The sequence below is a fragment of the Lactuca serriola genome, chromosome 2, assembly GCF_051521515.1.
Source record: "Lactuca serriola cultivar US96UC23 chromosome 2, Lser_US96UC23_V15, whole genome shotgun sequence".
Taxonomy (NCBI): domain Eukaryota; kingdom Viridiplantae; phylum Streptophyta; class Magnoliopsida; order Asterales; family Asteraceae; genus Lactuca; species Lactuca serriola.
The window spans coordinates 184,983,540-185,055,628 of NC_136409.1; the positions used below are offsets into that span (position 1 = coordinate 184,983,540).

Sequence of the window (72,089 nt, forward strand, 5' to 3'; positions counted from 1 at the left end):
TCCCCGCAACTGTTGGATCTTCCAGATCATCGTCGGCTGTTGGATTTACCTTCGGGTTGTATTAGTTTTAGTTGTAATATAATATGTACGGCATGATTGTGTTAGAATCTAGGATGTTAGGGGCCCAGGTTGACGGATGTGATGAGAGATTCCTTGTGTCACACCCCGAAAATCGAAGGCGGAAACATTTCCGGGGTTGACTCCACGTTGAGTATCAAATCCAATGTACATAGTAAGTAAAGTAAATCAACCATTACATTACATATTTGAAAGTTTTACATTTGTTTCAAAAGCATAAGTTATACAAGTGATACATAGTATATATGAATAACACGAAACGAGTCTTCTACGCACTTCTTCTTCACCAAAAGAGATCGTCGGGTACCTGTCTAATGTGAACCTGAGAATACAAGCGGTTTGAAAATCAGCATAAAGCTGGTGAGTTCATAAGCGGTTTTGTTTTCTGAAAATGTATGAGTTCTCTTAGTTTTCTGAAAACGTGCTTATCCAAGAAAATCCCATATTTTCTTATGTAAAGTTAGTTTCCAAATCTGAAAGTAAAGTAACAATGTACAATGAAAACATGATTGTTCTTGTGAATTGTAGTTCAGTTATTTAACTTATTACACTTTTCTGATTACATACTACTGTTACTCAGGAAAATCCTGTATTTTCCTATATGTGTGTGTGTGAGCTGTTACTGACTCTGTTTATACAAATTGTTACCGATTCCGATTATGTTCAATGTTGTCCCCAGGAAAACCCCATGTTCTCCTGACTGTGTGTGTGTGAACTATTACCAATTCTGATTATGTTCGATGTTCTTCCCAGGAAAACCCCATGTTTCCCTGACTGTGTGTGTATCTTTACCGGTTCTGGTTATATTCAACGTTCTTCTCAGGAAAACCCCATATTTTCCTAAATGTGTGTATACTGTTACCAATCTTGTGTATGCTAACTGTTACCGATTCCGAATATGTTCAAAGTTATCCCCAAGAAAACCCCATGTTCTCCTGACTGTGTGTATGTGTGTATGCCTGTCATCCTTGAACGTACATTAGTTTTATTACGTACATAAAACTAATAAATACTCGTAAAGTGTTAATAATTCTGATTGCGAGTCCTTAACCATACTCAGACTAGATATGACTCGGACCAGGGTCAATATCCTTTTTATGACTTTCGTCACCCTTGAACCTTTCGGTTCGGCTGTAGCTAGCAGCCAGGTGTGGGATTGTCAGTCCCGTATAGATCTATACACTCAAGCCACGCTCTCCTACGTTCGGAGATTCTGGTTACAGGGTTAGTCCTCCACTATCTCGTGTCATGGAAGTGTTACGAGGACGTGTCTCCAATCTTTAAGATTCCTCTTTACTTTTCGACTAGGAAAGTAATATTTACGACTAGCTATATTCTACGTACCTATCCTTTACACTCGAGTCCAGGTGTTTTATTAAGGACATTACACTTGAGCCTAGGTGTTATCTAATGATGACTGTCCTTTACACTCGATCCTAGGTGTATTATTAAGGACGTTACAAATGATATATGTGTTATCTTATGGTGATTGTCCTTTACACTCGATCCTAGGTGTATTATTACGGACGTTACAAATAATATATGTGTTATCTTATGGTGATTGTCCTTTACACTCGATCCTAGGTGTATTATTAAGGACGATACAATTGATTTGCGTATTATGATTATATTTATCTATCACACTCGAGCCTAGGTGTATTGTTAAAGACATACAGATGTTTTATGTTTTCTGATGGTGTCTGTCTTTTACACTCGAACCTTAGTGTTTTATTGCAGACATTACAATGGTTTAGGTGTTCTATCAGTTTAAGTGTGAACAATCAAATGTGAAGTATATATTATAACAGTGTATAATAAGAATTGAAAATCGGGTTAAAACCAACAACTCTGCAAGTTAAAAATAGTTTGTTAAAAGGTTTTCAATTCTTAAAAATATACAAATATGAAACCATTTAACTGAAATCGTAAGTTTAAGTACAAGATATTCTTGTACTTTTTCTTGTATTCCCCCCCTGAAAACATTGAAAAACCATTGAAAAAGGGTAGGGGTATGAACTCACCGGATGCGGAAGTGTGTCGATTTCGGGTGCTAAACGTTGAATCGAGGCCTGATAACACGCGAGGTTCCTATGTAATATGAAATGGCATACAAATATATCTAATTAGATTCATAAACTCTAATTAGATATGAAGTCACACTCCAACGAACGAAAACACCTCAAAACGGGTGTTTGGAGTGACCCGGGTGACATCTACGAATGGGAATTGAAGCGAGGGACTTGGGATTTGAGTTTACTCCCCAAGAGTAAACTTCCTAATGAGGTTTACGACCTATACACCACTCACACATGAGTTCACGGCCGTGAACTCATGTTGGTAAGATTTATGGTGCTTAATGGGTCACAAATGGCTATTAACACTTGGAAATGCTTGGAATAATTTTACCTAAGGCTTGGAATTAATTTAAGACATCAAATATCACACTTAAGGGACTTTACGGCCTTGGCATGGAGCCTATGGCCGTAAACTCTCATATTCACTTGAATAATTGTTTTTTAAGGTCCCAAAGTTAATCACATGTGATTCTAAAAATTCCTACAAGCCTTAAAATGATTTTTGGACACAAGTTGACATGCTTTTAGGAGTTTACGGCCATGGAGCACCTTCTATGGCCGTAAACTCTCAAATGAAGAGTTTTGATGTGTTTAAGGCCCTTAAACTATTTTTGGTTGGTTCTATGATTTATTCCAAGGCTTTTGGTGGTGTTGGATGGCTTTCTAACACCTTAGAAGTGAGTTTACACCCATGTTTGAGGAGTTTACGGCCCACGAACATGCCTTGGCCGTAAACTCATACAAACCCCTCAAAATTCATGTTTAAGGTGTTCTAGGTCCATAACCAATATTCTAAAAGTCATATCTAAGTCTTGTTTGAGCCATGGAAGGGTTTAAGGGCTTAAAAACCCCTTAAATATGATTTTACGGCCTAAGCACCATCCTGGGCCGTAAACTCATATATCAGGCTCTAAATCATGGTTTGAGGCATTCTAATTCCATTTCATAAAGTCATCTAGCCATATTCAAGGTCTAATTGTGGTTTGGAAGGGTTTTGTTGCTCCAAAAACCCCATTTATATGAGTTTACGGCCTAGGACTGTTCTAGGGCCGTAAAATCATGGTAATGGTCCTAATCCATGGTTTAAACTCGAATTTGAAGGCTCAATATGATGCAAAATGAGTATAGGAAGGTACCTTGAAGATTTGAGACCTTAAACTTGAGATTTGGACCTTAAATTCTAGTTTGAGGAGAGAGGTTGGTGTGAAAGTTGTAGAATGGAGATAAAGCTTCAAAATGAAGACTTGGATCACTTTAAATAGTGTCCATGTTCGGGACACGGTAGAATTCTACCCGATACCGGCATTAGACGGGGCTTTTGGTCGTACCCGGCCAATTTGCCGTAACCCGATATGGTTGATTCTAGAAATGTTCCGATCATTAATATGAGACGTTAGAATGAGTTCTAAGGGTATTAAGACACTTATTAAGTCATAAAATAAAATATACATTAATGACTTAATAAAATGCCGGAATCGGAAACGAAATCGGAAACGGTGATTGGATGATCGGAACGAGTCGCGAGAAGGGTTACATTTAGGGATATGAATTTCGGGTTGTTACACCTTGTCTGTTCTAGTTTGATTGGGGCTTGAAGGTTTGAGTCACGGCCCGAAGACCTGGTAGGATCAGTTAAGTCTTGTTGGGCCTGAGTGTTGTTGTTGATTAGTGGATCGGGGGTAGACCCGAGTGCTGTTGTTGGTTAGCAGATTAGGAGTGAGCATGGGAGTTGTCAGCAGATAACAAAGCAGGGTTGTTGGAGCCGTGTGGGAGTGTGGTTTAGTTCAGTATATGACCAGTTAATTTTCATTGCGGTGGTGCACATTTTAGCTGGATTAGCATGACGACGTTAGCCGAGAAGCTCTTGGACCGATTAAATCTATGGATTTTTGGATATCTCATTTGCTTGGGGGTGTTCATGATTTTTAGATCTATAGGTCATGGGTTAGGGAGGGAATTTCATTTGTGGAATGGTTTTCTGTCAGGTCGTTTGTTTCTCGTTAGATCTGCAGAGGTGTCAGAAGATCAAGGAATGTCGTGGGAGTTGTGATTTAGACCGTTAGGGTCTCTGATCGAATCGACCCATTATCCTAGGCATGGAACCTGGCTTGTCGATGTTTGCAGTTACTAGTATGCGAATGATATCAGCTCGTGGCAAGGGAGTTGGGTTTGAAGAACCCACAAGGGGTTTAGAAGGTGTTTGAGAGAAGACTCCAAGAACTGACTTCGAGGACACAATCTAATTTAAGTGGGGAAGAATTGTAACATCCCATTTTCTAAAGAAAGTGGGCCAAGAATTAAGGAATCAAATAAGGATTTTTGGAGCAGACCCTCGGCCACAATGTGGGGCTTGGATGTCCACGATGTGGCATGATACTCATCGAACGCATGTTTTCAAGAGCCACCATAGTGTGGCAATGGATAGCCACGACGTGGCGCTTGCTCAGGCCCAAACCCACATATTTTTAGGGTTTCATCCATATTTAAGCATCTTAACCCCCATTTTGGTACTTAGTATGTTTCCATGTTGTAGTGATCAGATAGATCTATATCTTGGTATATAGAATATTGCTATGTTGTAGTGATCTGTTAGATCTGTATGTCTGCTTGTACTTGTTGGTTATCATGTAGTGGGGTACCATAGGAACTATAAGTAGTCATGTATAATACCTTGAGAACTCTTGATCTAGGCTTTCTTTCTTGTTCCTTGTTTGGTTATGGCTCTAGAGTAGGATCATCTGTTCGGGTGGCTATCTCACCTCTGGTTATGCATTTAATGGAGGTTAGTTGGTAGCAGGACAGTATACGGTGTGAGGAATAGTATGTGGTAGTGATTTGTATGATTGTTGATTGCATGTATTATGTGCCTACATGATCCTGATTATTTATATGTTGACATATGGTAGTGGTTGGGTTAAGGCGGTCTTGCTTTGTGATGTAGGCAAATATACCCGTTGTGGGCCGGCTATAAGCCGTAGGCACGGAGGCTCGGGAAGAGCGGTTAGATTGAGGTGGTAGGCCAACAGACCCTGGGTATTCCAGTCTGATGGTTGATTGGACCTGTTACATGTTGGCATTCCAGTCTAAGGACTGATTGGGCCTAGGCATTCCAACCAGGTGGTTGTGGGTTGTTATGCATGCTTGTATGTTTATCATATCGGGTATTTTGGGAGAAACTCACTAAGCTTTATGCTTACCCAGTTGTTTATTGTTTTAGGTATCATCGGTCGCTATGAGAAGGCGAAGGCGGGACTGTACACACTTATCAGCATCATTCAGGATTTCGTGTTCATTATAATACTCAAAATTTCAATAATTGTAATTAGGAATAGATGGTTTTCTTAAAATGGTTTTTATAATTGGGATGTTTTACTTTAAATAAAATGAAAATTTTTGGTCGTGAAAATGTGACGTTACAATAGAGTTGCTCGAGTTAGGCCTAGTAGACCCTCTACTATTTGAGGCTTATCACGTTTTTGGAGGGACCCTGAATATAAGAGAGATGTGGGTAAATTTTCCCAATGATCCACATATATTAAGAGGATGGATCGAGATGACTGCTACACATTTAGGAGTTTTAAAGGATGGAAATATTGTCCATTAGGTTTACATATTTGTGTTGTTTAGGTTTTAATTGCATGTGTTGGAACTACATGGTTATGTTTTTTGGTGTTGTAATTTGGTTATTTGGCACTTGAATGTTATTTATGGTATTTGGTACTTGAATTTTATGTTATTTGGTACTTGAATTTTAAGCTATGTTATTTGGTACTTGAATTTTATGTTATGTTATTTGGTACTTGAATTTTATGCTATGTTATTTGGTACACGAATTTTATGTTATGTTATTTGGTACTTGAATGTACTTGTGTTGATTAATAGGTTCCTAATGCATCACGACAAAAAGATACTTCTCATAATTCTAATGTACATGTACGTCTGCTACTTTTGGAAGAGGTGTAACGACCGAAAAATACAACCAATTTTAAATTTTTCAAAAACAACTCGATTCCATTAAATCTTTACAAAAAGGTTTTCAATACAAAACATTTAACGTATTCCCAGAATCACATTACTACAAAATCATGAGGAGCGGTACGATCACGCCTACGCCTTGCCACGGTCTCCTGAAGAACCTGAAAAACATAAAACCACAATTGTAAGCCCGAAAGCTTAGTGAGATATCCCTAAAATACCAACCACATATACCATACACGCATAACATGCCACAACATATTTGATCACAGAACAGCCATGCACTTCGGGTCTACTGTGTGACTGGTTCGCCGCACCAGCCTACAGTCCACCTGGTCCACCCTCTGAGTCTAGCCATAAACCTCGAGTCTATAGTATGATTGGTCCGCCCGCACCGGGCCTTCAATCCACCTGGTCCACTCTCCGAATCTAAACACATACATCGAGTCTGCAGTGTGATTGGTCCGCCCGCACCGGGCCTTCAATCCACATGGTCCACTCTCTGAGTCTACAGTATGATTGGTCCGCCCGCACCGGGCCTTCAGTCGGCCTGGTCCACTCTCCGATCCTCGGCACGTCTGGTCCGCCCTCTTGGGGCCTACAGCCTATCCGGACCGCTCGCTGGGCCTTCGGAACAACCGGTCCGCCCTGGGTATCTTGGCCTACAGCACAAAGCAGGACCCGCCTCAACCCAACAACAGTCCAAACAACCATGTGCACATATACATACAATCATATAGCAATTCACAGTCAACAAGCAGATCAACAGATCACATAACATATCATCATCCTAACCAGGATACCGACCTAACAGGTCACTAGCATAGCATCTCCCTATCTCTCAAGATACTGATCTCAATCAGGTCTCTAACATATACCATCCTAGCTCTCAGGATGCAAACATATCAAAGCAGTAACATAACAACAACTACCCGGATCTCAATCCGATAAGGGCCGGCCTTGGTGCCTTAGACCCTATTGATATAGTGAGGATAACTCACCTCGAAACTGCCGGCTGAAAGGATAAGATCCCGCTGCTCCAAACTCCGACACGAACTCCTCCACTGAACACCAAAACACTCAACTCAATAAATACCCTTAATTACCAAAATGCCCCCGGAAGACAATTGGTCAACCCTTGGACAAGGTCAAAGTCAACCCCTGACTGACTCTACTCGCCGAGTCAACCCGATGACTCGCCGAGTCCCCAAGCTCAGGACTTCCCTCAATCCGCGACCTAACTCGCCGAGTCACCTCGAGACTCGCCGAGTCCAACAACTCTGGGTCCACTCGCACACAACTCACCGAGTCATCCCTTGACTCGCCGATTCTCGACTCAGCCAGAAAATATTAGGACTCTTCGACAAGACTCGCCGAGTCCAAGAACAGACTCGTCGAGTCTAAGGTTATGTTCAACCTACTCGCCGAGTTGTTCATACAACTCGTCGAGTTCCAGGCCATCTTCATCCAACTCGCCGAGTTGTTCTTCCAACTCGTCGAGTTCCAGCTCATCTTCAAACAACTCGTCGAGTCCACCCATGTGACTCGCCGAGTACCACCGGTCTGAATCCATACAGAAGCACTCCAGGCCATGCAATTGATCCAAAACATAGATCTAGCCTCCTACAACCCATCCATCACGTAAAGTGTCAAACTTTACGTGAATCCAAAGAGATCTATGCATTTTGCACATTAGGGCTAGGGTTTGGGACATGATAGCTTCACCCAACACTCAACACAGGGACTTAATGCACATTTGGACCATCACCACTCCAGATCTGAGGTAGCAACCTCAGATCTAACTTCCAAACTCCAAAACATACCAAGATAAGCTCCCCACAAACCCCAAAATGATGAATCCATAAGAGTAACTGCCCAAGGACGAGATATTACCTCAAAAGAACGCCCCAACTGCAATGGAACTCGAATCCAAGGAAAGCCCCTTGCTCCAAGCCTCCTACCCTTCAAGATTTCCTCAACAATTGCTTCTCCAAGCACCCAAATGCAACTTGATCCACTCACATACGAAGTTTAGGGTTTCTGGACTTGAGGATGAGTAAAGAGGCTGGGGGAATGGATGTTATGTTCTTTATATAGGGCTCAACCCCGAGAATTAGGGTTTTCCCCACTCAGCGCCTACTCGCCGAGTCCATCTTACTGACTCGCCGAGTCGGCTACTTAACACGCGACCAAGTCGCGACTCTACTTGCCGAGTCCACCCATGGACTCGCCGAGTCGCTCTTTCCCAATTTACTCTTTTAGCCCTTCAACTCTACTCTTGGTATTTCGGGATGTTACAATTCTCCCCCACTTACATTAGACTTCGTCCTCGAAGCCTGCGGCAACTAAATTTCAGAAATACCCCCGCCACGCACCACCTGGCATTACCCGACCAGGTTCCTCAAAACACAACCATCGAAACTCGAACTCATTTCCTCTTTCCTTGCGGTGTCTTAACCACCGTCTCAAACCGGGCACCGGCTGTACCCTCTGATAATCACACTCAACAATCGAGAATCACCCAAGATGCATCACTACACCAAATCACAACCATCACTCGACCCATATGAGTTAGAAGATAACCATGCACCACCGGATTCCCGATCCGAGTCCAACTCTAATCATTCTGCTGACAGAAAGACACATTCTTCAGAGCAACTCCCATGAGTTCTCCTCTTGCAATCACATACACATGCTGAACTAGCTCTAGCACCCTCAGGTTGGGAAAACCCGATACACTGATGATATCTCCAAACATCCCCCAGGATGAACCACTAATACATACCCAATTCCCTGATCAAAATCACACTGAGAGCCCAAGACTCTCTCCCTGCATCCCTTCCGAGCCTCTTGGCTCTACACCTGCGGAATTCCCTCCGCGACCTCAGCAGACATCCCAAACCAGATGTGCTTCTATTCCACTGCCGCAAACACGCTGCTCAATAACCATACTCGAATTACTCTAATCATAACTCTGCTCTGCCGCTTCCACTTCCGTGAACTTGCACTCCCTCTCGGAGTTACACACCACTCTCTTTTCCATTACCAAGGAATCCACTTGGCCACACTGCCACTCCGACAAGTGCCACGGTGCTTGCCCAACACTACACCACCCTTTTATAGCGTATCCGCTATCCATCCAACACACATACTGTGACTCCAATCGCAGGGACTCTCAAGCCCGTGCACTATCTCAACTAATCAAGATCACTACCCGGGGCCAGACCTTCTAACGCAATCACACTGCATCATACACAATCCATATCCTCGAACCGATCCAACAATACCTACAGAGTCTTCAGCATGACTGGACCGACTCACCAGGCCTTCAGCCAATCTGGACCACTCTCAGAACCTTCAGCCAATCTGGACCGCTCTCAGTGCCTTCAGTTTGGCTGGACCGTTCTCCGAGCCTTTGGCCTGACTGGTACGCCTACCGGCCTTCATTCTATCTGGACCGCTCAACTAGCATTCATCATTCCGAGCTATCTCTCCCGGAAATCCTCCCATGCATACTATTCTAGCCCTTTAAGGGTTCCGAACTCTGTCTCAATCGCACATGCTCGATCCCGGCCTACTCCCAGGCCCTCCACAATCGAATGCCCTAGGTCTGTATCCCGCCCCGCATGCCCGACACTTGCTCCTATCAGCCTATACTCTGGACTGACGGAACACTGCTGAATCCCGACCGTTAAGCACCCTCAAATACTCATCGATCTCCTGGAGAATTTTTCCAATTCTCCCCCACTTGTAGCACTGATTAACAACCACCGGTCGCCAACACCGACCACCCATAACAACTCTGCACAAAACCAACACTTACACGCGGACTGATTCCCACAAGCATAAACAACCTTAACAAGATCCCACATCAACACTGATAACCCGCTCGAAAGAAACTCAACCTGCATCTAACCACTCCTCAAAAAGCAGATGCTACCCGACCTTCAACCCAATGCCAGGTTTCCACTAATAACCCTCATGGATGATAACCAACGAAATTCCCAAAACAACAATCCCATAACCAACCTAAAACTCTCAAAACGAAGAATACCGCATTGCAAACCACACAAAGATACCAGCACATAAACAAAACACCACAATAATCACAGGATAACAATATATCAAGAAAGAAACATACCCGCAGCTGCATCCGGCACTGCTCTGACCTCCTCTGCCGCAAGCTGATAAGCACGACCTTGAGCCCTTGGGGGCTCCGCTCCAACCTGACCTCCACCCGTGATCCTCAATGTGGCCGGTGCTGGAGCCTGCACCGGTCCCACAGCAAGCTGTGGACAGTTGACCCTCAAATGTCCAACCTGATGACAATGATAACAAATCCTCAAATCCCGAACCGATGCTGACTGCCGACAATCCCTCGCATAGTGCCCCTCCTTTCCGCACTTGCGGCATGCACCACTGGACCTACAAACTCCGGTGTGACCCCTCCCACACTTCCCACAAGTGTGGCTGCTCAGATCCCCCACTCTAACATCAACGGTCTTGGACCGTTTCGGCGCCGGCTGCGACTGCACCGGAGCCTGCCTCAGCTCACGCAACTGCAACTCAATCTCTAACTCACGCCGCCTAGCGGCCTCCTACAACTCCAACAAGGTCTCGCACCTCTGCGCAGACACAAACTGTCTGATGTCCCTCTTGAGCATGCTCAGATATCGAGACATCTGAGCCTGCTCCGAAGCGAACTCTAGGCAAAACATCGTCCTCTCAGTGAACATCCTGGTGATCTCAGTCACCGACTCCGAACCCTGCTTCAGCTCAAGGAACTCCTGAGCCAATCTCTCCCTCTCAACTTGCGGAACATAACGAGTGCTGAACATTTCTCTGAACTGATCCCATGAAACCGCAGCCCTCTGCGCATCCAAATATGACCCCGTGGTCAATCTCCACCAATCCTTCGCCCCGAGCCTCAACAGGTTCAGAGCACACCTCACCCTCTGATCAGCAGGGCATGAACACGTGAAGAAACACCCCTCCACGTCTGATAACCATCTCATAGCGACGATCGGGTCCTGAACTCCATCGAAGGTGGGAGGCTTCATATTGTCGAAGTCCCGATACTGAAAGCCCCGACCAGCTCCTCCCCCTGCCGCCACTACAGCCGATGTAGCCGCCGCGGCAGCCGTCTCTGTGAGAGCCGCATAGCGCTCATCAAAATACTCAACCATGGCGGTCTTGATCGACCCAAACAGCTCCGGCAACTCAGCCCGGAACAACTCAGCAATCTCATCACGCATGATCTCACGAATCCTCTCATCCAACTCACACGTGCTCATCTGACCGATAACCTCGGGCGGTACTGACCCGCCCGGAACTCCCTCTCCTACTCCCGATCCTGATCCGGATCCACTCTCATCATGCCTCGGAATCTCCATACTGAAAAACACCACACAAAATCTCAGACTCTTCCCATTATCCTGGGATCCAACTCTCTCAACCCAACCCTAGAGGTCATGGTTTCCCTAATACGCGTATAGGTCCTGTGCTTTCAGTAGTACGGGCCCATACTACCTTCCACACCTACCCATATTTGTATGAAGTACTACCACAACACCCTAGTGAAAACATGCATAATAACTCTCAACCCTCACCACTAGATGAACTCTGAAAATCTCCCACAAGGAAACCCTAGGCTACAGGCATCACAAATCAGGCAACATTATCATGAAATCCTGAAGATCCCTAGCCTAACACTAGCATGCTGTTCTATCAAAGCTCAAAAACAAATAACATGCATGGTATTTTGGGGTTGCTTACTAGCTCCGGCAGATCGTACCTCCGCGTCCTCCTTTACTCATTTTGAAAACCATTTTAAACTCTCTTTTGAAAACTCTCCTTGATTTGAGACTGGAGTCACACGAGTGTTTCTCCAATTCACTCAAACCAAGGCTCTGATACCAACTTGTAATGACCGAAAAATACAACCAATTTTAAATTTTTCAAAAACAACTCGATTCCATTAAATCTTTACAAAAAGGTTTTCAATACAAAACATTTAACGTATTCCCAGAATCACATTACTACAAAATCATGAGGAGCGGTACGATCACGCCTTCGCCTTGCCACGGTCTCCTGAAGAACCTAAAAAACATAAAACCACAACTGTAAGCCCGAAAGCTTAGTGAGATATCCCTAAAATACCAACCACATATACCATACACGCATAACATGCCACAACATATTTGATCACAGAACAGCCATGCACTTCGGGTCTACTGTGTGACTGGTTCGCCGCACCGGCCTACAGTCCACCTGGTCCACCCTCTGAGTCTAGCCATAAACCTCGAGTCTATAGTATGATTGGTCCGCCCGCACCGGGCCTTCAATCCACCTGGTCCACTCTCCGAATCTAAACACATACATCGAGTCTGCAGTGTGATTGGTCCGCCCGCACCGGGCCTTCAATCCACATGGTCCACTCTCTGAGTCTACAGTATGATTGGTCCGCCCGCACCGGGCCTTCAGTCGGCCTGGTCCACTCTCCGATCCTCGGCACGTCTGGTCCGCCCTCTTGGGGCCTACAGCCTATCCGGACCGCTCGCTGGGCCTTCGGAACAACCGGTCCGCCCTGGGTATCTTGGCCTACAGCACAAAGCAGGACCCGCCTCAACCCAACAACAGTCCAAACAACCATGTGCACATATACATACAATCATATAGCAATTCACAGTCAACAAGCAGATCAACAGATCACATAACATATCATCATCCTAACCAGGATACCGACCTAACAGGTCACTAGCATAGCATCTCCCTATCTCTCAAGATACTGATCTCAATCAGGTCTCTAACATATACCATCCTAGCTCTCAGGATGCAAACATATCAAAGCAGTAACATAACAACAACTACCCGGATCTCAATCCGATAAGGGCCGGCCTTGGTGCCTTAGACCCTGTTGATATAGTGAGGATAACTCACCTCGAAACTGCCGGCTGAAAGGATAAGATCCCGCTGCTCCAAACTCCGACACGAACTCCTCCACTGAACACCAAAACACTCAACTCAATAAATGCCCTTAATTACCAAAATGCCCCCGGAAGACAATTGGTCAACCCTTGGACAAGGTCAAAGTCAACCCCTGACTGACTCTACTCGCCGAGTCAACACGATGACTCGCCGAGTCCCCAAGCTCAGGACTTCCCTCAATCCGCGACCTAACTCGTCGAGTCACCCCGAGACTCGCCGAGTCCAACAACTCTGGGTCCACTCGCACACAACTCACCAAGTCATCCCTTGACTCGCCGATTCTCGACTCAGCCAGAAAATATTGGGACTCTTCGACAAGACTCGCCGAGTCCAAGAACAGACTCGTCGAGTCTAAGGCTATGTTCAACCTACTCGCCGAGTTGTTCATACAACTCGTCGAGTTCCAGGCCATCTTCATCCAACTCGCCGAGTTGTTCTTCCAACTCGTCGAGTTCCAGCTCATCTTCAAGCAACTCGTCGAGTCCACCCATGTGACTCGCCGAGTACCACTGGTCTGAATCCATACAGAAGCACTCCAGGCCATGCAATTGATCCAAAACATAGATCTAGCCTCCTACAACCCATCCATCACGTAAAGTGTCAAACTTTACGTGAATCCAAAGAGATCTATGCATTTTGCACATTAGGGCTAGGGTTTGGGACATGATAGCTTCACCCAACACTCAACACAGGGACTTAATGCACATTTGGACCATCACCACTCCAGATCTGAGGTAGCAACCTCAGATCTAACTTCCAAACTCCAAAACATACCAAGATAAGCTCCCCACAAACCCCAAAATGATGAATCCATAAGAGTAACTGCCCAAGGACGAGATATTACCTCAAAAGAACGCCCCAACTGCAATGGAACTCGAATCCAAGGAAAGCCCCTTGCTCCAAGCCTCCTACCCTTCAAGATTTCCTCAACAATTGCTTCTCCAAGCACCCAAATGCAACTTGATCCACTCACATACGAAGTTTAGGGTTTCTGGACTTGAGGATGAGTAAAGAGGCTGGGGGAATGGATGTTATGTTCTTTATATAGGGCTCAACCCCGAGAATTAGGGTTTTCCTCACTCAACGCCTACTCGCCGAGTCCATCTTACTGACTCGCCGAGTCGCCTACTTAACACGCGACCAAGTCGCGACTCTACTTGCCGAGTCCACCCATGGACTCGCCGAGTCGCTCTTTCATAATTTACTCTTTTAGCCCTTCAACTCTACTCTTGGTATTTCGGGATGTTACAAGAGGGGTATGAAACGAGTGCAAGACAACGATTCGGAAATGATGGGGCATGAATTCATGTTAGATTTACTTCACCATAACCCTCTACAATGTGTTGAAGTACTACGCATGTCCTGTGAATCATTTGTTCGACTATGCGCTCATTTTAGAGTAAATTATGTGTTAAAGGATCGCAAACATGTATCAGTTGAGGAAAAGATGACTATGTTTTTTATGATGGTCGGTCATAACCAACATTACATGATTATCAAACGAAGATTTCAACACTTAAAACAAACAATTCATAATTTTTTTTCATGAAGTGTTGGACAAAATGTTGCTTTTCGCACATGACATTATAGTTATATAGTACCAATTTCTTTTAATCCGAATCCAAACATTATGGGATATAATATGAGGCTATGATAGGTTTTCAAAGGAGCACTTGGTGCACCTGATGACACTTTGATACATGTTGTTGTCCCTGCAAACATACAAGATTTATATAGAAGTAGGGGAAAAAGCGATTATTGGCAATTTTTGACTTCAACATGATGTTTACGTTTGTTGTGGCCGGTTGGGAATAGATAACACATGATTCTAGAATATTATCAGAAACATTACCATATCCACATGCTTAATTCCCGTTTCCACCATCAGGTAAGTTTATGGTTATTTAAATAGCTTTATCTTAGTTTAAAAATTGAATGAACTTTTTTTTGAATTTTTATAAATAAATATAATCTTTGTGATTCCGCCTATACAAACATTCGAGGTTTTATGGTACCGTATCGTAATGTGAGGTATTGACTTGGAGCTTTCCGTCAAAGACGTGTATTAACCAATAAAGAAAAAAAATTAACTATATACATGCAAAACTTTAGAACGTCATTAAACATGCTTTTGGTGTCTTGAAAGCACGATTCCCTATATTGAAGAGGATGACACCATTCTTGTTGGTTAGACAATGAAACATTACCCTTTCATGTTTCACACTTCATAATTTTATAAGAAGAAAGGGACTACATGATGAGTATTTTGCACGATATGATGAACCAAATGTCTTGGTTCGGAATAACAATATGGTCGTTGATGATGATGACGATGAGATTTCAACACATGGTACTGCAGCAGACCGTGAATATATGACCTAGTTACAAGATGAAATTGTCGAGCAGTTGATGCAAAATATGGAATGTAAATTATTAAACTTTGGTTGTATAGATTTTATTTCAAATTGTTATTGTAAGACTAATTTGGTTGTATAGATTTATTTCAATGTTTTAAAACTAGAATTATTAGGTTTTCGGTATTGAAAAACTATTTTTGGTTTATAAAATCAGACTATTTTAATTTTTTAATGTCTGCAGGAATCTACAAATGTTAAAAAACAAACACACTTTTTATTACAGTCTGTAGCCGTTTGGTCCACGTCTTCTGCTGCAAAAAGTTACAGAGGTTATCTGCAGACTTAATAAATTTTTTACTTCAAAAAACAAACAACACCTTAGTCTTTTACATAGATGATCTCTTTAAATGTTATTTAAAAACATGAAAGGGGTAAAAGTTGGCATACTTAAAAATCAGAGGGTGCACTTAAACTAATGAAAAATTCTAGCGGGTCAAAACCAAACAACCACCGCAATTAGAGAGAACGGCGCCGCTCCGTAGAAACCGTGAGATGATGCACATGGATGCGTCGTCACTGACTACTGCTTCCATACCTTACATCACAATCAACTTACACAACTCGCCGTCGACGAGTCACCGGAAAAAACTACACCACCGTTCAGTATTCGTCGTAATCTCCAGTTCCTCAACCAAAGATATATGGCGGAAGCCCTCAAAGTCCACAACTCTAAAACCGTCATCTTTTCTCCAACCTTATCGTCGAAGACCAGAAACGGGTCACTTAGATCACAGCGTAGACATGGACGAACTCGTATCATCTATCAATCAAACATCAAACGAGCACGAACTGTTCGCTTTATTGTCTCCTTATAAAACCCGACAACTTTCAATACGGTTCATGGTGACCCTCCTTTCCCGTGAAACCGATTGGCAACGATCATTAGCACTGCTTGACTGGATAAACGAACAAGCTTTATACACCCCTTCAGTCTACGCGTATAACGTGGTCTTACGTAATGTGCTTCGAGCAAAGCAGTGGCAGATTGCCTACGGACTGTTCGATGAAATGCGTCAAAGAGCACTTTCGCCTGATAGGTATACTTACTCCACTTTGATCACGCATTTCGGGAAAGAAGGTAAGTTCGACGACGCGTTATCTTGGCTACAGAAGATGGAACATGATCATGTATCTGGCGATCTTGTACTATACAGCAACCTGATTGAGTTGTCTCGTAAACTATGTGATTATTCTAAAGCCATATCAATCTTCTCTAGATTAAAACAATCAGGTATCTCCCCTGACCTCGTAGCTTACAATTCCATGATCAACGTATTTGGAAAAGCAAAACTATTTCGTGAAGCTCGATTGCTACTTCAAGAAATGAGATCAGTTGGAGTTACACCTGATACTGTAAGCTACTCTACACTCTTAAGCATATACACCGAGAATCAAAAATACCTAGAAGCTTTATCAATATTCTCAGAAATGAAAGAAATGAACTGTTTCCCTGACCTTACAACCTGCAACATCATGATAGATGTATATGGTCAACTTGATATGGCTAAAGAAGCAGATAGATTATTTTGGGGCATGAGAAAGATGGGAATCGAACCAAATGTGGTAAGTTACAACACCCTTTTAAGAGTTTATGGTGAAGCCGAACTTTTTGGGGAAGCCATACATTTATTCAGATTAATGCAGAGAAAAGATATCAGCCAAAACGTTGTTACTTACAACACTATGATCAAGATTTATGGAAAAACACTCGAACATGAGAAAGCTAATAATCTTATTCTAGAAATGCAAAGTAAAGGGATAGAACCAAATGCCATAACATATTCAACCATCATTTCTATATGGGATAAATCAGGGAAGTTGGATAAAGCTGCAATTTTGTTCCAGAAATTAAGATGCTCTGGTGTTGAAATTGATCAAGTTCTTTATCAAACCATGATTGTGGCTTATGAAAGAGCTGGTTTAATTGGGCATGCAAAAAGATTGCTTCATGAACTTAAACACCCGGATAATATTCCTCGAGCTACAGCCATTACAATTCTTGCTGGAGCGGGTCGGGTCGAAGAGGCTACATGGGTTTTTCGCCAGGCGTATAATTTTGGAGAGATTAAGGATATATCGGTGTATGCGTGTATGATTGATTTATTTTCAAGAAACCGTAAGTATTCTAGTGTGATTGAGGTGTTTGATAAGATGAGAAAAGCGGGATTTTTTCCTGATGGGAATGTGATTGGGCTTGTGTTAAATGCGTATGGGAAGTTGAGGGAGTTTGAGAAAGCGAATGTTGTGTATGTTGAGATGCAGGATGAAGGGTGTGTTTTTCAAGATGAAGTGCATTTTCAGATGTTGAGTCTTTATGGTGCGAAAAGGGATTTTGAGAAGGTGGAGTTGTTGTTTGAGAGATTGGAATGTGATTCCAATGTTAATAAGAAGGAATTGTATCTTGTTGTTGCTAGTGTTTATGAAAGGGCGAATAGGTTAAATGATGCTTCAAGAATTGTCAATAGAATGAAGGACATGGGACTTTTGAGATCATAGATAAACTGTGTTTGCTCAACATACTTGGAAGGATGATAGTAGATGAAAGGTACCAAACACAAAGGAAATTGCATCTTCCTGTTTGAAGATTCAAAATTTTCTTAATCGGACATGTATTTTTCAAAAAGTTTATGTTGATCAATGTACAAATGATGTTAGCATGCTTTAAGAAGTTTGGTTAATCATGTAATTTCATATGGTAAATTATTTTGACTTCCCACAGACTTACACATTGTTATAATTAAAACAAAAAGTATGTTGCGTATATTGGCAGTGAAAGTAAAGTATGTTGCTATTTCTTGAATTAGTCCATAAGATTACTAGCTAATTAATGGTTAGCGGATTTTAATTTGAAAGATAGTGAATTAAAATAATCATAGACTTGAAATTTTTAGTATTTTAGTTTAAGTTTGAAAACTTCAAATTAGTGATATAACAATGGTTATTGTCGTTGTTGCCCAATAACTATCACTTTTCGCTTAATCTGGTCACTAAAGTTTATTCTTGTATTATGGATCCCCAAACTCTTAATCTACCTATGCATTTGTATTTGGTTTCATCGGTTTTAGGGGGAAGAAAATGTCCTTTTCGCTTAATCTGGTCACTAAAGTTTATTCTTGTATTATGGATCCCCAAACTCTTAATCTACCTATGCATTTGTATTTGGTTTCATCGGTTTTAGGGGGAAGAAAATGTCCACGGGGCACCATATTGACCACATTATTTCCAATGTGGTACTTAATTTTTAACTTAATTAATAGGCTTCCCCCCATCTCAAGATCAGACAAAACGTTCAAAACCCCTAAATCGGACCTCCATCAATGGCGTCTTCTTCGAGCACCAACTACAAGATAATGAGCATCAACAACTCCGATACAGATGAAAGACCACTGTGTGACTTCCTGTTACCTTCGATGGAACGTAAGTCATGGTTCATCGAGAATCCAGCCAAGGTTGTTAATAGCGATCGCTACACTCGCTATAGCGAATAGCGTTATAGCGTAGCGTAGCTGTGATAGGTCGCTACGATGCCTGTAGCGAGGCAATAGCGTGTGTAGCGATGTCCGACATTTTTTTTGGTTTAAATCAGTAAGAAACGTAGCAATTAGGCTCGGAATAGGTTTAGGCAGGCAATTGTACAATCAATTTCATGTCTTCCCCTCTAATCGACTAAGATTGTACGAACGACGCCAAAATCATCAAAATCGATTTTTGGTGGGTTATTTCTCACTTCTACGACAGTAGCGACAATAGCACACCTCCCCAAAATCGATTTGTGGTATTGAAACATAGTTTTAGACTTTAGAGTCTAAAAATAATCATTCATTTGTGGTATTAGAACTTAATTTTAGACTTTAGAGTCTAAAACTAACCAATCTTTTGTGGTAAACATCTTTTGGAACTTAATGTTAGCTTAATAGAATTGGTACTTGTTAGTTCTATGTTAGTTTTGATTGCTGCATAGGTGCAAGTAAATATAGTGTTTAATTTTATAAGAAATCACAAAACATGAAATAGTTGTCGTTATTTCATCGCTATCGCTACGTAGCGTATAAGTGGGTTGTCGCTATTTCCTCGCTATTGCTATCGATAACCTTGAATCCAGTGCCAAGGTTCTGAAATTGCATTAGTTCACTTGTAAGTATATCTTTGATTTGTAAGGTGTCCAATTTAGCTTAAGAGAAATTAAATATCCTCCTACATTTTGTTCATGTTTTTCTTCCTACCTATTTAAGATGATGACAAGTGTACAAATTTAACACCCCAATCAAATTTGAATTAAATTTAATGACACTTGTCACCATCTAAAATAAGTAGGAAGATAATAGGAACAAAAAATAGGAGAATATTTAATTTTTCTTAGCTTAAACATGTTATATATAGTATCTTAGGGCACATTGAACACATTTTTTCATTAAACCCTAACTGTAGTTTGTTTAATGTTATTAGAAGCAGACACATAACTATACCTTCTTCAAGTAGTGTGACTCTCCCATTGGACAAGATCACTATCGTTTAATTATCTTGGGGATGAGAAAGTGACCTGAAATAAATGGAAAATAATACTTACGCTGAGAAGCTCCAAAAGAAGGTACATAAATGGAAGAACTATAGAAGCAGAAGCAGTTGTTGCAATAATAATAATAATAATAATAACAAAAGAACTTGAACATGGAGATTCAGGTTGACAATTGAGTTACGAGTAACAAAGTCCAAGTTGAAAGTATAAAAAAGGATGATCATCTGCCTTGATGTGTTGTTCTTTTGTGTAGTGGTGAAGGCTTTTAAAGGATCTTGGGATTAGTGTTCTTTAAGCCTAGTTCCCAAGTTTAGCAAATAAAATAAAAGAAAATAAAGAGAGAAAAGAGAGAAGGGAAAGGAAAGTAGAAGAAAATTGTATTTTGTGTTCTAGAAAAAAAAAACGTAAGAAGAGAAGGAAAAGGAAAGTGCAAGAAAATTGAATTTTGTGTTTTGAGTTGGAGAGAAATGAAGGGAAAATTAAACACTGTTTTTTTTCTCCAAATCCTTCCGAATTTGAAGGAAAGTTAGGTGGGAAATTTTCCCTCTATTTCTTTCCCTTCTACGAAAATACCAATTTCTTTTACTTTTTTCTCATTTCCATTCATTTCTTTGCTTTTGTGTGTTATATAGTTTTGTAGATAATAAGCATGGAGGATTTGATTATTTGCATCTATGCCCACATTACAAAGCAACTCTCTAGTACAAACAACTTTTGAGTAAATTACACGAATGGTCCCTATTGTTTGTGGTAGTTTGCACGTTTGATCCCTAACTTATTTTTTTAACTCGGAAGGTCCTTACTGTTTGTTTTTGTTGCGCGTTTGGTCCCTGTCTTACCTAAAAAGACTATTTTACCCTTGATTTTTTAATTTATTTAAATAAACACACACCCAACCTCACTTCCACCTCACTTTACCTTACCTTACATACCTCACCTTATTTAAATAAATTAAAAAATCAATGGCAAAATGGTCTTTTTTAGGTAAGACAGGGACCAAGCGCGCAACAAAAACAAATTGTAAGAACCTTCCGAGTTAAAAAAAAAATAAGTTAGGGACCAAACATGCAAATTACCCCAAACCATATAGACCATTCGTGTAATTTACTCATAACTTTTAAGAAACAACCATCAAACCCAATTATTCATAACACCCTTCAACATGCCACCGTGTTTAACTTCATCATAAGACCATAATTTAGTTTAGTGTAAGGGTGTCAATTTATGACACGACACAACAAAAATACATGACACGAAACAAAATTGGGACGAAAATGAAATTTGAATTCGTGTTCGTGTTAATTGTAAAAAACATGATGTCGTGTCGTGTTCGTGTTCAAAATTTAACATGAAATTGACACGATTTAGCAGTTCTTTATCGTGTTTTTCGTGTTATATTTGATAAAGTATTCATTAAATAAACTAGTTTTTAGTATATGTTATATTTTCGTGTCGTATTTGTCGTTTTTAATTCGTTCGTTTTCGTGTTAGTTAAAAAAAGCACGACACCGTGTCGCGTCGTGTTATGTTCGTGTTATATAAAACTTTGTTGTGTCGTGTCGTGTCAGATAGAAACACGAAACGATAACACGATTTGTCACCCCTAGTTTAGTGTTATACAAGAGTATATCCAGTTTCACAATTGGGCCATATCTGTAACATATACATGAATTGGTAGTCATTATATAAAGAAAATCACGCATAATGAAATAAATGTGCATCATGCAACTTAGATCGGAGGTCATAAAAACATTTGGCAGAAATGCGGTCTTTGGTAGTGTAGGAGGGCGAGAAGACATGCTTTGACACTTATAGAGGTACTTGTATAGCACTAAACTAAATTATGGTTATAGAACTTCAAAACACCGTTTTGTTCATTTTTCAACGATTTAAAGTGAAAAGAGTGTTCATCCCCCGTCCATAAACCCGAAAGCCTAAAACTACATTGGTTTTCGTAACACATCACTAACGGTTTTATATTATCATTTTTCTATAACAAAGTTGGTACCCATTGGCTACAACATAGTTACATAACATGTGTTTAAGCTGTTTATGGTCCTCAAATATCAAACCTAATATTGGTTTATGCTTCTTCCAAAGTAAATTATCTTTGAAGATGACATGAACTTAAACCACATGATCAATCTCATCACATTAATGGTTTTATTCATCCTTCACCGACTTTGGTTTTGAATAGGACATAACTTACTCAAGAATTTGTCTATACTTGTCTTGTTCATACAATTGATTTCATCCTTACATTCAAGATCAACGGCCAATACATGATTACTTACCACTTAATCTTTGTCCTCTTCAAACCATTCCTCTAAAGCATCACCATTGTAGTTAGCATAAATGAGTATTTTAACATCATTAAGGTATGCAGTCTCTATAAAAGCGGTGTGATCAATTTCATTTTCAATGCATTAAATATCAGAGTATAGAGGTTGAGGAGTACATTAGTAAAGTTTTTCCCATGGTTCTTGCATGGATTGTTCTAGAAGAGTAAAGCATTCAATAAAATTCATCCGAACAAAGCCATAATCGATGAACTTATTTGATAAGCATCCAAATGACTCTTGCATTTGTTTTGTTTTAGGTTGCATCGAAACAACAAGAAACAAGGATCGAAGCCAATATCATCATATTATATATTGATAAAGACCTTTATATCAACCAACATCACCAATAATTAATTCAAGGAGTTAAAAAACGTTGGAGTATTCATACTAAAACATAAACGATTAACTTATTTGGTACAGTTCTGAATTCTGATACCAATTGCACAAAATAACTTTTAATCAAACATTCGAGAATAGAGAGAGATGAATCAAGCTGCAAATTTAGGAGCTTCCCTGTTCTGAAGAATCTTCTTCTCCAGTTCATCCTTCTTGGCACCAATAACCCTTCCCACCTCTTTTCCTTGTTTTAGCAATACAATTGTTGGCATTGCCTGCACCCCAAATTGTTGTGCCACATCCTACAATCATCCATCCGTTTTTTTTTTTTTAAAATCGCCCAATCTATCTTCATAATTACGATAACGATTTATGTACCCTTGTCTCAATTTGATACAAATTCATCATCGATTTATGTAACCAATTACAGAAACTGGTAGCAAATTGAAAACACGTAAAAAGTTTACCCTAATATCACCTTGGGAACTCAAGTTCGGGACTCATATAATTGGAATTGAAGCAAAATCGGTTGATCGACTTCAGATTCTAACTCCACGACTTAAATTCACACGGATCAATTAGGGTTTTTCGCTGACTCGTTGAAATTAAGGTTTAAACCTAAACCTTATTTGTTAGATTAGTTCATTGGAATGGAATTATGAATCGAAATGTTGGATTGACCTAATCGGTTCACCAAACAGTTCCAGATGACTATGATGATATGATATTAATTAAAAATACCTGTAATTCATCGACATCGATCTTGATGAAGTCGATTTCCTGATATTTGGAAGCGAGAGAGCGGATAAAGGGCTCCAACATCTTGCAGGGTCCACACCATGACGCCGAGAAATCTACGACCATCAGTTTGGGGGATTGTTTTGACTGATTGTAATGGAGCTGCCAGCGGTTAGAAGAATGAAATTCAATAACTCGTGATTCCTCCGATGATGTATCGCCGTCGTTGGGGGTCTGTTCTCCTCCTCCCATCAACGCTGACGCCACCGATCCCATGATCTTTTTTAGTTTTTACACACAATACACGATACACACACCGTCGAAGTCGAGAGGAAGTATGGACTCCGCGGACTTTAACTCATCCAGGCTCCAGCTAAGCTTAATATAAAGCTTTGAGTAAATTATAATCCCGCAAATCTTCAAAAAATGGTCCCTTGAATATAAGTTTAGTTTTTATTTTTTTTTCAAGTTTTATGAAAAATATTTATGGTTTTAATTTCTATCATGGTTAGTCACTCATCCATAAGTGATTTCTGGATAGTTCCCACGACGTGACAACATGCTTTCCACGTCGTGGCGAGTAGATTTTTTGCGACTGTTTTGTCGAGGAATTGCCACGTCGTGGAAGGTGCATGGTCACGACGTGGTGATCAGCTATGTTGACTTTTGGTTGTTGACTTTTTGACTAGTTGGATTTTTGGTCAAACTATGATAAAACTGAATGTTTAACTAAGGTCTAGTTTCAGTTTGGTTTAGGTAGCTTGTGTTAGTTGTTATGTTGCATAGTATTGTTGTTGAACCTATGTTGGTTAGCTCATGTGAGTTTTCTCACTATATTTTATACCGGAGTATGTATCATTGTGTGTAAGATGTTGGTATGTTGTAGTAATATGTTAGATTGGTACATCTGTTATGATTACTTGTTCTTTGTTGGTTATTATTTATCTGTTTACATATGTTGACATATTGTGGTTGGTTGGGTTGAGACGGTCCTACTTTATGTTGTAAGCCAAAATACCTTAGCGGTCTAGGTATATTGTAGGCCTTGCGAGGCGGTCCAGTCAGACTATAGACCTAAGGTAGCAGTGCAACTACTGTAGGCCTTGTGAGGCGGTCAAGTCGACTATATGCTCGGTAAAGCGGTCAAGACATCTTGTAGGCCTTGTGAGGTGGTCCAGGCAGACTGAAGGCTCATGTGAGCATGCATTGTATGTGTATTGTTGTGTGAGGTATTTTAGGGGGAAACTCACTAAGCTTTGACTTACAGTTGTGGATTAAATGTTTTTAGGTACTTATCGGATGGTGAAGATGAGACTGTGTACAAGCACATCGGTGATTTATAATTCGAGATTCCGCTATAACTCTGAATTGGAAATATAAACTTTGAATAAATGGTTTTTAACTTAGATGTATTTACAAAAAATGGTTGTTTATTCTATTTGAAAAATAAAAAATTTATTCTGGAAATTTGGGGTGTTACAGAATCTGTTGTCGTCGCCAAGAAGCAACTACGATCATCCATTCAAAGTCGCCTGAGGAACAAGATTGCAGAGTTCAAACTAGTGGATGAAATTGCGTATGGACTATACACACCAACGACAAGAACCAGAGAAGAAATCAAAACCCATTCTGTAATGCCCACACTTTTCGTTAGACATTCTGCAGATAAACCCTCATTTACATTGTCGTTTAAATGTAAATTGGAAAAATAAATAAATAAGTAAATGAGAAGTTGTCTTTTGTGTTATGTGTTTACAAAGGGATAAGATGACGCGTTAGCCCATAATCTAGCTTCTCGGGTATCTTCCACCCTTATCAAGTGAGTTATCTCGCTATATTACAATATATATATATATATATATATATATATATATATGTATGTTAGGACATAAGAGCTAGTAGTATAGTCTTTAGGTGCTTAATGTTAGTGTACTTGAGGCTAGTAGGGTAGAAATTATAGTTCATATATGTTTGTAATAGTATAGCCAAAAGTATAAGCCTTTATGTGTTTAAATGTTATTGTACTTGAATTAATTATTACGATTAGAATATGGGTTGACGGCGGAACAACGACATGTCAGGAGCCTATAGACCCGAGTGTTGACGATGAAACGACAAGTAATTTGTAAGTCTAAATATACATGTTATTGGTGGATTGGCGAAAGGCCGTGAGCCAATTGGTGGAACGGCAAAAAAGATCGTGAGCTATTTGGTAGATAGGCGAAAGGTCGTGAGCCAATTGGTGGATCGTCGAATGGTTGTGAGCCATTAATTGTATGCATGTATATGTATTGTGGTATATAATATTTTGGGGAAATCATTAAGCTTCATGCTTAACCAATTGATTAAAAAATGTTTTCAGGTACTTCTTCGAATCGTGAGAAAGGCAAGGCTTACACACGTGTTGGCATCATGTTTTCCACATAATGTAATTATACTCTGATTTGATTGAACAAGTAAAAATGAAAAATTGTATGGTAAAAATGGGGATGTAACAAGTTGGTATCATATTCATGGTTTAAGAGAATTGGATGAACACTCGTGTGATTCCAGACTCAAACTAGGGATTTAAATATCTTAACAAATATTTTAAAGAAACAAAACTTTATTCAAAAGAAAAGAATGTGATGCGTATAGTTAGCTAGAGCTCATAAAGGAAAATGATTCACAAAATACCCATATTGTTATGTATGCTAATATATGAATTGTTAGAAATGCATGCAAGTACGTAAGACAAGGATATTTTCAGGAATTACAGGTTAAGAATTTCTTGATATTTAAGATGTTTTATAGCTTAGAGATTTGGTTGTTATTTGGTGCTTGGAACCTATATTGATATTAAGTAGTTATTTGACAAATCTGTTAGGTTGCATGCTCCCATAGTTAAATAGTTTTAGATTGCTTGATTTTGTGCTATTGCGCATCTCTTGTTTGAATCCAACCGTTGTAGTGTCGGATCTTTCAATTGACTGACTGTTTGATTTTAGCGACATGTAATTGTATTCATCAGATAACCAGTTAATATTGATAGAAGTTCTTCATTGTCTTATAGCAGGGTGAAGTGGAGGGAATCCTAGAAGGAGAGTCTATGAAGTATAGTATGTATTGTATTTATGTTATACAAATAAATATTATAACGAAATAATATTTGTATTAAAATATGGTTAAAAACAAAACCAAAGGCTAAAAATATCAATTTAAAATAAAAGTGTAAATAGGATAAATAATCTAAACAAAATTTGTAGTACATGTCAATAGCTATGCGACGATATAAATAACGCCTAAATCTGATTTCGTATTAGGAAGTTATGACTTTTTAAAGTTTCGAGTGCGATACATAAATCAAAATAAAAATCGATTGATTGTTAGCCGAAATAATCTAAACGAAAGTTGTAGTAATCTTCAATAGGAGACCAACGATATAACGAACGTTGAAAATAGAGCTTGTATGAAGAAGTTATGAATTTCACAACGCTGTTTATAATATAAGCCCTCTCGAACCGAATCACGAAAAATAAAGTGAAAATTAACCGATGAAGTCTACATGAAAGTTGTAGTAGTCGTCGATAGCTATGCATGGATATAGAAACCATCACAGAAGAGCCTGTATGCTATGAATTTTAGAAAATAATTAAATTCCGACCAACGCAGGAGCGACACATGACACCACCAAGAGTGCGACATGTGTTGTCATCAAGTAAACCCTTCCACCCCACGATAAGCCCTAATATTGTGACACGTGGCAGGGTGCAATGCATCCCCTGGAAATTCCTATAAATAGCCTCGATTTCTCACTCATTTGGTTGCCAATTCACTTATAATTTCTTCCAACCTCTCCCGAATCCTCGAGGCTTGGTTCTAGTATTTCTTAAGCGTCAGTAGCAAAACTTTAGAGTGAAATAGAGCTTTTGGTTTCGAAGTTCTGCCCGCACAGAGTCTGATTTTCCGTTAAACAACCTGTAAGTTGAGTTATGCTTACCGTGCTTAAAGTATAACTTATATTTATGTTTATAATCATTATTATGAACTTTTAAATAAGATTTCTCAGTAATACCGGTCGTTATACTGATCGATATACTTACGAAATTGATGACAAGGTAAGAACAGTAAGGTGTTTAAACTAGATTTTCCAGCGTAAAACTAGATATAATCCTTTACTATAATCTTAAACATTATTAGGACTAGGCATAATATCATTATTAAAGTTTAGGCAGGGTAACTATCGGACATAATATTATCCTAAAAATGCATGTAATTTAAAAATTATTGATATATTACGAGAAATAATCTTTTCATAAAATCATTGAAATAGTTTTATAGCAAGTATTCTCCTCATAAAAGGGAAAAAGACTCTGGTAATCGCATCAGGAACTTCCAACCATCTAGGGAGGAGGAGAGGATTCTGGATCGATTCAGAGAGAAAAGGGAAAAAGTTTGAGGTGTGAAGATTTGGAGAAGTGAAAGCCTCTAATTATAGGGTCGGTTTTGGCATGCACGCGACACAAATATCTATGCGCGTCGTGCATGGGATTCATGGCTCCATTCAAAACTTTCCACGTGTCACTTTCCTGGTGGCTCACGTCTGTCGTATCTCGATGATTTGGGTGTCATACATGCACGTCGTGCGTGGTGTGCATTACACGCGCACGATTAGTATTTTGTAAAAATTCATATGTTTCTTATATGAATCTTGTTTCTAACATCCTTTATATATTTGTGTAGCTATTAATGAGTACTACAACTTTCCTTTAGGTTGTTTTTGCTAATTTCAACTTCCATTTTTAACTGTATTTTATGTTTTTTTGAAAATCATATCTTGTTCGTACGTACTCCGTTGTCGGCCTTCCTTGCCTCTAAGTTCTTATTTCAAGGAGTACTACGACTTTCCTTTTACTGACTTTAGCAAAAACTCAACCAATCTCCTAGTACCATTTTGACGTTGTAACATTTATTTACGCGACTAATATTACTTTTACAAAAATCATAACTCCTCCAATCGAAGTCAGATTATTACGAAGTTTATATCTTTGAAATCGCCTTGCAACATACTTTCTTAATATGTTACCAATTTATACTAGTTAACACAACTTTTTGCGCACTTAGTAATGCGATTTGCATATATTTTGGACTATTTTTCTCTTATATCCAATGTTATAAGCCTTGTGTTTAGATACTTATCATTTTCCAAGTCCTTTTACAATTAGTGACTGGTGGCAATTGTCGCAATTGTCACATTTACGTTGGATATATATATATATATATATATATATATATATATATATATATATATATATATATATTGTTTGGAAATGTTTGTTTTGTAGGATTATTAATATAATTTAATATCATTAAATTATTATGGACTTGAAAACCATATGTACCTCACCTGGTTTTCCAAACCTGACTCACTCAATTTGTATGCATGACAAGTCGCAGTACTAAAGCTGCTGGAATCTAAGTTAGGACGCCGAGTGAATAAGAGATGAGTCTGTTATAGTATTCAAAACCTTTAAATATTTATGATGTAACCTATGTCAACATTTGTCATCTCAATAAAAATGTTTTATTGAACTAAAATTTTCCGCAACAAAAAAAACTCATTATTTTAAAGCATAAACAAAAGTTTTAATTGGTTCTAAAAAACAGGAGATGTCACACATCTATCCCAAAATCTTTCCTCGTATCTCTCTTTCTCTCTCTAAAACCCTTCTTCTATTACCACTCCAAGTGACATCTTTTTTTTTTTCAAAAGGAATGTTGTAATACTGTAGATTTAGAATCAAATCCAGGTACAATGGCAAAATGGATAACCGAAACAAAAACGAGACATATTGGTTTCCATATGTTGTTTCGTCTGCCACATATGGTCCTCAAATTGTGGTTGCCAACAAATAGGTATTTCAATCAACTCGGATTCACTATGTAATACTCGAAATTGAATGCGTTTATGTCATATCCTTACCCGTCGATGTTCTCCCCTCCGAGCAAGAAATATGGAGAGAGAGAGAGAGATTCATCGATCATAGATGGAGAATTTGATTTTATAAGATGTGCTCAAATGAAGAACCCATACAAAATTTTAGGGAAGTGCTCAATCGAAGTGACTTTTCTGAGAAGTTGACTCCTTGAATCTGTATACAGATCACTCGGAGATGGATATGTAGGGTTTAGTTGGGTTTTTTTATTAATGTGTGTGAGTTCTGTTTATAAAGATGATTTACAGGTGGTTATCCATCCAATAAATCTAGAGAAAGTGAAAAAAAGATGCATGAGTCTTTGGTGTCACTTTCTTGATAACATATCCCAAAAAACCTTTGTTCTTTATAGGGTTTTGTAACTTGTTTGTTAGAGAGAGAGACCCTATTTTTTATTTTTATTTTTATTTTTGATTAATAAATTACTAAAGAAAATATAAAAAAATACAAAAATAAAAATTAAAAAGGCAAAACCATCTTTTTATGTTTTTCAAGGATCAAAACCATAAGAATTTTTAATGTTAGGACAAAAACCATGAAAAAAATTTTGATTTTGAATATTCCATGTAATTCAAAAACTTTTTGGATCATATAACAAATCACAAAGAACAAATCACAAATCACAAGCTTTGTTTATTTAAGGTTTTGGTGTTTTAGTAAGTTATAAGCGTAACCCCTGAAGTTTCATCGATTTCACATATTTTAATTTTATTTAAAATATGTTTTTTAATCTTTTGTTTAATTATAGAAATGTTTACTAGTTTTAAAAAATCCATATGGAACTTGTTAAAACAACATTGTGGATTTGGTGATGCATTCGTATGGTCTCATATACACTCAAGGGACTGTTTTTGTAATTAGCTCAAAGAGAGCAAATTGGCCTCTTCTTCTTGGAAATTATCACCCTTACACAATCAAGGTTTTGTTCCAGTTCCAAAATCGCAAAATTCGAAGTGAAGAGATCTCAAAACTCTTTGTTATCTATCTCCCTTGACATGATTTGTATCTAATTTGTTATTCTCTCCTGAGATCGACGAGAATGTGTTTTCTGGTGAGTATTCTTTCATTTTAATTTGCCATACCCTTCTTCTTGCTGCAGTATTTGGACATTTCTTTCTAGTTTTATAACAATTGACGTTCTTTTGGTTTTATATTTATCCTTATCTCCATTATTTTTTCACCCTTCCTTACTTCCTCAGAAGGTCACCACCCTCGGCTTCTAGCATAATCGTTTTGGGTTTTCTCCCTTCTCACATCACCACCATTCTATATACGTTGTCGGTCGCCTCCGCCGTAACTCTGTATACTGCAGACAACCACCATCGCGCCCTTCTCCGTTCAACATCGTCGCACCGCTGCTCTCCCTTCTTCGTCCACCTCTGAATCCGGCGTATCCTGAACTCCGGTAAGCTCTTTGATTCCCACCCCGATAAACTACCTGCTATAGTTTTAGGTTTTGATTTTTATTAGGTTCATCCTCATGTGATTGTTGATTAGAGTTATCATTAAAATTAACAATTATGCCCGTTTGATTCCTACCCCGCTAAACTTCTGTCATGTTAAATACTACAATTTCTTCTTTCTCACATATGCTTCCATGAAATACCATATTAAACACATTTCTTTGGTTTTTCTCCTGTGATCACCCGTTTTTTCTGTAACTAAAGGTCTTTGATTCTTCTAATGTATACTCTGGAATTTTTTTAACGTATTAAGCAAAGTTTATTTTGTTTAAGGATACTGCAAAAAGGCCTGTAGACCATATATGCAAGAAATAAATCTATTTTACCCATAACAACTCAACTGCTTTGAACCCGTTTGGCTCTATAAATGACAGTGCCCTGATTCTGTGCCTTTTAGAATTTCTATTTTTAGTAACAACAAATGGAGGTATGATGCTGTAATAAGCAAATCACTGAAAGTATGTTGCTGAAACAAGATGCTTCCAACTTTATTATCGAGAACAAAAAGCTGCTGAATTTGCTTATTTCTTGCGTTTACCAGAACCAGTTAATTGTTTGTTTCAACCTCCATATATTATTCTCTATCGCTTCAGTTTCTTTTCTGCAGCTTCAAAATAAATTCCCCTGTCTATCTTCTTACCCTTTGAATGTTTGTTTCAGGTTCATTACATTAGTTTCTATGCGTTCACTTATTTACCATAACTTAAGATTTCAATAGGTATCCTCTTAAGCTGTATTGTGTATGGTGTGTTATTTTCATTATCTATTCACCATTTCACCTTGATGCTTATGTGCACCCAACTTATGGTATCATAGTTTTATTGGTCTTTTTTTTTTTTTAATTTTTTTCTTTCAGGAATGGAAATCCAGTAAGAAGGAAGGAGTCTAGCCTCTGCCTTTTATTCGCACATAAGATAAGATATGCAGGTTATTCTTCAAAGAAATATGGACAAAATCCTATCAAGGGTTTTCTGCATCCCAATTCAGGTGGATTAACACATTTGAAACAATAAAGATCAAGAAAAAAAATTCATGTTACATTTTAAGTGTAGTGATCCATTTTAGTTTTATGATCTACATCCATAGAGATGCTAGCTTGGGAGAGGTGATAGCAGAGCTTCAAAATCCAAACAAAACAGGTTCTTGCATACTCTCAGTTCAGTTCTCTTTTTCTTTTAGATTTTAGGGATAAATGCAAGAAATAACTATGCGGTTTCTTTTATTATCACAATATCCTACTTTAATCTATAGAAAATGTACTTTCAACATCTTTTTCTGTCATCATCCTTTTCTTCTTTGGATTCCCATGATTTCCTTCAACATTGTCTTTTACCTCAATGATCCCAGATTGAATCCATCATTGAAGCTCTGAACTTTAGGGAGAAAAGAAAATGCTTGGTGATGGAGGGGAATCCCCTTCTAGGTAAGCATACAATTCATTTTTTATTCCGTATCCTTTTGTAAAACTGATTTCATTTCTTTATGCAAATTTGATATCCAAAATTCTGATTACTAAAATTCATGTTTATCTTATAGGTATGAGTTGTTGAGTATGGTGAAGAAACATTCAAACTTAATAGGAAAAACTGTAGTAGATGAGCAAGATGCTTCAGATGTTGAAATGGATCAAAAGTTTTGGCATGATGTTTTAGATTTATATTTCATTGGTGGAAGGGACTCAAAAGAACAGCAGGATGATGATCTATTATTCTTTGTTAGGAAAATGGTATTATTGCCTTCATCTCATACACTCAAGTGCAAAAATGTTTTTTACTTTTTTTGATGACCATTTTGCCCTTTGGTTTCAGGGACTGCATGGATATGGATTCAATGATAATCTTGAAGGCAACTCCCCTTACTTTGTTCGCAGGTGGGCTGCCAAGGTAAATAAAGCAATGATATTTGTGGCATGATTTTGAATTAATAACCTTGCTTCCCTTTATTTTCAGCTTCATTGCTTGTATTTGGTTTTTCTTTTTCTTTAGATATGCGTCACTGGTTATTCTTGATTGTGGTGTGGATTTAAGTTAAGTTACTAATGATGTTTATTTCATGCTCTTCTTTGACAGTTGGATGATTTAGTTGGAGAGAGCTCATTAATTATAGATTGGAGGCGTTCATTGTACTTGAACTTAATTGCCCACACTTCATATAGTGTAACAGTTGCAATTTGCAGGTAAATTTTCTCTATTAAGTTGTTCTTTATGCAACCCAAAAACAAACATTATTATTTTTCATAAAACATATAAATTCTTATCATCCTATTATCTATTTTTATTTATTTATTTATTTCCCCTTCCTGAAGTTTATGATTATTTTCAGTCGTCAGTCTCTTCAGAATTATCAGAGTAACCAAGGAACACCACTCTCTCCCATATACAAGGTAACTTTTTTGACATTATTATATTTCTCCATTTCTATCGACTATCATTCCTTTTTTATCTATAATTTTTCTTTTCTATGAACATGAACACATTGTTTGAGTGACTTGCTCTCCGTTTAATTCTTAAATTTTTTTAATATTTTTGTTAAGTTGTATTCTTATGTTTAAAACCAATCCTTGAAAGAGATGATGCCAATTGCCAAGTACCATTCTTCAAAAGAATTTTCCAAATTCATGTGTACATTCATAAAATAAAATAGCTGACCTTAAAATTAGACATTTACCTGAAGTCACTCTCACATGAAACATCATGTGTTTGTACATTTCACATTTTACCTTTTAACATTGAAGTAATTTGTCATACTCATGCATACATGTGAAATATTGTTTATATTATTCGGGATGGTAAATTAATAATATTGAAGGATAAGTTTTCAAATTAAGTTGTTTATCTATATCATGATAATATCAATACTTAAACATTTATTTTGTGGTTTCCAGATATTGAAAACAGTGTATGCATCTCCAAGCCGTGTGAATTTCCACTTGGACTCGAGAAAGGCAATCATTTTTTTTTTTTTACCTTCCATGCTGTTTTTGCAACTTAATTATATTTATATCCATTCTCTCAAATCAATTCTGAATGAGTTGTGTTATTTGTCAGGAAGTGGAGACAAAACCTGCATATCCAGATATCTGTTTTGCAGTTGATGACTTTGATTCAACCTTCGATGCTGTGGTAAATTTATAGCAATGTACTTTCATTTTACAACATTGGACTTGGAAAAATAATCTACTAGTTATAGCAATGCCATTTTTTGTGCTATAATTCGGTAGATTTGATTCTTCAAAATATAATGTCCTAATAAGAAAAGTGATTCCTTTTCAGGTTTTGACAGATACAGACCATTGCTACTGTGTACTTCTAAATGCAGTTGGAGGGGCAGCATTCCCCACTCAAATCCCACCACAAGATGATACTAGTTCAAGTGAAACTGGACAAATTAATAAAACTAAGGTTTGGTTTTAGGCGAAAATATTTAAAAAAATGATGGAATGCATTATGCATATGATATGGGAATATGAAAGGAAAAAAACTAAATGAGGAAAATCTGTAACAAGTTAGGACTTGATCATAACTATTCGGTCCTTCTTTCTTGCTGCATTAAGATAAAAAAAGAAGAGAAAAAACACTCATATCATATATAGCTCTTACTGATTAAGAACATAGTAGTTGGATTTTGTATACTCGTTATGTTTTCCTAGTGAGCATGTGCAGTTGGAGTGTTAACAAGGTTTGTATTACTGTGATTACAGCTTACTCTCTTCTCAGGATTTGTGAGCTACCAAATGGTTCGCGAAGCCTATGATGGTAAATATCTCTGAATTTGCATTTAACAGCTTTAATTTTTTTTTTGAAATACGAATTAACACAAATATTAACTATATCTTGATTTGCAATGTTTTTTTTTATGTTATTTACAGCTGGTAAGTCCGGATTTGGAAGCCTATTGGCATTTGGTCACTCTTCTGGCAAAACAAAAACAGACAGGATATACATGAAAGGTCCTGGAGGCCGTGGGGAGGTTGAGGTTGCAGTTTCTGGCGTTGCAGGTAAATACAAATACAATGTATTTTATTTTATTCAACAAATTAAAACTTAGTCAAGTCAAGTCAACTCAAAAAGAAATTACTCTTATTTTTATTTTCAGATCATAGCTTAGATGAGGTTGGTTTTGGGTCTCCTCACTCGCCTTTACATATATCAGGAGGATTTAAGATTGGTGCAATGGTGCGAAAAGCTGCATCTGTTGCACAGGTGGCTGCAAAAAACGCATATGCAGCAGCAGCCGCCACAAGGAATAATTCAGATGGCGGAATGGACATGGTCCCACTCAAATGCTGCCTCATGTCGATTTCACTTCCTTGGGAACATATTGCTCATGATCTTCTTTTCAAGCTCAAGGCTGATGTTTTTCAGTGATTCGTTTATCATCTTCTTAAGTTTTTTTTTTTTTACCAAAACATCTTCCTGCATGTAACCATGTTATTGTAACATTCAAAACACTCGACTAATCGTATAAAGACCAATAAATTTGACTCTTATGTCTTACCTCATTTGTGGCAACTCTTGTACAACTTTGGAGACGAAACCAAACCATACATATACCATTATGACATATTGACCTACAATAAGTGGAATGAAAACACAAATTTCAACTCCCAACACGTAATATGGTTCTAATTCCAAAACACACAAATCACATGCGAATACATGCAAACCAACATTGCAACTTTTGGGTATTTGTGTTTTTTTCTACTCTTTGTATGTGTGTATGCATGCATGATATACATGATAACAAATCTTTTCCTTACAACCCGTTCCCGAGTTCAACTTAAGGAGAGAAAGGAAAGGAAATTGGTGAAAATGAGAAGAAAATAAAACAAATTGGTGTTCCCGAGTTTCATTAAAGGAGGGAATTGGAAGGAAGTGGAGGGAAATGGGAGGATCACTTTCCCTCCTAACTTTCCTTCCAATTTGAGAGGATTTGGAAAGAAAGAACAAAATGATTCATTTTCCTTCCATTTCTCTCCAACTCGGGAACATAAAAGAAAATTTTGTTTTCCTTTCCCTTCTCTTCTTTTCTCTCGTGATTTTCTTTTCTCTTCTCTTCTTTTCTTTTGTTAAACTCGGGAACGAGACGTTAGATTGCTTTGTAACAATGTCCTTGGAGATGTAGACCATCTCTTTTCAACATGTTTTTTGTTTTCGAAATCCAAAAGGAGGTTTTCATTAGGCATGGTTCAAATATGTTTGGTGATTGTTCTCTATTTTGTCTTTCCTCCTTTTTTTTATAATTTTTATAACATCCTGCTTCTGTTTATTTTCTTCTAATAAAACATCGCCACAGTAAAAAAGAAAAACACAAATTTCTAATCTTGTCAATTCCTTTCCAAAAAATAGTAAAATATTAGCCCAATCGCCAAAATAACCATCAATTTCGTAGATGACATCTATGGAATCTTACGTTTTATATGTGAAACTACAAAAATAATAATAATAATAATAATTTTTTTGTCAGAAGGTATTTTTTTTTCACAGTTAAAACTTGTGATTTTATAGATGACAATTTTTTTTTCCAGATGACATCTACGAAATCATAATAGGTAGTGTCTGTGAAAATACGAAAAAAAAAAACAGTTTTTTTTGAACCTTTCTTTTGTTTTGAAAATGGTATTTGAAGATTTATAACCAAAAAAAGCTTCAAATAGTAGGGATTTTTTTAGGATTTTCCCATATATAACCTGAGAATTTATAGATGTCGCCTGCACATTTTTTATATAATTGTTTTCTTTCATAAGGGCCAACTCTATCCTTTACAAAACTAAGAGATTAGGGAACCCAATTTTAAAGCTTTTTCTTTCATTATATATATATATATATATATATATATATATATATATATATATATATATATATATATATATATATACACACACACATACGTATTCCTTGGGTTACAAAGACAAATTGAAGCTTGACCTTGTTGTAAAAGCGTTGGTTTATAAAACTAAGGGTCTCAAGTTTGAAACAGTTTACTTAATTAAACGGTCCCGATTTTTTTGTTTGCTTAGAGCCCCCAAATTAGTTGAGCCACCCCTGTCTTTCAATAATTGTTTTTGGTTGCCGTATCATCATTTTTCAGATGGCATAATCATTTCACTAAGAGAAATTAAATATCCTTCTACAATTTGTTCCTATTTTTTCTCTTACCATATCAAATGTTGACAAGTGAATTAAATGATTATTAATTTCATTAAATGTCTAATTAAATGTGACACATGTCAACATTTGATATGATAAGAGGATAAGTAAAAAAAAATATAGGAGAATATTTAATTTCTCTTTCACTAAAAACCTATAATTTTAAATTAGAGATCCTTATAATTGATGTTGTTTTGATGATTGAGCTAACTTATTATTTTTTGAAAATGGTTTGATTAGATTTCTTTTTCACACACACACACACACACACACATATATATATATATATATATATATATATATATATATATATATATATATATATATGCTTAGGTTATTTTGTTTTTACTAACTATTATGTGCCAGAATGCACAGATTTGGACCACCGGATGAATAGAATCAATGATCATGATCTGAAGGTCTATAATATTACAATAGGATAGCATGTACCATATAATCACACAAATTTCAACAAAAGGGTATTTTGGTTAATTAACCTGTTTTAAAAAAGGAAATTTTCGGATTTTAAGGGATCATTAACACTCCTCATTTTAAAAATCTGAATATTTTAAATTAATTCTAAACATAATTTCTAAACATAACCGATTTTATTCCGTTAGAATGAATTTTTGTTTGAATGATGTTCTTTAAGAGTTTTATTCTATTAGAATATTAATGAAGAGTAGCAGAATTCTTGAACTCCTAGTTGAAGAATAACAACATTTTAATATTTTTATATACATTCGAACTTGAATATTCATACATATTCTTACATACTAATAGCCTTATACATTTTAATATATTTATACATATTCTAAAAGAATATCATAAAAAATCAGCATTCTTGAATATACAGGTAATGAATAAAATACAAGTGTAATTCTTAAAAAATAAAAACATGCTTAAACTGTGAGTGTCATCAATCTTTGGCTAATTCTTCAAGTCATTCTTATCAGGTCTTCAAGCCATTCTTCCGACCATTCTTATCACAAATGCAACAAAAACTAATTCATACATATTCTGGCAGAATAGATTCTGTTAGAATATACTCTTGTTCTCTATGTTTTTTTTTTCCTTTTCCACATCAATGGCAGCCTCTTCAAGACCTAAATCCACAAAGAAAACAATAATTAACATTCAAATATTAAAAAATCCAGTGCATTGTAAGAGAATAAAAACAATAAATTCTGATAAAATGTAATAGACATTAAAGAATTATAATTTATTCTAATAGAATGTAATCCTCAAATCAATTGATCAAGAATGTGATATATATTCAAATAAAATATAACTATAATTTCTACAAACCAAAATTAACAATCATCCCTAAACTTACAATTTATATTATTCTGAAAGAATGTAATGTTTTATTATTTAGAATGTTATTCCATAAGAATCGAGACCAATAACAAGAATATACACCAATTTTATTCTAACAGAATTGGTTACGGTAATTCACTGCTTAAGTTGACAAGGAATTCAAGATTCTATTATGACAAAATTAGAATTTGATATTCCATTCTAGCAAAATGATCGACATCAAGATGCTTAAAAAAACATAGATTTCAACTATGCATTTTATCGAACACATGGTGTGCTCCTTCAGTTTCTTCAAAAAAAATTAGTGAGAGTCTTACCAATTCAGTTTCTTGGTGGTCGGGAACTTCTTCAGCCATACCTGAGCTATATTCGACTTGATGACAAGAATTCAAACAAAATTCTAGCCCCCAGGTAACGATTCCCCAAATAAGCCTTCGATAATCAAAACTACATAAACAACAACTATAAGATCGTTTGCAAACTTTTCCGAACATGAACATAAGAAAAAAAAATTGATTGATCGATTAATAAATATTCATATGCAAGCCATTCCAAAAAAAGTCAAAGACCACTAACATCATATAATAAAAACGTCAATGAAATCATTGTTAAACTGAATCCACAAAAAGAAATATTTGAGAAATATAATTACATACCTATGACTGGTGAGTATAAATCATTGTATTCTAGGATCGGTCCATGGATTTGGAATGAGAGAGATAAAGATAACGGTTGTGAAATAAGATTGAATAAAACTCGAATCTTGTTGAAGGTCCTTGCAGGTGGTGGTGCAGATAGGTACATGGAAGAAGGAGGGTGCGAGACGAGAGGATACGTTAATTGTAGAAGAAGAAACAGAATCGGCGATGATGATTGTGATGATGCCGATGATGAATGTGTTCGTCCCCAAACATAACTAGGTCAAATATATTGACTTTATTTCCTTAATTGAAAGATTTCAATTAAATGATTTTCTTAATTAAAAGTACCAAAAGTCCAAAATACCCTTTAATGATTTATTTAATTCTTTATTATTTCTTGAATTCTCATTGGTGCATTTAGGCACACAATAGTTGCTAAAAACATTTGAACCTAACTCTCTCTCTCTCTCTCTCTCTCTCTATATATATATATATATATATATATATATATATATATATATATATATATATATATATATATGGGAGAGTTCAATTGAGAAAAAAAAGGTTGAGAATGGGAGAATCATTCTCAGCCAATCATTTATTTTTGCCGCAAAATCCTCCATTGTACCGGCGGAAATAGGAAACGAATGCACATGTGTTTTCCAACATAACATATTTCCTTAAACTATGCTAATCATTACCTTAATATATACAAAAACATAGTTTTTTTCGTTTTTTTTTTTTTAATTTTTATAAGCTATTTTTATCAAAAAATGATTTTAAATATACCAAAATTCATGATTTTTTATTCTCTACAAATAGACATCCATATTGATATAGTTTTAAGATAAAATAAAAAATTTATTTTTTTTATATTTTCAGTTATCGTTATTCATAAGTGAATAAAAATGAATCAGGTTTTTACTACAGTACATTCGTTATTCAGTTATGAATAAAAACTATGATTAATTTTTTTTACAATTTAAGTATCATTCATATATGAATATTACATAGTATATTCACTTGTGAATATTAGATGGTATATTCACTTATGAATATTAGATAATATTTTCATATCTGAATATTACATAGTATTACATGGTATTCACATGTGAATATTACATAGTATATTCATTTGTGAATATTAGATGATATATTCACTTATGAATATTACAGAGTATATTCACATATGAATATTATAAGGTATTTTCACAAATATATATAATTTTTATATGTTATTCATATATGAATAACATACAGACTTGCATATTTGTTTTTTTGTTTTAATAATCATATACTGAGAAAACATATTCATATATGAATATAACGTGGTAATTTAGTTCATGCATTTCATCAAACAGTTGGAGTGCATACAATTTAACTTTTTTTAAAAATGTTAAAAATATGATATTTTGACCATTTAAATCTTACAAAAGAGTAGATTGATAGAGAATTATATTAAATTTTTCAAAAAAAAAAAACGATTTGATATTTTTCTAACCTCAATTTTCAAGTTTTATTTGATAATCGATGTTGAATGAATGATATGAAGTGGATTTTTGTTGATTATCGATGATGTTGATCTAATAACGTTGGGAGTATAATTAATCATAGATGTTGAAGATCTGATCGTATTCAAACACAATTGAAGGTTGAATTAAAAGAACCAAAAACGAATTTTTGTTGTTAACTGTTGAATCGTGTTGATTATTGACGAAGATCGATGATTGATTAGCACTGGATGATGTTGATGATGGTTTAATTGAAGAAATCTGAATGATTGTTGAAAGTTGGAGAAGAAATTTGGATGATGAACGATGAATGGGTTTGAACTACAGATACGTATTTGAGATTGAAGGTTGTTCTCATATTTATAAGTTTGTCACCGTGTCTTTTTATGCTTGAATAAAATGAGTGGCTGAGAATGATTCCCCCATTCTCAACCTATATATATATATATATATATATATATATATATATATATATATATATATATATATATATATATATATATATATAGGTTCAGGTTCATTTGAGACCATTCTAATTTTGTGAGACCGTGAGACCAAATCTAAAAATAATTTTAAAATGCAAAATAAATGGAAAAATCCAAAAATTCTTTTTTTAAATGTTATTTTCGGAACTTTAATTAACTAAAAAAAATATAAAAAAATAAAAAAAAATTCGTTTTTTTTTTGAAAAATACGTGAAATATTCTAAATAGAATATTTCACTGACATATTCTAAAAAATAATTTTAAAATGCAAAATAAATGGAAAAATCTAAAAATTCTTTTTTTAAATATTATTTTCGGAACTTGGATTAACTAAAAAAAATTAAAAAAAAATTAAAAAAAATAAAAAAAAATTCTATTTTTTTTGAAAAATACGTGAAATATTCTAAATAGAATATTACACTGTACATATTCTAAAAATAATTTTAAAATGCAAAATAAATAGAAAAATCAAAAAATTCTTTTTTTAAATATTATTTTCGGAACATGAATTAACTAAAAAAAAATAAAAATAAATAAACAAATGCGTCTAACGGTCTCACAAAATATAAGTGGTCTCAAATGAACCTAACCCTATATATATATATATATATATATATATATATATATATATATATATATATATATATATATATATATATATATATATATATATATATATATATATATATATATATATATATATATATATCAAAGTTAGAATCATAACATGTTATGAACGTATCACTTTCTTCAAAGATTGTTGCCATAAATGAACCATCCATGCGCTTCCTCCATTCGAATTGCGTTCAAAATGTTAAAAGCTTCATGAAAGCTCAGAAATTCATAAGCGCTCTCAACAGAAATTATAAATATTCGTTTGCAACCGAATTCCAACAACGGATGGTTTCTTCCTGGACTTCTTGAATTTCCGTTATTTGATATTTGGAAACAAATCGTTTGATCAAATTCTTCTATAAACCCAACCCTTCCCCCCTTTACATCATGTGATAATCCACTACAGGGGTTTTGAGGTTTCTCACAATGGATTTTCGGAATTTGTTTATCCCACTCGTCCTCTGTTTCTCTATTTTCTCCCCCAATTTCCACCTCCAATCATCAGGCTTACGCGAAATGTATGCATTCATATACATCTGATCAAATCCTATTTCTGTTTCTAGAATTATGATGGATCATTTGATTTTCTAATGTTCATGGTTTTCAGGCGAGATTCGGTGATTAGATTGCCCAGTGATGATTCTGACGGTCATCCTTTTGATCCATCTCGGGTCACCCAAATTTCGTGGCATCCAAGGTTTTCTACCCCACTTTCTTAACAATTGCATAATTAGTCTCAACATAAACATGATTTCAAAGCATGCTATCTCTTAATTTCTGTTTGGGGAATACAGGGCGTTCTTATACAGGAACTTTTTAACAGATGAAGAGTGCGATCATCTCATTCTACTGGTTGGTCGAATTTCTTAATCAAGCTTGATGCAAATAATTTATTCTCTGAGAACTTGATCATTTTTCGCCAATTTGCTAATGATTTCTGTTGATTAGGCGAAGGATAAGCTCGAGAAATCTATGGTCGCGGACGTTCAAACTGGTAAGAGCATAGAAAGTATGATTCGAACGAGCTCAGGCATGTTTCTGAAGAAAGCTCAGGTTTGCATCTACTTGTATGTGACTTTTTTTGAATAACATCCATTATCATTAGGTTATAATTTAGTCGATTCTTCCATTGGAGCATGCTTGGTAACACATTTAAAGATTTTAATTATGATTTTCTAGTAATGAATGGCAAAGACTCGATTTTTAAGTTTTCAAAAATCGAAATATACGAGTTTAAAAATCCAAAGTAACATTATTATGTTGATAATAATTTGTTTGAAGGATGAAGTAATTGCTGGAATTGAATCAAGGATTTCAGTTTGGACATTCCTTCCTGTAGAAAACGGGGAGGCAATGCAAATATTGCATTATGAAAATGGTCAAAAATACTCGCCACATTGGGATTACTTCCAGGATAAGATCAATCAGGAAAGAGGTGGTCACAGGATAGCTACTGTACTAATGTATTTATCTAATGTTAAGAAAGGTGGGGAGACAATATTTCCTCACTCAGAGGTATGTATGTTTTATTTGATAAATACTAAATCACATCATCTTGCTTTTGTTTTCCTGTTTTGATTGGCTTTTTGATTTTCCTAGTTAAAAGAATCTCAACCGAAAGCTGACATGGACTGGTCTACGTGTGCGAAAACAGGTTATGCTGGTATGTTAATGTGGAAAACCTTTTTTTTTTTTTTACTCCATGCACGAAGGACAAGTTAATAGAGAAATTCCATTTAAGTTTAAATATTTGACAACATATATATATACGTTGATTTTGCAGTGAAACCCAAGAAGGGAGATGCTTTATTATTTTTTAATCTTCATCCTAATGCTACAACCGACCCTTTGAGCTTGCATGGTAGCTGCCCTGTGATAGAGGGGGAGAAATGGTCGGCAACCAAATGGATACATGTAAGAAGTTTTGATGTTAAGCCGGTTATTTCAAGTCAAACGCAAGGCTGCAGGGACGAAAACGTCAATTGCACTTTCTGGGCTGCCCGAGGCGAATGTGACAAGAATCCTATCTATATGGTGGGTTCTGTTGATACTCGTGGACACTGTCGAAAGAGTTGTAACGTATGTTAGAATCCTCAATAACGTGTCAATGCGTTTTTCGTTCTTTTTTTTTTCTTGTACATATAATACTGAGTTTTTAATTTTGTCCCTTTGTAGAACTAACATAAATTTTTTGGTCAAATACATTTTCTGTAACGAGTTTGGGGATATGGTTGAAGATATACATGTTGATCTTTTTCTGCAACATGAAATTAACACTCCATGGCTGTTGATACTTAGAATGCTGAATTTGGGTTCCATGAAAAGCTGATAAACACTAACACGACGTGCTAACCTGATACAAAATAGACAAATTGAACAGGTTTGAGTAAGATATTTCAACTTGTTCAAGCTCTTTCAACGTTTCAATTTGACATGAACCAGGTACAACACAACCCTATGCCTATGCTTCTCTGTCTCTCATCATACCGATACTGACCTTCAGGATGACACTTCTTCACATTGACACATATTAATGCAAGTGATGTATAGCCTACCTGGGTTGATGCACCAGTTTCTATATTCATATCGGGAGTGAGGTCGGGAGTTCGATTCCCTTAAACTAGCTTTTGTGAGAAATTTTTTCCTAGAAATCCCTAGGGGCTAGGTTCCGGGATGCTCGTTGAAAGATTGCGTGTACGCTTCCATTTAATTCATTTGCCATTTCAAAAAAAAAAAAAGAAAAAAAAAAGAAGATACATATTAATGTTTCTCTCTTCTCTCTCGTGTCGTTCTATCTCTCCAACTCTCCCTCTTGCAATCTTGTACACTCTCTCTCTCTCTCTCTCTCATATATATATATATATATATATATATATATATATATATATATATATATATGAGAGAGAGAGAGAGGTTCAAATGAGAACCACTAAAGGTTAAGAACCTAAGAACCTCCTATTTTTAGATATTTTGTTTATTTTTTAAAGTTTGATAAATAACAAAACACAACAAGGTTATAATGGTCTTTTAAAAAACTTATTCTTAAAATCGTATCACATGAATTACTTTTATAGTTGTTTAAGAGAAAAAGTAATTCTCTCATCTTCTTCAATAACCTCTGAATAACACCACCGCCACCATCGCTGTGCGACAACACCACCGCCGGAAGCGGCCCCACTGCCGCCACCATCGCCGACGGCGACTCCACAGCCGTTACTTCTTTTCATTTGTCACAGCCTTCGATTACCTACGAAAACACCTACATATGTCGCCGGAACTTCAGATCTGGAACCACCACGCTTAGATCTAGATCTACTGTCACTTCTTCTCCTCCACCACTACTCCGATGAACTGTTACCACTGAAGAAGCCAAACAACCACCAACAACACCGACCTCCTTCGGTTCCACTTCTCTCTCTAAATGGAAAAAATGTATCAGATCTAGAGAGCAACAACTATCGTTGTCGTTAAACCACCGTTAGCACCTCCGATGTCAGACCACCACCTGAACATCTCAGATCAGTTCATTTTTTTGTGCATCATGCTCATGATTTTAGATCTGATTTCTTCAGATCTGGTTTGTCTTCTTCATGTCTTAGATCTGTGAAATTTGTTTGTTATTTTCATCTTTAGATCTAGATCTATGCGATCTCCGGCAAACAACCACCACCGTTTTTCGTGTCCGGTGGTATGTTAACATATTCGTGAATTTGTTGACTTTCCTTGGCGCTTTTTGCTCATATCTGGTTAGATATGATAGATATGAGAGTCTGATGGTTTTCTCTTGTTTCTGATAGTGTTCCTAATCTAGATCTGTTCAGATCTGGTTAGATCTAATTGAATCTGAGTTTTAAAAACTACAATCTCTTTTCTTAAGTGTTAGTTTTGTGGTTTCTATCTGTCGTTGGTGTTTCCTTGCGAGATTGACAAGCTTCATGTGCTTTTTTGTTCCAGATCTGAAGGATATCACATATACACTCATTTTATTACTTTTGTTCACATATTTTTAGTATTTTCACTCATTTTTGTTCTTCCATAGCTTGTGAAAATAAGTTTTTTGTTGTTATTTTGAGTAAATTCTTCCTCGGTTTTTCTCTGATGTGTTGGTTTACTTCATATCTTCATTGGTGTGCTTTAAATCTATATCAAATATGTTAGTTTACTCCTAATTTGTCAAGTTTTAATGTGGAGGTCTTGAAGTTTTAAGTTGTGAATACATTATTTTTTTCACATCTCTTATGTGGATATCTGTTGGATCTTAAACTTCAACTATAATGAATTTTGTGATTAGACTTTGAATGGACAGTATTAAGTTGTGCATAAACATTATTAAATTGTGAATCGACTAAATTAAGTTGTGAAACTTGTATGGATTTTGTGTTAAAATATGATGATATCTATTAAGCTATGATTTTTGTGTTTTAAACTATGAATTGACTGCATTAAGTTGTGAATTTCTTGTTTAAACAATAAATTGATTATATGAAGCTGTGAATTTTTTTTATATTAAACTATAATTTATTGTATTAAGCTGTGAATTTTATGTATTAAACTGTAAATTGACTGTATTAAATGTTATAAGTTGATAATATGGTTGTGAATGCATATTTTTGTGTATTAAACTATGATTTTATTGTATTAAGTTGTGAATTTTATGTATATGTAAGTTTTAATTTGAGAATATGACTATGAATATATATTATGTGTATTAAACTATGAATTTGTTACATTAACCCGTGAATTTTGTGTATTAAACTGTGAATTGACTGTACTAAGAGTTTTAAGTTGATAATATGGTTGTGAATGGATAATGTGTGTATTAAACTGTGAATTTATTGTATTAATCTATAAATTTTGTGTATTAAGTTGTGATATTTGGGTTTTAAACTGTAAATTGACTGCATTAAGCTGTATAATTTCTGTTTAAACTGTGAATTGATTTTATTAAGCTATGGATTTTGAGTATTAAATTGTAACTTGTGTGTTTAGAAATATGAATAACCGCACTAAGCTTAAGTTGTGAATTTGTCGTTTAAACTGTGAATTAATTATATTAAAATTTGAACTTTTAATTAACTTTGAGTTAAAATATGAATGATTTGTGTATGATTGTTTTTTGTATTATTGTTCTTGTGATTAAATTGTGATGTTTTAAGGTGTAACACCGTGAATTTCAAAATAATTTTTCGCAAAATATAAAAACATTTTTCATTTAATTTTCATAAACATCAAGTTTAAATCTTCAATTCACATCATACAAAATCCCAATATCATATCACATAAAAATCCCTTGCGTGTGTACAGATCAAGCCGACGCCTTCCCACGGTCATCACTAGTACCTGAAACAAACAACACTAACACTGTAAGCACAAAGCTTAGTGAGTTTCCCCAAAATACCACACATAACACATATTAGCCACTCGAGGCTATAACTCTGTGGGTCCGTAGACCCTACTTTGTGAACCCACTGGTTCTAACTCTGGGAACCTTACGGTTCCAACTCTATAAACATGCACAACATAAATCACATAGACATCATGCAGTACAACACATAACATACACATAACATACACATACTCTGTCGCATAACTCTGATTACATACTCAAGGTAAAGTATAGTGAGAAGACTCACCTCGTATATCTCGATAACCCGCGAATCCTGGAAATCACTCGTGCTCGATCCTCCGAGCTATAATCCTCCTATAACATCATACATCTCTAATTAACACTTTTACCACTAAGGTTGACTACCCCTATCAAGTCAACACTGGTCAACGGTCAATTTTGACCGGACTCGGCGAGTGCACTAGGGCGACTCGGCGAGTCTATACGTATTCACCAACTTTTTAGGATTCTCTTTTGACACGTCGAGTACTCCCCTGACTCGACGAGTTCCACCTGGCATGAATCGCGGGGCCACCACGACTCAACTCGCCGAGTCTCAAGAACAACTCGGCGAGTTCCAGCTCGACTCAGTCCATCTGTTAACCCTCTCTAACTCTCCCTGACTCACTGAGTCAACCTATAACTCGGCAGGACCACTCGCTGAGTGGTTAAGGACAATCTTCATGCTACTCGCCGAGTCTGTTCTTCAGACTCGGCGAGTCCATGCCATGCATCAACTCAAACTAGCTTTTGAGGTCAGATCCGCTCCATCCACTCATAGATCTGGCCCTCCTAAGCTCATTCATCACGTAAAGTTCATGTCTTGGTTACCATACAACACCTACAAGGCTCTTTTTGGAGAAATGGCCTCCAAAATGGCAACCCTAGCCTCCAACCCAAAAGGAAGGACATAAAGCATGACATTAGGGACTCTCTGGACCTACTAAGGTCCAGATCTAAGCACCATATCCCCATGGGACCTCTCACACTTCAAATACAAAGCAAATAAGGCATGAAGAAACCCTAGATTTGACCATATCAACAAAAATACGGAAATAAGCTCTGAATGATACCTCAAGAAGCCTCCTCTGATGAAATGAAAGTAGATCCAAGCTCCCCAACTCTTCTAGCTTGACTTTCCTCTTCCTTTCTTGCAAAAACACACAAATTTGGTGAACAATGGCCTCTTATCTCACTCACAAGAACCCTCAGCTGCTTTGGTGCTCTCAAGATCAAGGTAGCCGCAATGAAGGGCCATAAGGTCCTTTAAATAGGGCTTAGGACCGGGAAATTAGGGTTTCATTAAACAGTTAGGACTCGTCGAGTCCATTCCTTGGACTCGTCGAGTCCAGGCGCGAACCCGCGTCCTGAACCGCGATCCTACTCAGCGAGTTTGAGCTCCAACTCGCCGAGTCCCCTCACAAAGCTCCAAAAATATAAGCATAAAAGATACCTGGAAATCCGGGCTGTTACATAAGGTTTCATAAATTATTTAGTTATGTTAATGTTAGTTTTAAGTATTATTAATAAAAAAAGTATAAGTTTTATGTTGTGAATACATGATTTTTTTTTAATTAATTTTAATATGAGAATATATTATTTTTTATAAGTTTTAAGGTTTTTTTTTTATTATTATTATTATATTTTTTTTATTTTTTAAATCGATCGTTTGAATATCATTTTATAGAGCATACAAGGTATTTGATTAAATTATGAATAAGAGTCCTGAAATGCTTTATTAAACTGTAAATTATATATATTTTTTTTTATCAAGATTTGAATTTTATACCTATAAAATAGTTGTGAACATAGTGTATAAATTGTGAATATGTGTTTTTATGCATTAAATTGTGAATATGTAAGTTAAGTTATGAATGTATGTTTTTATGCACTAACTTGTGAATTAGTGTTCGAAATATTGAATTAAGTTTTGAATTAGTGTCTGAAATATTAAATTAAGTTGTGAATTAGTGTCTGAAATAATGAATTAAATTGCAAATTTTGTTTTTTTAATCATTTTCTGAGTTTTTAGGGAATGATGTTGTTGGTGTTGACATTGATGCTTTGTGGTAACGATGGTTGATGACAACGTATGGTAGACTGGTACTTGGCAGTATTAATGGTGGTGATAGTGGAAGAGTAATGATATTTTTTATTTCTCACTCATCATCTTCGTTGATTTCAGATAAGTTATCATTTTTTATGATTCACGTATATATTTTTCTTTTGATGTTTGCTTATGAAGTATGAGATAACTTATGTATGTATTAAAATATAAATGAGTTTTTCATACATTGAAATATGAGATTATACTTGTAAATAAGTTGTGAATATATTGTATTAAACTGTGAATTTGTTGTGTTAAGCTGTAAATTTGTTCACAACTTAGTATAATAAATTCACAATTTAATAGATAAAAATGTCTCTAGATATGAACATATAACTGTTAGTATTAAGTTAAAAAAAATATAGTCGTGCATATATATTTTTTGTGTATTAAACTATAAATTACTGTATTAAGCTGTGAATTTTATGTACTAAACTGTGAAATGATTGTATTAAGCTGTGAATTGACTGTATTAAGATTTGAAATTTTTATGAATTTTGTATTTGCTTCTGAAATATGAGAAGAAAGAATCATTATACATATATATGATTTTCTCTAATTTTAACAAAATAATATAAAATTTAAATTGTGAATATTATGTACATCAAATTTTGAAAAACACCAACCATTAGATCTAAATGTATAAATGTATGTTTTAAGTTAAGAATATGATATTTTTATGTATTAATGTTTTAATTTTTTATATTAAGATTTAAATTTTATATATTAAACGATAATTGAGTATATTAAATGATGAATTGACTACATGTTGTTGTGGTTTTTTTTTTAATAATTTTTGTAATAAAATATGAATGATTTATGTAAAAAAAATTGTATTAATTTCTTGTAAATATATTTATTTTTAATATTATATAAGTATGTAAGAATGCCTTCGTTTTTATAATTATTTTGCATTAAATTCAAAATGGATGAATAAACCAGTTTATTAAACTATGAATGTAGTATTTAACATGTCATTGTCTGACTTTATATGCATATCTCATTTGGAAGAAAGAGTTGTTGCAATGTTGGCACAAGTGGTTGGTGGCGGCATTTGGTGGTGGTAAAGTTTGGGTTTGATTTCTATGAATTTGAGAATTAGTGTAAAATAAGTTCTGTTAAGTTGTGAATTTTATGTATTAAACTGTAAATAGACTGTATAAAGTTGTATTTTATAAAAGTTTTGTATTAGACTAAACAAAATTACGATTTTGCCATTTTCTTACCAAAAAGCCAAAAATCAGGATTTTAACAAACTTGATAATATTCACAATATATATTTAGTTATTAAATGAGGTTCTTAGGGTTCTTAATCTTTTGTGGTTCTCATTTGAACCACTCCCTATATATATATATATATATATATATATATATATATATATATATATATATATATATATATATATATATATATATATATATATATATATATATATATATATATATATATATATATGAATTATGTATATACTGATATACGAATCAGACTTTGCGCCTGTATTTCTATCTTTGATTTCTCACACATGTATTTCTATCTCTAATTCCTTAATCTACAATAACATTATTAAACACTAAAATAAAAAGAATTTGCATAAAATACGAATATAGTGTTTGACCTCCCATATTAAGATAATTTCTAACTTTTATTTATCTAAGCATAAAATGAATTTGTTTATATATATATATATATATATATATATATATATATATATATATATATATATATATATATATATATATAAAATTTAAGGTCACCGATTAATCTCCGGTTAGACCAATAAATTTCTTGACCCCAATCGATCAACTAGCTACCGTCAAACGATTTTTATAGCATTAATATTTATCATATAGTTTATTTATTCACATTTATTTATTTTAATAATGTTTTTATTTTATTTTCCAAAAATTTTTATATTTCACCAAAAAGGCAAAAACCTTTAGGCCCATTTTTAAGATCTTACAATCGATCCAATCACAAATATCACTAAGTGTGCTCTAATTCGGTCTAGTGATATCCATTGTCCACGCACTTAAAAATGGCATTCCAAGTTTTTGCTGTAATTTCACATTCAATAAATAAATGATCTAGACTCTCTTCATCATTTCACTCCATGGAAACAAAAGTAGGCGGGAGATCAATACCATAATTAACCAAATTTTATATCATAGGGAGGCTATTTAGAATAATCCTCCACCCAATAATGTTTACAATCCTTGATACAAACCAATCCCATCTTGTAATTTCCAATGTTGCTTTAACTGAAAAAAAAAATCCTTATATGCTCCAAATCTCAAAACCATGTATCCCTTTTATCGCTAAGCTTCATATCACGAAGAAGGTATTCGAACGCCTCTAATTGAGACCACTCAACACATCTACAAATTCCTTTCTGTGAACTCCAATGTCAAGAATTATTAATCCATTTGTCACTGATAAGACATTCTTTATCCGAATCAAAATAAAAAGTCTTTGAAATCTATTCTTTAACAAGAAACTTCACATTCACATATCATTCCAAAAACTAGTCCCATCACCACAACCATCCCGTTTTCAAAGATTAGAAAAAGGAGTGTCTTTATTATTCAACCTATGACAAGAAGCGATGCTATGAGCCCAAATATCACCTCATTTAATTCTAGAGTCACAACCGTGAACCCGACCATGATTTCCATGCAAAGACTTAATCAATCAAACCCATAAAAGCATCATTGCCATTTACAAATCTCCACATCCACTTTTGTTGTAATGCATATTTAAAGTCCTCCAAAACTCCCAATACCTAGACCATCATTGTCTTTAGATGTAAGTGTTGAGTTTTCTTGGTTACAACATAAAGATTTACACAATAGATTTTCTTGTAGAGATTCAAGTAAAATTTTAAACTTGAACCAACATCCCAAAAATGGACATGAAATAGGTCGCTAAAGACCTAAATCGAGAAAATAAGCACCAGGAAACAACCAATCGAGAGCATATTAGAATTCAATTTGAACGATTCTTTGTATGTTTCGGGCACGCGTGCTAGATTTTAGGGGTAGTCGAGATACATATCTCCCATTGGCTGAGTTTTTTTTTACAACAACAACTACCATGCCAATATTGATCGACCTCCTTTTGAGATGCTCTACGGGAGGAAGTTCTGGACACCAATTTTTTTGGGCGAGGTCGGTCAACGAGTCATGGGTAACACAGAGGTGGTGCTCCGGGCTACTGAGTTGATTCAACAGGTATGCGGGAAATTACATACTACAAAAGTCAGTAAAAGAGCTATGTGGATTCGCGATGATCCAATCTTGAGTTTCTAGTTGGTGACATAATACTCCTGAAGGTGTCACCTTGGAAAAAGTGTCATCCGGTTCAGGAAGCGGGACATGTTGGGCCCCATATATATTAGTCATTTCAAGGTTATTGTCCGGGTGGATAGGGTGGCATATCGTTTGGATCTACCCAAGAAGATTAGTCAGATTCACAACAGTTGTCACGCCTCTCAACCGCGGGAGTGTTTGGTTGATGACTCCGCAGTGGTACCTTTAAAAGATATTCAGGTGGACGCTCGCCTGAACTACATAAAGAGAACGGTTAATGTGAGTTTGGTGAAGGTGCAATCACAACACCAAAAAGGCTCATAGTGGGCGTGGGAGCTCGATGAGAAGATGAGGGAACATTACCCATAGTTATTTGCAGCGACGGACTTCGAGGATGAAATCTGATTCAAGTGGGGGAGAGTTTTAACACCCGTTTTCCAGGTATTTTCATTTTTAGCTTAAAGTATTAAATGTCGCAAGGTGACTAGCGCACCTATTCGGGATTTATGTTTGAGGATGAACGTAGTCACTCCATTGTTGAAGCATATTTGCGAGGCTTAGGTCGAAGCATTGTGTAACACCCATAAAATTCATGCCAAATTTAAACTTTTAAAAACATCTCAAATACCAAGAGTTAGTACAAATTTGTTTTCAAAATAGTTTCATATCAGAGTATCCCATAAATCCAAATCAAAATATAAGGAAGTGTACGGTCACGCCTTCGCCTTCCCGCGATCATCAGAAGTACCTGAAACAAAATCAACAACTGTAACCCGAAGCTTAGTGAGTTCCTCCAAAATACCAACGCCATAAAATCATAATCATATCATATAAACAAACAGAACAACCATGCATCTCGAGTCTCCAGTGTGACTGGTTCGCCTGCACTGGGCCTTCAGTCCACCTGGTCCACTCTCTAAGTCTAAAGTATGACTGGACCGCCCGCACCAGGCCTTCAGTCTATCTGGCCCACTCTCTGAGCCTCGACACGTCTGGACCCCCCTCTCGGGGCCTTCAGCCTATCCAGACCGCTCGCTAGGCCTTCGGCCTGACTAGGTGCCCTCCTGGGCCTGTAGTTTATCCGGTCTGCCCTGGGTATGTTGGCCTACAGTACGAAGCAGGAACCGCCTCAACCCAACCCCAATACCAATCAAACAATCTTGTGCACATAAATATCATATGCTAGCATGTATATAACAGATAATTATACCGATCTAACATATCACTAACACATCAACCATCTTATAACCATGATACCAACCTAACCGGTCACTAACATAACATCATCCTATATACCAGGATACCGAGCTAAACCAAGTTACTAACATAACACCATCCTAACTACCAGGATGCAAATCTAGCAGATCAATAAACATATCAAGCAAATACCTAGATACAAATCCGACAAATGGCCGACCTTGGTGCCTTAGACCTTGTTGATATAATGAGGATAGCTCACCTCGCAATGCCAGTCTGAACGGAAGTATCGACTCCCGAAGTGTTGTCTTACCGAAAATCCCGAACTATCCAAAATAACGAATGCTCAATCAAAATATGGGCTATCAATCTTGACTAAGGGTCCATATATTCCATTTTGTCTTTTCTCTAATTTGGGCCAATGCCCAATACCAAAACAAAACCTAACACTAGGTAGGCTTTCCAAGCCCACTAATGGCCCAATTTGCTAACTTGGGCCTAATCCCCCTTAATGGGCCTTACTATAAGCCCAAACATCTTCTTAGCCCACATTATCTGACTTTTGATGGCCCACTAAGGCCCAAAGAACCAAAATCCCCTGCATGGCCCAAACCGAGGCCCAAAACTTGCAAGGCCTATATCTGATGAGTACACATGGCGTACTCCTAGGAACGTTAGGCGTACTGGCTAAATGGTGAGTACGCTGGGTGTACCTCCATAAAGTCACTAACTTGGTGACTTCGCATGACCCTAATAAGCCCAAAATCAAAAATAGCATTCCATTCTCATAGAAATGATCTTAACTAATGCATGAATCCAGTAGGAGATTTAAGATGGAAACTTTCTGCCTTAGGGACTCATTTTGAACTGAGAGTGGCAACTCTAAGTCCAAAAATCGGGTTTGAACCATAAAGTTCTATACATGGGACCAAAATGACTTCAAAACCACATTACACTAGATCTAAGCATTCTTGAGGAAAGTTATGAACTTTATACCTCCAAAGAGTCTCAAATGATGATGCTATTCCAGATCTATGAGCTCAAACTTCCCAAGTCCTTCCTTGCCAATTTCTTCTTTCCTCTTCCAAGCTTAAAAATACTAGGATGGGCTTCTCAAGATTAAAATCACACAAGAATGAAGGGATGAGACATTCTAGGGTTTTTCTGAGGTTGGGGAGGCTGATAAGGGGCTAGGGTTCAAGTCCTCATGTTCTTTATATAGTGCTTGACCCTAAAATTAGGGTTTAGTGTCACTGAGCGTACGCTAGATGTACACCTCCAACACCCGCGACCATTTAACCTTCTACACTGGGTGTACTCACCCAACTACCACCTTTGCAATGCATGGTCCTTTCTTGCCACTTCCTTCCATCCAAGGGCCAAAAATGACATAATTAAAATCCAAGGGATGAATTTGAAGCTACTTGAAAAATGGGATGTTACACATTAATGGAGGAGCACCGAAAGAGTGAGTGCATAGTGGGTCAGGTGTCCTCTTTTGATTATGATAGTCGGGGATTGTTGACTCTACATGGGAAGTTTGAGTTTCATACTTGGGAGACACTCTCCAGATTCTGATGGAGGATGCACAAAATTCGAAGTTGTCTATTCATCTGGGTGAAACAAAAATGTACAAAGACCTCCGCCTCGACTATTGGTAGCCCTGCATGAAGCGGGATGTGGTTTGGTATGTTGAGAGGTACTTGACTTACAAGAAAGTCAAGGCCAAACATCAATGACCACACGTCAAGTTGGAGTCGTTAGGTGTTCCCATTTGGAAATAGGAAGAGATCTTGATGGACTTCATCACGAAGTTACCGTAGACAGCGCAAGGGGTGGATTCGATTTGGGTCACCGTGGATCGATTGACCAAGAGTTCACATTTTATTCCCATTCAGGAGAGCATATCTGCGGAGAAATTAGTTGATGTTTATATCCTTTAGGTCGTGGCATGATATGGGTTCCGATTTCAGTGATCTCAGATAGGGATGTACGCTTTACTTCCAAATTCTAGAAAAGATTCCACGAGGGCTTAGGTACTCAACTGCAATTCGACACAGATTTTCATCCGCACATGGATGGACAGGGTGAACGGACTATCCAGACTCTGGAGGATATGCTTTGGACATGCATTTTGGATTTTGGTAGTTGGGATACGTATCACCCATTCGCTGAGTTTTCTTACAACAACAGCTACCATGCCAATATTGATCGACCTCCTTTTGAGATGATCTACGGGAGGAAGTGTCAGACCTTGATTTGTTGTGGTGATGTCGGTCAGCGATTCATGGGTAGCATGGAGGTAGTGCTCCAGGATACTAAATTGATTCAGTAGGTGTGTGGGCGATTGCAAACTACACAGAGTCGGCAAAAGAGCTATGCGGATCTGTGGTGATCCGATCGCGAGTTTCAAGTTGGTGACATGGTACTCCTGAAGGTGTCACCTTGGAAAGGTGTCATCTAGTTCAAGAAGCGGGGAAATCTGGGCCCCAGATATATTGGTTTGTTTAGGGTTATTGCTTGGTTGGGGAGGATGTCATATCGTTCGGATCTACCCAAGGAGCTCAAAAGATTCACAACACTTTTCTTGTCTCTCAACTGCAGAAGTGTTTGGTTGATGACTCCGCGGTGGTATCTTTGGAGGATATTCAGGTGGACGAACGCCTGAACTACATAGAGAGAACAGTTGCGATCCTGGATAGGAAGAGCAAGACTCTATGAAAAAGGAAGTGAGTTTGGTGAAGGTGCAACAACAGCACTGGGAAGGCTCCTAGTGGACGTGAGAGCCTGAGGAGGAGATGAGGGAGCATTAACCAAAGTTATTTGTAGCGTTGGATTTTGAGGAAGAAGTATGATTCAAGTGGGGGAGATTTGTAACACCCGTTTTCCAGGTATTTTAATTTTCAACTTAAAGTATTAAATTCTTTGCAAAATGGCCCTTACGCGACAGGGCGTAGATCATTAAATAAGGACACAGTGAATTCATTCCCTATGTAGGGCGTACAAACCCTACACAGGGCGTAATCACACTGAACCCAAAACCCTAAGTTTCAGGGTTTAACCCCTATTTAAACACCTTAAGTCCCTTGAGGCCTCTTCGTGCTCAGCCTCCACTCTCCCCAAATAGTATTTTGAAACCCTAATATTTGGTTAGCTTGTGCAAGCCTCTTTTGTGTGTTTTGGTGCATATTGAATAAGGAGAAGTCCATCATTGTGGATTAGTGAGCTTGAAGCTTGAAGATCCAGAACTTTCATCCCATTGCAAGCCTCAGAAGGCATAAAGCTTGAACCTTAATGATTCCTAGATTTAGATCTTGGTTAGCTTATAGATTTGCATGTTTTTCGTCCCATGGTTTGATTCTTGTGAGTATGAGCTACTCCAGAACTCTTGAGCACCATTTCTAGCCATTTATGGACGCGTGCAGTCATAAAAATGGGAACTTGGACACTCCCATTCTTCCAAGCATGATATCTTAGACTTTAGAGTGTATTTTGGATCTAGGGCTTCATTTTATGATCTATTAATCCATGATAAAGCTTAAAGTCGACTACTTTATCAGTTAATACATCCCTTAGATTAAGATATGTGAGTTGGATGTTTAGTCTTTAGGTAATAAGGACTTAATCATGGATTTTAGCGACGGTGGAGTTACGCATGGCATAACCTCGGAGTACACAGCGCATAGCGTGGCCCTGCCCTGTTTTTTGTGGGAAGGCTCTACACATGTCGTAGAGCTAGAGTACGCATGGTGTACGACCATAAGGTGTATTTGTTCATTTTTGAGCATTAGGTCAAGTTGGGTGGGGCCTAGTCTTGGAAGGGTAAAATAGTCTTTTACCCTAGAGAGAGAGAAAGTTGTATTGGACCTTTGATTATGATTATTACCCTAATTCTTAATTAAGGTTGGTTTATATATATATATATATATATATATATATATATATATATATATATATATATATATAGTGTGAGGAGATTTTTGGACAAGCAACTAGGGTGTGATAATTATCTGTTATCGATTGAGTTTAATCTTCTCACTATACTGTAGGACATTATGTATCGTATGTGCTTGTTGTCTATGTGACTCTTGTTGTTTGCATGTATGCCTGAATGCTATATGTATGTAGGGTAAAATAGACTTGTTTGGTTGAAAACACTAATTGAGTCGGAAGGGAATCAAGGGTGAAATAGACTCGTTCGGTTGAAAAATACTGATTGAGTCGGAAGGGACTCACAAGTGAAATAGACACGGGGTGAAATATACCTGTTATAGCCTTGTGTTGATATGCATGTATGGTATGCAGTATTTTGGGGAACTCACTAAGTTTTGTGCTTATGATTTATGTTTAAAATGTTTGTAAGTACTTCCGGTTCCAAGGGGAAGAGTTCAATGTGATTGCGTCGCATCCACCAGTGTTTCAAATTTGATGATACGATTTGTACTCTGATAACAATTTTATACATTATCATATGTTGATAGGTTTTGGAATGAATGATTGGTGTTTTTGGTCGATTTAAAATAAAAAAAATTACTTAGTATTTTTGGGATGTTACACACTATCACCGATCTTCGTACCATGAATAAGGTGTGCATTACTCGCATATTCTATAACTATGTGGCCTACTATACAGATAATAAAAAGAAAAGGGGATAGGAGGTCTCCTCGACACAAGCCCCTCTCCACTTAAACTGATTAGTAGGACTTCCATTTAGTAAAATAGAAGCCCTAACTGAAGTCATACATGCATGAATCCAAGAAATCCACCTATTTCCAAACCCGATTCTAAAAAAATCATAAACATACAAGATTCCCAACTTGAACAATTTCTTTTATACACTAGAAACCAGTTCGATCATACATGACACATTACAACTCAAACCTCAGTACACATTCCTAACTCTACTCTCTATACATATTACTCAGATATAAATGAAATACATAACAAGTTATATGAAACCCTTGAACACATAAACCTTAGCTAAAACGAGAGAGAATGAAAGAGTATCGGAGATCGTGTGTGTGAATGAATCATCTGAATGAGTTGATTACACACACCCTTTACATATATAGTCGTGTCATAAATTGACCTATGGAGCAAAAGATTCGCGCGTCCTTTTTTTAAAGTTTGACAAATATGATCCGTAATCCACATGTTATACATGTTATACAACATGAACAGTGACACCCTCACAATAACTTTCCTTCACAAACCAGTCTCACAAAATATTACAAAATTAACCTTACAAAATAAGACAATATACAAAACCAATCCAAATAGCAAGAGATGTTAAGATTGAAGAGTTATAACCCATATATTTCAACACCTTTGAATTCATAACTTACACCAAGTAATCTCAACTCAAAGAAACATACATCTTCTCGAAGTTTATCTTCATAATTAAATCTTTTTCTTCATTCTCTGAACCCATTCGACCAACTCATTCACCATAAGGGGTCATCCATAATCTATCTACCTTTAACAAAAGCAAAATGTTCATGACTGATCACACTATCAATCACCAAATCCAATCTAATTTCCAAAACCTTGGCAATGATCTTGTAACGAACTGTAATCAAGCTAATGGGTCAAAAATTAGGAACAACCATAGGATGGAGATCAACGTAAAAAATGAAGCATTACACCCCAATGTGATAATGGAATCAACATAAAATTCATTCATAAACCTTATAATATCATTCCTGCAAAAGCTCCCCATACCTTTTGATGAAGGGAAATGTATACCCATCTGGACCCGAGGACTTATCATTACCTCACAACAATATTAGCTTCCTTGACTTCTTGGACCGCAAGCCCCACTTTCATGCTAGCAGATTGGGATGAGGACAACTCTCTAAAAACATTACTATGGTTTTGAATTTGGATCCCGTAAAACTTCTTATATTTCTCCTTTAAAAAAGTCGAAAAAACAATTTTTTCACACAATTAGCTAAGATCTAAAACCCAATCACCCTCCACTTTAGCCCCTTAAATAGCAAATTGCCATCTCTTTTTGTTGAAAATTCCATGATAATATATGATAATATTTGGAGTTCTCATCACCTTCATAAGCTATGTCAAGAGTCTCTTTTTGTTGAATATCCTGCAATTTCTTCCACATATTTCTCTGATACATCACAACTTCTTCAGAAACCAAACCTACTCCATTTCTTTTTCACCATCGTTCAATTGGCATAAGAATTCTTTTGAATCATTTATTGACTTGGCTACGCCCCATTTATATTTTTATTGGACACTAATACTAATAAATAATAATATTGGTATTAAGTGTTCGTCAATTCCAACCCAACTATCTATAAAAAAATATGTCTTCTTTATTCTTCTTTATAAAATATATTATAGATTCGTATTAGAATTTTGACATGTGTATATCCAGAATTCAACTAAAGTTATTGATCATTACATACAATTCAATTAAGATATTGTACAAAAGTACAATGAAAGTATGATTTCTTCTATTCTCCTTTGAGAATTGGAGACTATTTCTTTTTCAACATCCTTCAATTGGCATAAAAATTCTTTTTTAGTCCTTTATTGAGTAGGTTTATTATCCTTCTAATATCATTCATATCATTCTGCTGTGTAGATTATTTTAAATATTTTATGTTCATGTCATGATGCTATATGCGTGCTTTACTTTATGAAAATGAGATTATGGTTTTAATTTGGCTTGAATTGCATGTGTTACAATTTTATATCCGTGAATCATGATTCATGAAGTCGGGATTTTGTTACCATCAGTCAATGAACCAACAAGTTTACGACCAAAAATTAACCAATCCTTGGTCAATATATATACTGACATGTTTACGACCAACAAGCAAGCAGATAATGTTACGAAAGCCATGAACCCAATATGTGTTTATGTGTTAAACCATGATCACCCACACAAAATCCAATTTTGATCTAGTAAATGTTTTTAATATGTTGTTTGCTTACAACATTTTTAATCAAGAAAGGCACGTTGTTTAGTATATGTTGTGATATGATAGTTGTTTAAAGTATTTTTGTATGCAAGTTATTATGTTTTACAAAATACACGTGTTATGACTTTGGATATAGTCTTAATTTTTCTATAAACTGAAACCCGTAAACACCTCAAAATTTTAATGTATTGTTAGTGTTAGTTGGCTTGAAAGGTATTGTTGAACAACAGATTATTCATAAATTGTTAATGTATTGTTAGTTGGCTTGAATTTCTACAAGTTAAGACTTGTGTTGTTAAAATTTTGATTTATTGTTAAGTTACGACTTTTGCAGTTTAAATTCTCATGATGGATATGATATATATGATTTTAAGTTTTAACATTAGATTAGTTGGTTAGTTGCCACGTCTATAATTTTAGGTTGTGGCAAAAATCGAAAAATAAGCTGTTACACATGGAAGTGTGGTGGTGAGAGGGCAAGGTACATATATGAATGTTGTAGGGTTTTTTTTTTTTTTTTTAATTATATAAAACTATTTGTTAGACCCATATACTATACGAGTTAATTAAAATAAAATGTTAAATATGAAGGAGAAAGAGAAGTTTGTTTGGATTTGAAATTTGAAATAAATGAAAATTATGAGAAAAATATTAAAAAATTAAAAATTAACATGCGAAAAATAAATAAATTAAAATTAGATGTTTAGTTGTCAGACTTGTGTAACTTGTTAATTATAACAAAATGTTAAATATGAAGGTTAAACATGTAATTGATTAGTAATTGAAATTGAAATTAATATAATCATTATGGTATATTTAATTTATGAAAACGAATTAATGATATATTGGAAAATAAACAATAAAGTAAATGACAAGTGAAAATAAATATCTTAAAATTATGACAAAATGACATGTGACCAATAAGATAATAACATGTGATAGAATGAATATTTATTTATTAGTGTAGACTCAGTTAATTATAATAACTTTAATTTTTATTGTTTAATTATTATACTTTTTATTATACAATTCAATTAATTTTAAAAGAAATTTTTACTATGATTATTTTGTGATCTCTTATTTTTAGTTTAATATATATTGAAATTGACATGACTTCTTATTAAATTGGAGTATTTAGTTATATGTATTTTTTAAAAGGACGAGTAACATAGTTTAAATTGTGTATGTATTTTGTAATTTATGTTTAGTTTTGTACAAATTTAATCATTTATATTTTTTTTTTACATATTTAGTTACTTGTGTTTTTTATTTTGTATACATAAGTCCATTATGTTTAATGGTTATATATGTACAAAGTATAAAAATATAAATGATTAAACGTATACAAAAAAACATAGACTAAATATGTATAAAAATAAACATAAATGACTAAATATATACACAATTTAAACAATGTTACATTTTTAAAACATTATTCTTTTTGACTCTTTCTCATTTATCTAAATGGTATGTTTACAATGTGCTATACCAACAAATAAGAAGCTATTTTACGAAACAAAATGTTATTTCGTAGAGACATAGAATACATATGATATGATGCATACAGGTAAATGATAAACCATATTAATCTTTAACACATGCTAAACCAGAAATAAGGCAATAATTTTAATGGAATTTCTTTAAAAATAGATAACTTTTGTTAATCAAAATAGAGTAAAACGGTTAAGACGTAAAAAATACAAAAGTAACGGATTCTTTTTATATTGCCCTTTGTTTTTTAACTTGTATGGTACACATTATGTTTTTTTAAATATAAATTTCAATTTAAGATTGAGTTTTAATTTAAAAATCTAGGCAAAAGATGTGAGATCATTTTTTCTAGCATATGTAGGAAATGATATTAATTTTAAGTTTTCATAATCTACTTAAAGTTGTTACCAAACTTTTGTGGCATCTTATATATTCTAATTATAAGAACTAATTTATACAAAATAATTTTTTTTTCTATACATAACAATTTGTGCATTAATGTATTATATTGTACAAGTTCATAAAACATAAATTGTTGTGTATGGGAAAAAAATTATTTTATATGAATCACTTCCTTCTAATTATCTTTCTATACAAATCAAGTCACAAATCTATGTTAAATTACATACTAATTGAGCATTATGTTTTTTTAGGATAGAAGAATACACAATCTATTTAAACCAATCTTGAAATGACATATAATAGTAGTCTTGTTCTTTTTTGTTTAATCAATGAACAACTTTTTTAATGATTTTTGAGTTTTGCCTTTTATTTTAAAATTATAAAATATATGAGTTGTATTATATGTAGATTTGCACATATAGAGAATTAATATTGTTCATAATACCAACTATTTTAAATATTGATTTAGTTTTTAATACAAAGTTCATACATCCAAAGTCTTTAAAAATTGGTTTAGTGTTAGATCTAATCTTAATGTTGTTTGTAGCAACCTAACATGTTAATAATATTCTTAGGGAAAATGTCACTGTAGCATATCAAAGTTTCGTCAATTATCCGATTTGGTCACTAAACTTTTTTTTTTTTGTGTAATAGACCATTAAACTCGTTTTTTTACCTATCAAATAGGGGAATTATCCAGATTCTACCCGGTTACATCGATTACACTGAGCCTATGTGGCTTTATTATTATTTTTTTAATATGTGGCTTTTTCCCCTCATTAAAACCCTAAATTAAAAAAGACTCAACCTTTACCCAAGACCAACAGTACGGTCTTCTTCCTAGTTCCCAACACCACAAAAATCAATTGGCGATTGTGCTTGCTTCTGCTTCCCGATTGTGCTTCTTCTGCACTCGAATCCATTAAGCGAAAAAAAAAAGATCGACACTGCTATTTTGTCTCCATCTATCAATCGATCACATGTCTCTGTCAAAGAACGACGCCCCCTTTTCTTCGTTCCCAATCGATCACACGTACCCTCCTTCATTACGTCTTCTTCACAACTTTTTAGTGTATGTTTGAGAATCCTCAACAACAAGGAATCAAATTCCCATTTTCTTCTTATCGGTATCAAAAATTTAGAGGTTGATAATGGCGATGATGTTCATCGTGCTCATCAGTGAAAGACATGAAGAGCTTCTCTCACCGACGATCTATTGATTAAGGGCTTGGATTAGTGGGACGATGGCTATGGTGTAAGGTTCACGATTGTGATGTTAGAAGGTTGATGAAAGTAGTGGTGGGAGATTGACGAAATTGGAATTTAGGGCTTGGATTTGTGCTTTTTTTCAAGAACACAGATTCTTTGACATTAATGGGTTTCACATGCAACCAAAAATCAGAATTGCACCAAAAATTTGCAAATGAATGGGTTTCAAGAGCACAAAATCAACACATTTGAATGATTGTTTTCCGATTTGGGATTTGGTCATCCTGGTTGTTGGCCGAAATATCATCCGGGGAAGCTACAATCTTCGCCTCAAACCAACCCTCAACCCCAACTCCACAATCTCCCTGTAACTTCCACCACCTCTACCACTAACCCTTTCCATTGACTTAACCTCCTTCATCACTAATCCTTGAATTCCAGTTCTACGGCTTGGATCTCGTTGGCGAGACGGTATCGGAGGAGCAGATCTTGCTTGAGGTTGTAGAGATCGATGAAGGAGGAGCATATCTTGCTAGCCACCAAATCGATATGCGTTCTTCGTTTTCTTGTTTTAATCGATATGTGTAATCAATATATTACAAACCAACTATTGTTTTTATAGCACCCCAAACCGCAACCTAAAATTCTCAATTAAAACCTTAAGTGTTAATTCAAATAACAACTACAAGATCTTAAAACATTTATCAGAGTATCAATAAAAGTTATCAAGTGTACAAGTCCCCCATTAATGCGGTATAATCGAGCCATGCCCCACCGTTAATATAAGAAAACCTGCAACATGTAAACACATATCGTAAGCACAAAGCTTAGCGGGTTCCCCAAAATACCACAAGCAACACAATACAAATAAACAATTATGAGTTATCAACAACCCTAGGGACTATCAGCAGTCCAGTGGGCAGACAGCATGCCCGATGGCTTGTCAACAACCCTGGAGACTATCAACAATCTCAATGGGAAAACAACATGCCTGGTGGGTTATCAGCAATCCTAGAGACTATCAGCGATCTCAATACATAGTATCACATATCATAGTAACAACAAGCAAGACCTAGCTTGTCAGCACACACACACACACACGCACACACACACACACACACACACATATATATATATATATATATATATATATATATATGTATATATATTACCACACATGCTCATATAAACGTGAAAGAGTCGCAAAGACAGCTAGCATCCTACATACACAATTTAGTGACCCGACATTGGTGCCTTCGACTCACAAGAACAGGGTGAAGACTCACCTGAATCGAAGAGCTCTGAAACACTACAATACGATCCCTTTTCTGCACTGCTTGCACCTGCGAATTCTTTAACACCAGAACCAGATAAAATCTTAATTAATAACCCAAAACCCTCAACTAGGCTCTTTAATGGCAAAAAGACCATTTTGCCCCTTCCATGGTCAAAACCCCTAAATCTTGACCAAAAGTCTTAGTTAGCAAAATTCAACTGCCCAACGCTTACGTTGGGCATACTCCTTCTTACGCAGGGCGTACAACTCAAATCAGCGACCAACAGGAATGGACCTGGCTACACGGGGCGTAGCCAGGAGTACGCACGACGTACTCTGCTTGGTCCATACTTAACAACTTTTATGTCATAATCCTTTGAGACACTTATCCCAAATTCAGATGTGACCATTATAGAATGTCTTAACCCATAGAGTCATCGACTTTAAGCCTTTGCATGGCTAGAAAGGGCTCAACACCCAAAACTCTAACTTACATCACACTCTAAGTCAATTAACTCATGTACGGGCCAAGGGAAATGATAAAGCAACCATTTTTATGACTCTAAGTACCTTAACACATCTACAAGGACAACCAATATGCTCTAGAGTACTCCATACTCACAAAGGTACAAGCTTTGGGACAATAGTTCATAAAAAGTCATCTATGGAGATCTAGAAAGAAACACATCAAGGTATAAACTTTATACTTGTAAAAGATACACAAAGTGAGGTTGTTTATGGATCTACAAGCTTGAAAGCAACACCACCTTCTTCAATATCCTTCTTCTTCAACAAAAGAGCACCAAAATCACTAACAAGCTTCAAAATCCTTACAAACAAGGCTTAGGCTCGAGATTAGGGTTTTGAAAGGAGTAAAGGCTGATGAGGAATGTCCAAGGGAGGCTTAAGGTGGATTAAATAGGGAGCAAACCCTTAAAATTAGGGTTTGGAGGATGAGCTAGTACGCCCCGCGTACCACATGTATGCCCAACGTACTAGCATGGCTTCTGTAATCCAGGTCTCTCACAAGTACACTGCACGTACCTCTCGTACACCTAACATACGGGCTGAAACGCAACTCTTTCAACAACGATGGACCAATAATGCAAAATTTAATTAGGCCAAGGACTAAAATGAAAATACCTGAAAATCAAATGTTACAATTCTCCTCCACTAGAATCAAACTTCGCCCTCTAAGTCAACCTCAGAAAACAAATCAGGGTAGTGCTTGCATAACCTAGAATCGGGCTCCCAAGTCCACTTTGAGCCTTTCCGGTGTTGCTAATGACCTTTGACCAAGTTCGCTACTTTGTTCCTCAAAGTCTTCACTTTCTGATCGAGAATTTCCAAAGGCGTCTTTACATAATTCAGACGATCATCGACCTGAATGTCCTCTAAAGGAATCAAAATTGTCTTGTCAGTTATACACTTCCTCAACTGGAAAACATGGAAGGTATCGTGAATCTGTCTCAAATCATCCGGTAGCTCCAACCGGTAAGCCACCTTGCCCATACGGGCCAATAAACATGGGGCCTAGCTTGCCTCGCTTCCTAAGAATTAGGGTGGTAATTCCAACGAGTGTCCAACCGTAATGCCTGAAACTGAAAAACCCTGATCAATGTCCGACTCCCAGACAAATAGAACCATTCCAAACCGTTCATACAAAGACTTGACTTCACAAGCCAAACTGCACAAATCTATACATCCTGATCAATTCATAGATACTCGAAACCTATACGCCCCGACCACTTACCAGTACCGAAAAATCCTCATCGAAAACAAAATCAGCTCCATATTAAAAAACTGAACAGATACAGGTGGTCACATAACATCACAATTGGCCTTAACCCAACCTACGATTTCCCAAGCATTACAGATGTTGAGGCCCATTCACAAACCTTCAACCAAACCTGCGATGATCTAAATCATCCTAGAGAATGCCATGAGCCAATTCATAGACTTCGATTACTGACACAACTGCCTACCAAGCTAGTGAATGCTACGGCTGCTCCGCGGTCTTATAACACTTCCACAACTGCATCCTGTCCTGGTGAATGCTACGGTTGCTCACAATCCTACATCACTCCTACAACCACACATTAACCTAGTGAATGATATAGCTATGTCGCAGTCTTACATCACTTCCACAACCACACACTAACCTAGTGAGTGCTTCGGCTGCTCCGTAGTCTTACATCACTTCCACAACCACACACTAACTTGGTGAATGCTACAGCTGCTCCACAGTCTTACATCACTCCTACAACCGTATACTAACCTAGTGAATGCTATGGATACTCCACAGTCTTGCCTCACTTCCACAGCCGCACACCAACCAAAAACATTGTGAGTCAAAACCCCGCCTATCAGACTTTATCAGGTTTTCGGGTCGTCCTTCAGACCCCAAAGCCTTTATCAGACAAGAACAGGCAGAGAGGTCCTAACACAACCATCGACCTAAACCTAGCCATGAATCCATATCATTTGCTTCGATGCTTATCGCTGACCAAAGAACACAATTCCTTGCTTAATCCTGAACCCTCTCCCAACCATAACTGGCTCCTTAGTTGCCTTAGGATGATACCATGCTGACCGGCCTTCCCAATTAATCCTTAATCAAACAATATCTTATCCACACCACCCGATTAGCCGTTCAAGGTCCCACCGGCCAAACGGTAGTCTGCTCCGCACTCATGATCCAAATCCCTTATATGGATACAAATTCTAAAATAACTCGCACTTGGAACTATCCTCGATGGTCCCAAGCGACCATCCTTCACTTGCATTTGTCTACATTCTTGATAAACTCTTGATTATTGGATTACAAGCCTTCCCACACTCTCTCTATCTAACCACTACCATATTGAGCTTGTTAAACTAAGATCCCATGATCAATCGATATCGGGTGCTCACACCCCAAACCGGATGAGGCACTTTACTATTATCAACAAAGATTGTCGTATCCAAGGTACGATCCGTTGATACAATTCCACATCCTTCTACAATCTCGACTGACGACAAGGAACCCAAAAGACCCATAATTGGAACATATAGATAATCAATTCAATGTTCTACCTACCATCGAAACAAGCCCGAGTCTGTTATGGACCATATTTTCACAATCCAGCAATTCAAGGCAATGTACCTAAAAGTTATGATATACCATAAATAGAACATGACAATAGGTTCTCACGATTATTGACCTCTAATTATAAAACTCAAAACCTTCGAAGCATCCACGCCCATTGACGATAAACGAGAACAACCAGCGATCGAGAATGCATTGGCAACAACTTAACCTGATAATCCAAAGTTTTCCACCGAACTAAACACATGTAGAACTACATATAACCAACCCTGAAGTAGCTTGACAGATCAACCATTGCTTATATTAGACTATAGGTGGAAATTTATACATCGAGCTGACAAATCCTTCAAAAACTGATGCTCAACCCGAGCGACCTAACCACCTCTTGAATAGTTAATCGACTTTCCTGAAAGGGACCACTGGCTACAACGAGCTCCTTGACCAACAACTTTCTGTTGTGAAAACAACTCATGAATTTCTGAGCACATATATTTGATGGCAACTTGCTCTGCATCCTCGACTCGAACCAAAGCATACCCGAACTGGCGGTCACTGCAACCCATTCCTCTAGAACCATGAACTCGAATAGATCGATGATCTTTCAAGTAGCATGCTCAGTTCTCCCCCATTTAGGTTTGAACTATCACCAATTGACGTTGCAGACAAACCACACTTCAAAACGACTCAGCCAGATACATACCATCCTTGAATCTTGGAGTGTATAACACAACACAAGATAATATCCCATGTAAAGGCCCAACAACTTAAATACATTCTGAATATCAGATGGAGACCTCATAAACTTCCCAGTCATAACCGCCTCTATCATCAAGAATCCCATGCAAATGCACAAGCAATAACTCTGATTGCCCATTCATAGCACCGACTCACTATCTGGGAACAAATAGGTTACCACACACTTCGCCTCTGAATCCCTAACCATCACATCATAGTGAGAATACATCATAAAACAATAGGCATCATCCTTACAGTCGAGGTAGAACATAGACAACGAAAGTTGTCATTCCCAATTCACTTCTTCTGATCGCCTGAAACCACCTGCTAAAACACACTCTAACTGAACTCAAAGGAGGCATACCCTTGTCCCCATCTTGTACAGTCTCCATGAAAATGACTCTCTTCTAACGTATGAAATTTTCTCAAGGCGATCAAACCACAAGAATCCTATCGTGTATTTCCACCTTTTTTGTAGATACCGCAACCATCCGTTTTCCCCACTGGGTCGTCCTCCACTCTCTGAAATTATATACTCGGTCTCTTTTTTCCCCAACACAGAAAACTAGAAGAATAGAATCCTTGTCATAGAGAATGACATCATAAGCCATCGGCTGATCACTCAACCTCAAGGCTACAATCCTCAAGCCGCTCATCCCAATAGCTCTCTCCTTGATTCCCACGACTCAGACTGGAACTTCATCAAGCACCGCCCCCAAGACCTTGAAATTACCTACTCATCCAGTTTTTCACTATTCAACCCCAATTGGCATGCCCACTAAGGCCCAAACAATCACCCGACCCGTCTTCTTCCCGGACAACCATAACTGAAAAGCTGATAATACCCAAAATGTTGCAACAGATTCATGGTGCCAAAACATGTTCCTACCCTCAACCAGCTCCTTAGAATTTTCGGGACTTTCCTTGATTTGAGTATGGATCTTGTGCTTCCAGTGGTATGGGCCCAATACTACCCTCCACACATATCCATACTTTCCTCAGAATCATCCTGAATCCTCTAAGTGCATTCTTCATAATGATACCCTCCAAAATCTGCTAAACAACGTATCACTCGCACTAAAGCGCTTCCTAGGCTCTCCTAGGATTACCACCTCACCCTGCCATCAGCTGCTGAAGGATATCTACTAATGTCAGTTAACTACTTTACGAATACAATTACATGCAACAAAGATTAGATAATCCTTAGACTAAAAGACTCAACCCTACAACGGTTAGACTCAAACAAGAGCTGCACAATAAGGCCAAGTCAACCACTCTAGGAATATTTAACCCTTACTACATGTAACTTAACATATTCATGCGATAGCTAACTTACATCAATATGTGTCCTACAAAGCACAAAGCAAGCAACATTCGAGCATCTAGTACTAAAGCATCGCATAAACATGCAGACCTACCTCAGAAGCTCCTGAAGACCTCTAATTACTAACATGCATCACTACCAGCTCACACAACATACATAAAGCCATTTCTCCTAATCAGGTATCTTACCATGCATCACAGAGCAGATCCTTAGCCCTAATCTAGCATGCAATTCTCATATACTCACATCAAACATCAATCATATATCATGCATGGGTATTCTGGGAAATACTTACTTGAGCTCGGCTGATTGCATGCATCGCACCCCCATTTTATTTTTAAAAAATAACTTTCTTAGAAAATCATTTTCTTTTAGAAAAATTTACCAAATCCTTAGTTTGAGTTCAACCACACCCGAGAGGATGCCTGAATCCCTCAAACCAAGGCTCTAATACCAACTTGTAACACCCTAAACCTCAACCCAAAATTTTCAATTAAAACCTTAAGTGTTTATTTAAATCACAACTACAAGATCTTAAAACATTTATCAGAGTATCAATAAAAGTTATCATGTTCACAAGTCCCCCATTGATGCGACGCAATCAAGCTGTGCCCATCCGTTAATATAAGAAAACCTGCAACATGTAAACCATAAATTGTAAGAACAAAGCTTAATGAGTTCCCCAAAATACCACATACAACACAACACAAATAAACAACTATAAGTTATCAACAACCTTGGGGACTATCACCAGCCCCCATGGGCAAACAGCAAGCCCGGTGGGTTATCAGCAACCCTGGAGACTATCAATAGTCTTAGTGGGCAAACAGCATGCCCGGTGGGTTATCAACAACCCTAGAGACTATCAGTAGTCTCAGTATACAATATCACATATAATAGTAACAACAAGCAAGACCCAGTTGGTTAGCGCACACATACATACACACACACACACACACACACACATATATATATATATATATATATATATATATATATATATATATATATATATATATATATATTACCACACAGGCTCATACAAACATGCAAGAGTCGCAAAGACAGCTAGCATCCTACATACACAATTTAGTGAGTCGACATTGGTGCGTTCGACTCACAAGCACAGGGTGAAGACTCACTTGAATCGAAGAACTCTAAAACACTACAATACGATCCTTTTTCTGCACTGCTTGCACCCGCGACTCCACAAACACCAGAACCAGATAAAATCTTAATTAATAGCCCAAAACCCTCAATAAGGCTCTTTAAGGGCAAAAAGACCATTTTACCCTTCCATGGTCCAAAACCCTAAATCTTGACCAAAAGTCAAAAGTCAGCAAAAGTCAACTACCTAGCGCATATGTTAGACATACTCCTTCTTACGCTGGGTGTACAACTCAAATCAACGACCAACGGGAACGGGCTTGGCTATGTGGGGCGTAGCCAGGAGTAAACACGACATACTCTACTTGGTCCATACTTAAAAACTTTTATGTCATAATCCTTTAAGACACCTATCCCAACTTCAGATCTAACCATTATAGAATGACTTAACCCTTAAATTCATCGAATTTAAGCCTTTGCATGGCTAGAAATGGCTCAATGACCAAAACTCTAACTGCCATCACACTCTAAGACACTTAACTCGTACATGGGCCAAGGGAAATCATCAAGCAACCATTTTTATGACTCTAAGTACCTTAACACATCTAAAAGGATATCCAATATGCTCTGGAGTACTCCATACTCACAAAGGTCTAAGCTTTAGGACAAAAGTTCATAAAAACTCATCTATGGAGATATAGAAAGAAACACATCAAGGTATAAACTTTATACCTACAAAAGATGCACAAAAGTGAGGTAGATTCTGGATCTACAAGCTTACAACCAACACCACCTTCTTCAATAACCTTCTTCTTGAATAAAAGAGCACCAAAATCACTAACAAGCTTCAAAATCCTTACACACAAGGCTTAGGCTCGAGATTAGGG

The 72,089-nt window shown here is 36.5% G+C and overlaps 4 protein-coding genes across 7 annotated transcripts; 3 read left to right on the forward strand and 1 right to left on the reverse strand.

The window, feature by feature from the left end:
• The first annotated feature begins 15,977 nt into the window (after positions 1-15,977).
• LOC145087702 (Tetratricopeptide repeat (TPR)-like superfamily protein) lies at positions 15,978-18,241 on the forward strand. Its single transcript, XM_079025734.1, has one exon. The coding sequence runs from the start codon at positions 16,025-16,027 to the stop codon at positions 18,026-18,028; it is 2,004 nt and encodes a 667-aa protein (XP_078881860.1). The 5' UTR covers positions 15,978-16,024; the 3' UTR covers positions 18,029-18,241.
• A 4,436-nt stretch (positions 18,242-22,677) lies between these two features.
• TRX2 (thioredoxin 2) lies at positions 22,678-23,834 on the reverse strand. The gene is made up of 2 exons (XM_079025735.1): positions 23,468-23,834; positions 22,678-23,028 (listed from the first exon to the last, which is right to left on the reverse strand). The coding sequence occupies exons 1-2, from the start codon at positions 23,738-23,740 to the stop codon at positions 22,879-22,881; spliced, it is 423 nt and encodes a 140-aa protein (XP_078881861.1). The 5' UTR covers positions 23,741-23,834; the 3' UTR covers positions 22,678-22,878.
• Positions 23,835-30,332: 6,498 nt separating this feature from the next.
• Positions 30,333-35,398, forward strand: LOC145087704 (uncharacterized). Of its 4 annotated transcripts, none has more exons than XM_079025737.1 (16): positions 30,333-30,490; positions 30,639-30,844; positions 31,563-31,620; positions 31,759-31,889; positions 31,968-32,041; positions 32,250-32,325; positions 32,439-32,628; positions 32,711-32,785; positions 32,972-33,078; positions 33,225-33,285; positions 33,787-33,846; positions 33,950-34,024; positions 34,175-34,303; positions 34,603-34,657; positions 34,771-34,899; positions 34,998-35,398. In XM_079025737.1, the coding sequence occupies exons 6-16, from the start codon at positions 32,294-32,296 to the stop codon at positions 35,267-35,269; spliced, it is 1,185 nt and encodes a 394-aa protein (XP_078881863.1). In that variant the 5' UTR covers positions 30,333-30,490; positions 30,639-30,844; positions 31,563-31,620; positions 31,759-31,889; positions 31,968-32,041; positions 32,250-32,293; the 3' UTR covers positions 35,270-35,398. The 4 variants fall into 4 exon arrangements, with proteins under 4 accessions (XP_078881863.1, XP_078881862.1, XP_078881864.1 ...); XM_079025736.1 differs by having other exon boundaries at positions 31,989-32,041; XM_079025739.1 differs by having other exon boundaries at positions 30,334-30,490; positions 30,642-30,844; positions 31,989-32,041.
• Positions 35,399-41,757: 6,359 nt separating this feature from the next.
• LOC145090643 (putative prolyl 4-hydroxylase 6) lies at positions 41,758-43,846 on the forward strand. The gene is made up of 7 exons (XM_079028774.1): positions 41,758-42,144; positions 42,234-42,323; positions 42,421-42,478; positions 42,575-42,679; positions 42,908-43,141; positions 43,226-43,289; positions 43,410-43,846. The coding sequence occupies exons 1-7, from the start codon at positions 42,053-42,055 to the stop codon at positions 43,712-43,714; spliced, it is 948 nt and encodes a 315-aa protein (XP_078884900.1). The 5' UTR covers positions 41,758-42,052; the 3' UTR covers positions 43,715-43,846.
• The last annotated feature ends 28,243 nt before the right edge of the window (positions 43,847-72,089 follow it).

What these genes read in the sequence shown, in the direction of transcription:
- LOC145087702 (XM_079025734.1), top strand. Translation starts at nt 16,025, where the DNA reads ATGATGCACATGGATGCGTCGTCACTGACTACTGCTTCCATACCTTAC.
- TRX2 (XM_079025735.1), bottom strand. Translation starts at nt 23,740, where the DNA reads ATGGGATCGGTGGCGTCAGCGTTGATGGGAGGAGGAGAACAGACCCCC. An exon ending in TCGATGTCGATGAATTACAG is followed by an intron (nt 23,029 to 23,467) that starts GTATTTTTAATT and finishes GGATGATTGTAG; the next exon opens with GATGTGGCACAACAATTTGG.
- LOC145087704 (XM_079025737.1), top strand. Translation starts at nt 32,294, where the DNA reads ATGCTTGGTGATGGAGGGGAATCCCCTTCTAG. An exon ending in TCCACTTGGACTCGAGAAAG is followed by an intron (nt 33,847 to 33,949) that starts GCAATCATTTTT and finishes GTTATTTGTCAG; the next exon opens with GAAGTGGAGACAAAACCTGC. An exon ending in GGTTCGCGAAGCCTATGATG is followed by an intron (nt 34,658 to 34,770) that starts GTAAATATCTCT and finishes TGTTATTTACAG; the next exon opens with CTGGTAAGTCCGGATTTGGA.
- LOC145090643 (XM_079028774.1), top strand. Translation starts at nt 42,053, where the DNA reads ATGGATTTTCGGAATTTGTTTATCCCACTCGTCCTCTGTTTCTCTATT. An exon ending in CAAATTTCGTGGCATCCAAG is followed by an intron (nt 42,324 to 42,420) that starts GTTTTCTACCCC and finishes TGGGGAATACAG; the next exon opens with GGCGTTCTTATACAGGAACT. An exon ending in GCGATCATCTCATTCTACTG is followed by an intron (nt 42,479 to 42,574) that starts GTTGGTCGAATT and finishes TCTGTTGATTAG; the next exon opens with GCGAAGGATAAGCTCGAGAA.